Genomic DNA, 72,089 nt, shown 5'->3' with positions numbered 1-72,089 from the left:
TACACGGCGTTCATGACCGAGTCGGGCAATTACTACTACAACGTAATGCCCTTCGGCCTCAAAAACGCGGGCTCCACGTATCAACGAATGATGAACAAAGTGTTCCGAGGGGAGATCGGCGACACCCTCGAGGTGTACATGGACGATATGATCGTCAAGTCTCGAGGGGACACCGACCACACCTTGTTGTGGCGGTATAGCGGCAAGCAACAAAAGATTTGGAAATATTTATTCGGGAATTATCGTGTCCACAGAGATTGGTGATACCGAACTGCCGTTCGACGGATTCTTAGCTCTTGAGTTCGGGTTAAATGGGAAGTAAACAGGAAAAATATAACATATGAACATAAAATAAATTCATTCTTGATAGAGAATAGCTTATCTGGTTTGAATATAAACTACTCCTCACAAACTTAAATTTATCACTCCTCCGTACTCAATCTACAATACTCGTCAGAATCACCACATATCCCTCACATCAATGTCCATTTCTGCAACATCGACGGAAATTCAACTATATTGCTCTTTCGACGATGTCTCAACCGATCAAACAACACAGAGACATTAAACTCAAATATTATGTGGATGTTAACCCCAATCCTATGTCTAGAATCAAAAGCTAACAGATATCCCCCTAATCAAGATTTGTGATGTCTATTTCTACAACAACACAAATCCAAAGCATTTAAGCAAAAAGATCAAGGAAACACCGATTAAGATTTGTAAAGCAAATATATTATACAACTAGTACAAAGAGTAACAAACATCCATGTGTTTAGAGTAAACTTACAAACAAACCCAACAAAAGTGGTTACAAAGAGAAGAGGAGGAGAAGAAAACCAAATCTTTCGCGGTGTCAATCACGATCAATCGAGCTCCCGACCAAGAATCTTCCGATTACAAGCCACAAATGTTGTTTTCTAAGCTCTCCCTACTCAAAAATGGTTATGATGACTTTGGGAACAAATACCCCAAAGCATAACCCTAAAAAATGTGATTTTTCCCTATTTAATGACTTTCCAAACCGCCCAGACCGCGCTTAGCGCGGTCAAGCCCGCTTAGCGCGCTCAACAGAACAACAAATCTTGTTTTGGTCATATCTTGAGAACCGTAACTCCGATTTGCGCCCGGTTCGAAGCGTTGGAAAGCTTATTCCATGCTCTATCTAACAATGAAGAAATTGCAACCAAATTGATGATTTATTATTCTTTGGTTTTGAGCTTTATTCGCCGAATGGATTGATTCCGCCGCTCAAAATCGCGCGTTTGAAGCCGTGTCTTCGCCACGTTATTGCTCATGCTCCAAATACGCCTCAATACCTACAAAATGAATAGAAAACTATCAAAAAGTATAAAAGTATATGAAAATACATCTATTCACAAAGTATACGTTTTTATACACAAAACGGAGTATTATTCGAACGGTATTAACAAAAAGTATCGATAAGTGCCACTATTTACAAACACAAAATAACTACATTTTGGCACTTAACAACTCTCCCCAACTTGAATTTGTTTGTCCTCAAACAAGGCCAAACACTCAAAGAATCAAAAGTGAAAATCCAAAGAATCAAGAATCAACACAGTTTAGAAAACGAAACAATTGCACAGTTCAAACCAAAAACTTACAAATCAAAGTAAATACTTACCACAATCCTACAACGACACATGAAAATGAAACCAATCCTAAGTACAATAATCATACAAAACATTCTAAACAAAAACAAGCTCAATAATGAATCACGCCTAGCAAAAATTCATCGGTAGATGAAAAACACCGTAAGGTGAGGACTTTGACACACACCCGACAAACTTGCAAACAATAGACAAAATTATGCGTTCATCCAAAAATAGTATCGAAAACGCAACGACACGAATCACAAGGGCTTTAAAGGTTGTAATGTGGCTCGGTTAACAAACAAGTGATAAGTCCTAAAGCTAATTGAAACAAAAACTTGCCTAAACCTAATGGAGTAATTACTTCCACAAAGTTTCAAACAATACAATTTCAATCCAACTTTCTTCTTCATCACAAGTTTCACACCAAACACAAAACTTATTAACACACTCTTATTCCAAACTCTTTTTGTTCTTTTCTTTTTCAAACTTTTTTTTTCTTTCTTTTCCTTTTCTTTCTTTCTCACATTTTTTCTCTTAACCTCACATCAATCACAACATAAGCAAGCAAACATCCTTTCCCCAACTTGAATACAACTATCATCATAATAAGAATACTCCCTACTTTCTAAGGCAAGGTAAAAATTCAAACTATAAATCATAGTTGAGGGTTCAAGAAACAAAGAATCAACATCCAAACATAATTGAAAACCAAACGCTCATAGACAAGCATTAAGCAAAAACAATATGGATATTGACAAAAAAGGCTCAAAGGGGGTTACTAATGCTCACACACTCACAAGGTGAATTGATATTTAGCTATGGTAGTTGTGCTCAAAATCAAACAAGTGCCTTGATCACTTTCGCGCATTCACAAATTCAATACAAACGAAAGATTAAACATAATAATATCCAGTTAAAACAAGAAATGTCGGTCACTCGCATATATACACAATGGAAAGCCACCTCACATTTATGGTAAAAAGGGAAAACTACTGTGATTCAAGTCATGAGCAAGTTATGCAAAAAGAATGAATAATATGAAAATTGTACAAATGAAAAGTCTCATAAACATGCTATGCTATAGAAAGCGATAAACGAGTACCTTGCTATGTACAAATTCGAACAATCATTACCGCACAATTGGCATGTTGAATCAATCAAAATTGGAGAACTACCAAATGCGACTTCAAGTAATCGGGCCAAAATTTGAGTCAAAACACAAACGAAAGTATTAAAAATATAAGTATAAAATTGTAAACTATAAAGCCTTGGTGTAAGTGGGAAAAAGGCGAGCCAAATGAATCATTAAAAAGAATTCATTGACCAAAAGCTACAGACCGCGCTAAGCGCGGTCTAGCACGCTAAGCGCGCTACACCAGAAAGACAAAAACCAGTGCAACAAAACAGAAATTCCAGTGTGCCTCCACTTAACACATTTACATCTCATTTACAGAAAAACAGAAAAATAAAACCGTTGGGGTGCCTCCCAACAAGCGCTCGTTTTACGTCGTTAGCTCGACGCCTTTTATTGTTTCGCGAATGGTAAGAAACTTCCTCGCGGTACGCCAATGCTTTCGCCTCAAACGCAACCTAAAGGAAACGTCCTGCCCAAACACTTAACAAAAGAATCAAAAGCAAAAGTATATACAAGTATGTGTAAAAACATAATATACATAAAACACAATATTTTCAAAATCCTTATTTGGCTAAAAAAAATTGAAAAGTGAAGATTTATAATTTACGAACTATCCGAGTTCAATTTGTTTAGCCAACTTCACCTTGCTAAATAGCAAAAGTAAAGAGAAACAAAATCAAACACACAAACATGTATAAGTATGAAAATATAAACTTGTATCAATATAAGAAAATATACAAGTATGAGAATATGCACAAAATATACGATATTCACAAAACTCAAAAACAAAGAAACTATCGCAATGCGAATTCAATAAAAACACCAATCCCCGGCAACGGCGCCATTTTGTTGAAGCGGTATAGCGGCAAGCAACAAAAGATTTGGAAATATTTATTCGGGAATTATCGTGTCCACAGAGATTGGTGATATCGAACTGCCGTTCGACGGATTCTTAGCTCTTGAGTTTGGGTTAAATGGGAAGTAAACAGGAAAAATATAACATATGAACATAAAATAAATTCATTCTTGATAGAGAATAGCTTATCTGGTTTGAATATAAACTACTCCTCACAAACTTAAATTTATCACTCCGCCGTACTCAATCTACAATACTCGTCAGAATCACCACATATCCCTCACATCAATGTCCATTTCTGCAACATCGACGGAAATTCAACTATATTGCTCTTTCGACGATGTCTCAACCGATCAAACAACACAGAGACATTAAACTCAAATATTATGTGGATGTTAACCCCAATCCTATGTCTAGAATCAAAAGCTAACAGATATCCCCCTAATCAAGATTTGTGATGTCTATTTCTACAACAACACAAATCCAAAGCATTTAAGCAAAAAGATCAAGGAAACACCGATTAAGATTTGTAAAGCAAATATATTATACAACTAGTACAAAGAGTAACACACATCCATGTGTTTAGAGTAAACTTACAAACAAACCCAACAAAAGTGGTTACAAAGAGAAGAGGAGGAGAAGAAAACCAAATCTTTCGCGGTGTCAATCACGATCAATCGAGCTCCCGACCAAGAATCTTCAGATTACAAGCCACAAATGTTGTTTTCTAAGCTCTCCCTACTCAAAAATGGTTATGATGACTTTGGGAACAAATACCCCAAAGCATAACCCTAAAAAATGTGATTTTTCCCTATTTAATGACTTTCCAAACCGCCCAGACCGCGCTTAGCGCGGTCAAGCCCGCTTAGCGCGCTCAACAGAACAACAAATCTTGTTTTGGTCATATCTTGAGAACCGTAACTCCGATTTGCGCCCGGTTCGAAGCGTTGGAAAGCTTATTCCATGCTCTATCTAACAATGAACAAATTGCAACCAAATTGATGATTTATTATTCTTTGGTTTTGAGCTTTATTCGCCGAATGAATTGATTCCGCCGCTCAAAATCGCGCGTTTGAAGCCGTGTCTTCGCCACGTTATTGCTCATGCTCCAAATACGCCTCAATACCTACTAAATGAATAGAAAACTATCAAAAAGTATAAAAGTATATGAAAATACATCTATTCACAAAGTATACATTTTTATACACAAAACGGGGTATTATTCGAACGGTATTAACAAAAAGTATCGATAAGTGCCACTATTTACAAACACAAAATAACTACATTTTGGCACTTAACACACCTCCCATCTCGAGCGCGTATTCGAGCGGGCCAGATCCTGCAAGATGCGCTTCAATCCGGAGAAATGTACCTTCGGCGTCCGAGCAGGAAAATTCCTCGGTTTCTATCTGACCGAACGGGGAATAGAAGCCAACCCGGATAAATGCCGAGCGTTCTCCGAGCTCCCCATTCCTAACAATAAAAAATTCATCCAAGTATTAAACGGGATGCTCACTGCGCTATCGCGTTTCGTCGCGAAATCCGCCCAGCACGCCCTCCCTTTCTTTAAACTGCTACGCAAAGAAGCAGCCTTTGAGTGGTCCGAGGAGTGCGAGCAAGCACTGGCACACCTCAAGCAAGTACTTTCCTCGCCACCCGTCCTTTCTCGACCCGACGACAACGAGCCTCTGTACCTTTACCTGGCCGTCTCAAACGAGGCAATCAGCGCGGCTTTGATCCGAGAAACCGTAGACGGGCAAAAACCTGTGTATTTTACCAGCAAAGCCCTACAGGGACCCGAGGTACGATACCAACAGATCGAGAAAGTCGCCATGGCCCTAGTAATAGCGGCCAGGAGGCTACGATACTACTTCCTCGCTCACACAATCTTCGTTCGGACGGATCAACCCTCAAACAACTCCTCAGCCGACCAGACATGGCCGGCAGAATGTTAAGATGGTCCCTCGAGCTTTCGGAATTCGACGTACAGTATGAGAGCAGGAAGGCGTTAAAAGCTCAGGCGCTAGCGGACTTCGTAGCCGAGATGACCTCTATCGCCGACTCACCCAACACAACTAAAGACAAGTGGACCATCTACGTAGATGGCGCCTCAAGCAGCTCGGGCAGCGGGGCAGGCATTATCTTGGAAAACGGCGAAGGTCTTATCATAGAAGTATCTTTAGTCCTCTCCTTCAACACGTCGAACAACCAGGCCGAGTATGAAGCCCTCCTCGCGGGACTGAGACTCGCCGAGGACATAGGGGCACGAGAGGTCAAGATCTACACTGATTCCCAACTCGTTGCATCTCATATCAGCGGCGAATACCAGGCCAAAAACGACGTACTCGCCGAATATCTCGCGCTCGTCAGAGATAAGATGAAAAAATTCGCCAAAGCAGAAGTCGAGCATATCCCACGAGAACACAACTCGCGCGCCGACATACTGTCCAAACTTGCGAGCACGAGAAAGAAAGGGGGAAACAAATCGGTTATCCAAGAAATTCTGCCCAGGCCAAGTGTAGGTGAAAACGCGCGAGCTCTACAGATATTCGCCATCGGGGACGACCAATGCTGGATGACCCTAGTGTACAACTTCCTCATAAAAGACGAGCTCCCCGCCGACGCGAAAGAAGCCTCAACAATTAAGAGACGAGCGTGCTCATACACTATCCTCGAAAACAAGCTGTACCGACGAGGTTTCTCCATCCCCCTCCTTAAATGCATCGATGCCTCGCAAGCACTAGAGGTACTCCAGGAGCTCCATGATGGAATCAACGGCCAGCACCTCGGTGGACGGTCACTAGCTAGGAAAGCCCTCAGAGCCGGCTATTACTGGCCGACCATGCAGCAGGACGCCAAAGAGTATGTCAAGACATGCGACAAATGCCAGCGTCACGCCGACATGCACCTGGCACCACCAAACTGTCATACCCCAAAATTTACCCTATTATTTTAATATAGCGACTTTATTTTAAAATTAATTTTATAAAGGGTATATTCAAAAATAGGGGTGTCTTTGGGCTTAACATTTTGATTGTTAAGCCGATTTCTAAAAAGAGGAGTCATCTTTCTCTAGTTTTTAATTCAAAATAGAGGGGCATATATCAACCATGGGCTTAACATACAAATTGTTAAGCCCATTCTCTTGAATCACTTAATTCAAAGGTGAGGTGTATTTTCCCTTTGAAAATCATGTTGGATTCAATTACACCTTAGGCCCATTAGAAATAGCACTATGATTTATTAGATGCATACATCTAACATTTGTTATATTTCATTCTTATGCTTTTTTTCAAAAAAATCACATTAAGATTACTATATTATTTTTTATAGTTATTTTATACTATCATTAGTTTTTTTTATTTTTTATTATCGATTATGTATTTTATTTTAGAGCATACTATTATTTTGTTTTTTCATTTAAAACTGACATTAGGATCATGAGCTAAATTAATATCATGTTATTAACAAATTATATATTGTCATTATCATTTATTTTATTTTTTAATACAACATTTTTTTTAAGAAAGTTAATAGTTATTAACTTTTTTTGATTACAATCATTTTTCGCCATTCTATGCTCACAATCAACCTTGGCCTTTGACCTTCTCAAAGTTAAAACTAACTAACTTCCTAAATTTAATCAATTTGAAAAATAAAAACTATTTATTAATGATTAAAAAAAAAAACTAAAAAGACTAGTATCAAGAGGGGCGCTTATTGCCCATTTTTTAGGCTAGAATTTTTGTTTTTTTAGGGCAATATTGAAAATGTAAATTATGACTTTTTTCCAACTATTTGTGACACTATATTATTATTATTATTCTGTTAAGACTAGCATTATATATATATATATATATATATATATATATATATATATATATATATATATATATATATATATATATATATATATATATATATATATATATATATATATATATATATATTAATAACTTAATAATTTTTTTTAAAGGTTTTATATATTCATTTTTAATTAATTAAACATTTAGGAATAATTGACTAAGTCAACTAGCCCTGTTCATCTTCTTCTCCAAACGGAACCGCCCTTTCAACCAAATACAAACCCTAATCCAACTTCAAATCAAATCCAAAAAAAAAAAAAAAAACAAGAAAAGGAATCAAACACACATTTAATCGAATTAAAGTAAGATGATTTTGCAGTCAATTTTCGATTTACAATCAATGTCGAAATTAAAATTTACAGCAAAATCAAATCCGAATTTGTGACAATTAAAACCTAATAACAATAGAATCTGGCTAATTAAAAGGCGTTTGAATCAAATTAAATTGTTTCCTAAAACTAATCTAATCCTAAACACTATAAAACTGAGTCCAAAATCAACAATGAGGGAAAAAAAAAAGACGAAAAATGGGAGAGAAGGGGACGGATAAGAAGCTCGCCGCACTGCCGATTTGAGACCTGAAACAAACAAGAAGCAGAATCAAATCGAGATCGGAGAGGAAATATCGTAAAGAATTTCTGGAAGAGGTAATTTGAATAAATCACTTAGCTTTGATATTTGTTGTTTCATTTTCTGAGATTTGCAAAAGGTTAGGGTTCTTGGTGAGTCGCTTAGGATTTGAAACATTTGGAGAAACATTGCTGTTTTTTTCTTTGGTTTGTTATTTTTTATGAACATTGTTGTTGTGTGATTGAGAGAAGACGAGAGACAGAGAGATTGCAGAAAAAAAGAATATACGTGATTGAAATGAAATAGGAGAGATAAGAGATCCTTTTTTCTGGGCCGTCCGATCAATGACATGTGGCCACTTGAGGGCCACATGTCTAACACATGAACATTGATTCAGTGTGTACCTCCTCCCGTGATCCCTCATTTAAAATAGCATGCAGATCCTTTGATCGTTACATTTTGAATCTAAGTCCCAGATCATCATTCTGTGGACCATTAGATTCAGATCGACGGTTAAGATCTTGCAACCCACACTAACTTCCGTAGACGCACCCTTACCTTGTCCAAACAGATCTTGAATCATATTGGGCCTGGCCTGTAACTATTAACACCCCTTTAATTTACTTACAAGCATAAAATACACCCCTGATTTTAATTAATAAATTTTAATCTATATTCTTACTCAATAAATAATTTAAATGATATAATAATTAATAACTAAAAGTTTTATTTAATATTAATATTCTCTAATACTTAGTCTTGTTTAACATTTTTATTTTCAATCTATAGCGATTAGTTTTTTTTTTTAGATAATCAATAAGTTTGCAATATATTCAACTTAGATTAGCAATTAATTTAAGATAAAATTTATCTAATCCAATATTAAAAAAAGGTATTTATCGTTAATATATTAAGTAATTAATTCTCGCTGTTACTTATACTAGTACATCATCATTAGCTTTTCTTTTTTTTGATAATAATAATAACAATACGTTGGTTATAACATATTTTTATAAGAATTGTCTATTTTAGTTATTAGATTATTTTCCTTTAAAAAATATTAAATACTAATTGGCTTACCCTTGTTTATATCGATTTACGTTTTTTTAATATACCCAAAACACAAAAATATCTATTTATAATTTATTAATCATTCAATACACAAAAATACAAAATATAGAGATTGTACACAAAATTGTTTTTTATAAAACTACGGACTACGATAACTACGAACTGCGCGAACTCACTAAAATACACTTCAACATACAAAAATAATGGTGTACAATCTCATAAAAAAAAAACACCAACAAAATCTTTCGAACTACGTTGACTCTGATCCTCCATTAAGGAGGTACGTAGGCATCTGGGCAACCAGAACGAGTCCCCTTCCCCAAAAACTAATTAAGGTTTGAGATTTTATTCTCTACCCTATTGCGCGCTTTTAACCACAACCTTTCTATAAACCTTACCATAAAACCCTTATCACCAACCTTAGAGACATTTAAAAAACCTTAAGGAAGGGTCAAGGGTGCCTAACACCTTCCCTCGACTCTAATTTCTCAACTTACCTAGAAGCTCTTAATTAGGTTTTTCTCCCATGTTTACCCTTATCCTTAGGATAAAATAAAAACATAGGTGGCGACTCTGTAGTTTAAGTTTAAAAACTTAAAATAAAAAGCCGGTCGTAACACAAACGAGCTCAAATCTCTCTCCTCACCTTGGCCTTTCTCTACGTGGGGAATGGACCTCCTCGGACCTTTCCCGGTCGGCTCCTACCAAAACAAATACCTGGTGGTCGCTGTAGATTACTTCACAAAATGGATAGAAGTTGAAGCGCTCGCTAAAATCACATCCCAAAACGTACTCCGATTTTACAAGAGGAACATACTCGCTCGATTCGGGGTACCACAGGCGATAATAACCGACAACGGCACCCAGTTCACGGACAGAAAATTCCAGGAATTCGTGGCCAAACTCGGGACAAAGCAACACTTCACTTCGGTCGAGCACCCCCAAACCAACGGACAGGCTGAAGCCGCCAACCGGGTCATTCTCCGTGGATTGAAGAGAAGGCTGGGCGAAGCGAAAAAAGCTTGGGTCGAAGAGCTACACAGCGTCCTCTGGGCATACAGGACGACCCCACATTCAACCACGGGCGAAACACCATTCAGGCTAACCTATGGCACCGAAGCCGTGATCCCCGTGGAGATCCGAGAACCGTCTCGTCGGACTGAGTCACCTCTCGAGGAAGAACTCAACGACGAAGCCATGAGAGAAGAGCTCGACATGGTCGAGGAGATCCGAACAGGATCCTCCCTGCGAGAAGCGAAATTGAAACAACAAATAGCGTTAAGACATGACACCAAAGTTATCAAGCGCTCCTTCGAAGTCGGAGACTTAGTGCTCCGTAGGAACATGAAAGATTCACGCGAAGGCAAACTAGCCCCAAACTGGGAAGGTCCGTACCGAGTGTACGATAAAACTGAAAACGGTGCGTATTACCTCGAGAACCTTCTCGGCGAAAAACTAGCTCGACCTTGGAATGCTGAAAAACTCAGACGCTACTACAGTTAGAAACAACCTAACACTACCCGGCCGCTCGTGACGAACACGAGGAAAGCTGGGCGAGGACTCGCGCCATGGTACAAGCGCGTATGCTCCACGACAGCTTCAGTCGGATAACCCTACCAGGAGGCAAAGCCGACTACGCGGCGGGCCTTACACGCAGACCCTCTGCGGAAGTACCTGCACGGCAGAACCCTAGCTCGCGATGGGATCGTTCACGCCGCGAGCACCTGGCCCCGACCGCGGCCTCGAGCTCGCTTATAGCGCACACCTGCTCTGCGCACCCGGACCGTTCCCCACACGCCCGGGCCATAAACCTCGGTCGAGCACAAACATAATTCGAGCATAAACATAAAGCATACATATTAACGGCAAAATCAGATAAGCACAAATAAACATTGGAGCATAAAACGGAATATTAAAAACCAACCAAATTGGCCGGAGATATCCAAATATTACAAAAATTATCCGGGCATCGCCCAACTAGCTACCTTGGTGCGCAGGCCACAAAATATTGGCACACAGGCCATAAAACATCGGCACGCAGGCCACAATAATAAAAGACTGGTCAAACATCGCCATCTTCGTCCTCGGCACCGTTGTCCTCGCCTTGGGGCTCCTGCTCGTCCTCCCAGTCCTCGAACTCCGGATTTGATTCAATCCGCCCGTCCACGACCTTGTGATATGGACCAATGCCCTTCGTCACCAGGCGCGGGTTGAGGACTTTCAGTTGATCCACTGCAGCTTTAAAACCGACCCCCAAGGTAGCAACACAGTCGATCTCCAGCTCCCGAACCTTGCCCAAAAGCTGAGAACGCGTCACTAAGGCCTTCTCATCATCATCCTCCTCGGTCGAAGGGAGATGAGCCCTCTCCAACTCAGCAACTCTCTCACGGAGCCTTTTCCCCTCGGCCTCCAAGTCCGCAACCTTATTACGCTCTTTAACGAGATCCTCCACTATGCCGCTCTGGACCTCATACTTGTCCTTGTACTGCTCTAACTCGTGCTCTAGCTCGTCGTATTTGATCTGGAGAGCATCGTAGTCCTTCTGAGGACAGACTTTCTGAGCATTAAGAGCCAAGGCCAAGGCAGCCACCCTCATCATCCCTTCGAGGTCCTCGGACAAATCCTTGTCTCGAGCCACCCGGTCCCGCCTGACGATGTGCCTCACCTCCTCGCGCTCGAGGAGCACATTCTTCCTTGAAAAGATTCCCCTATGCAGAGTACAAGAGGGCAGCACTATGTCCTCCTCGGAGGGGTTGTCAATGATAAGAGGACGAAGCTCCGCGGTCCCGTCATTCTTTTGCTTCTTTCCGGCTGGAGAACCACGCGAGGACGTCCCAACCGACGAAGGAGAGCCACTGTCGGGGGCACTCGCGGCAGCCGCCTTGACCTCCTCAACCCGCGATCGTTTCACGGACACTTTGATGGCCCCCTTGTTCTTGGCCCGCATCTTCGTAACTTTGTCATGCAAGTCGGCCATTTCTCCTGCAAAATAAAGAGTTAGAACCAAAAAGATATTGTTTAAACAAATAATAGCTAGCTCACCTAACAAAATCATAGCATCCCCGTAACTGCCGCACTCGAGGACAACTTTGGTGTTGATGTGCCGAGGCTCCAGCATGGGACTTCCATCTTCCTCGAATAGGGGATCCCCGTTGGGATACGTACATATTGCCGGCCTAAACCCGTCCACGTAGGAAGCGAGCCGTTGATACCCCCCAGTATCACGTTCATTGAGGTCCTCGTCACGGAAGATGAAATAATCTGTCCCCCGCTCGAAGTGGTCGGGCTGCCACTCCAACGGGAACCGGGAAGACGGACCCACCTTCCTCACCCCATCCTCGATATACTCGCGCTCCTCGAACAGGTGGCTCTCGGCATCGGGGGTAAGTGGCTTAACCAGAAAGTATCGACTCTTGAAATGCTTGATAGAGTCCTGGTAAATGGCGAACAGCTTCTTCGGCTGCTTAAACGACACCCAACTCCACTTGCCATCCCGATCACGCAACCTCTGCAAGTGAAACACTCTGAAGAAAAGAGGCAGGGTCGCTTCCACCTCCAAGTACCCACATACGATTTCAAAGGCTCTTAAGAACGCTAAAGCATTGGGGTGAAGCTGAGACGGGCACAGGCGCAGCCAACTGAAGACACTCTGCGGCAAAAGAGTGAAGGGAAGACGGAGACCAGCCTCCTTGAAGACAAACTCGTACATTGCGAAACGAGGACCAGAGAATCTCGAGCAGATCCTCTGATGAGATTTAGGCACAAAGGCGCCCCAAGAAGGCTCCTCGTCCTGCCCAAGATCCTCGATCACGTTAAAAGCTTCCCTATGACGCGTCGTGAAGCGCGAGGCGATCATCCTCGGAGCAACGGCCACCCAGTCTTCAAGTGCACGAGGGGAGGTCTCGATGACGGGAATGTCCTCTTGCGAGCCAACAGCTTCCTCCCCATCTGAAATGTCGAAGACGACATCATCCTTGTTCTCGTCGGCCATTTACCTGAAAAGCAGAGGAAACCGTGAATTCGACTGGTCAAATCCACCCTTCCACCGCAAGTCAAGTGAAAGGGCGAGGAAAAGGGACGAGGAAAACTTTCCCAATCGTCAAATGGCCGACGAGCTAAAGTGCCCTCAGAGCATATACGTCGCACGCAACGGAGGTCGGCAAACTCATGCCCTCACCGAGACGTGCAGCCTCCACTGCTCGTGGCCTTCATACTACTCCCTAGTAATCCTAAAAACGGGACGTCTCATTCAAACATTCTAGCTCCGTTCACTCAAAACTCACTCGGCAAACGCATGGGAGAAACGATCATCTTCTAGGTTTCCTCGCCTAATTCATAAACCTTGCTCGTCACACTCATCAATCGCGCCCTCCGCACTCAAAGCTAATACATAAAACTTAAATAAAAATATGAAGGAGACGAGGAACTTACTTAAAGAAAGCGAGGAAGATATGAACGAGACGAGGAGGAGAGCAGTGAGCGGATCTTGAAGGCTTGGAAAATGTTAAGTGCCAAATGAGTGACCTCCTCACTCCTTATATAGGGAAAGAAGGCCAAAGGGTGTCATGATGGCCTAGGCAGCCTAGGAGACGCCATCATTGCCTACACCCCAAAGACGGCTCCCTCCACGAAAAGCTGCCACGCGTCCCAAAGATCTTGAGAACTCCAAAAGACGCCGTCTACTTTCATCCCTAGAAACGGCGCAGTAATGATTACAGCCTGTACAGCTGACACCTGTTAATCACGCTGACGAGTGACAACCAATAAGGTTAAAAACCGAGGACAACGGCCGACAAAGCCCTCGAGGAACCCAGGACTTGGAATCATTGCCCGTGCTCGGCTAAACCTCCTCGTTAAAGTCATCACCCTTATAAGGCTAATGACTTGGGGGGCTCCTGTTCTGGTCTGGGCCGAGCAGGCCCAACCCTTGTCACCAGCCGAGCAGGCCCAATTCCCTTGGGCCCAATTACTGGACAACAGATAAGGGCTGCCCTTCACGAAGACTCTGGCCGAGCAGGCCCAAACCTTTGGGCCCACTTACTGGATAACCGTCAAGGAGTTATCCACGCACGAAGACCACGCGTCACGCAGCGAGGGATTCGGTCAACCACCTCCGAACCCTACGCTATGATCATCCGGAACGTGAGTCTCCTGCTGACTCAGCCCTAGCATGGGACGTTCTGGCAATTCCCTAGCACGTGGGCCTCCAGTTGGATTTGGCCCAATTAGGGAACCTTGGCCCAGCGCTGGGGGTTATAAATACCCTCTTTCACTAGAGGGTCAGGTATTCTATTCTTAACTCTAAACCTCATTCTCTGATAGCTACTGACTTAAGCATCGGAGAACCTTGCAGGTACCCCCCCCATCTTGCTCTTCAAGCCAGATATTGCGCCTTGACGATTCTTCTGATCAGGTACGATCAGGAACTAAAGAATCGAGAATTGGACTGAGAACCGGACCGGTAGAACTGACACATTGGACCGATCGAACATAGGCTTGGATCGGTCATGGATAAAAATTTAATTTGTTTCCCGAATGAAAAACCAGACCATTTATCCGATGAGTATCCGAGACTGTTAATATAATTTTTTTTTCACTTTTTCCCACTCCTTCATTTCTGCTTCCCGTGTCTCTTGCCCTACTTCCTCCGACGACCTCCTCTTCTCCTCTCTCGGCCTGATGATGTCGTTAAACTTAAACCTAATCACTTTAGTGTACGTGTTCTTCTTCTTTGTTTGTGATTGTTGTTGAGTGCTTATTGAGTATATATGTTTCATAGGCTTCCATAAACTTGTAATGTATTCAAAAAAAAATTATTTGTTATTTTTGTTATAGTGTGTTTCTTCTTTACCATGTATGCATGTTTGAGTTGAATCATTTGATGAATCGTTTATTACCAATACAATTTTTTTGACCTAAACTGTTTTCTTACTTTATGAGTTGTGACCTAAATAATAAAATTTATTTGTGAGGCTTTGTAAATGCATGTTACAATTTTGACGTTTCACATTTGATTAGTAATAATAAAATATTAGGGTTTGTTGTTGCTGGGTTTTGGTCATAAATAAAGGATCGGCTAGGGTTTTGATTTTGAATAATTGTCTGTCATCGGTTAAAAAATTCTGAGGGCTTGTGTAGCTGAATTTTGTTCTTAGTTCATATTATATTATTGTTTGATTGACTGTGTTTTGTTTCATGTCTTTTCAAGATTCCTCATTGACTCCTCCAAGAAGTCCAACAATGGATCTACTTGATATTGATATGTTGCTTTGTGACATTGGGGAAGAGGAGACAACGGATGGATGTAACTTAGAGATTGGTGAGATGATTGATTTGGAGCTTCCACTTCCAACTGATACCACTACTCAAACTACCCCCACTGATAATACTATCACTCAAAATACCCCCACTCAAAATACTACAAACACTGATGGATCAACCCCTCAAGTTCACCAAGATCAGAGTTCTCAGAGTCAGAGAAATGCTTTTGGTAAAGCTCCTCGTCCCAAAAAGTCTGTTGTTCATACTGAAATTATTCTTGTTGAAGGTCCTTGTGGCATTAAGAAGTGGAAGTGCAGATGGTGTGGTAAGCTCTACACATAAGATACAAAGTGGAAAAGTACATCTAATGGTAAGAAACATTTAGAATCTTGTATTCAGAGAAAGAAGAGATTGGAAGGTAATAATTACAAAGAGGTTGCATAGTCTAGGTCAAACATAGGTGATAGTACTCCTAGTTTGGCAACCTGGACATATAATCATGTTAGGGTTAGAGAAATTGCAGCACATATGATTCTAGGTCATGAATTTCCTTTTTCTGTTATGGAAAGTGTTATATTTAATGAGTTTCTTAAGGAGATTTATCCATGGTACAAAAAGATTACTAGGCAACAGATTAAGTTTGATTGTGAGACTTTTTATGAGGCTGAAAGAGTTAAGATGAAAAGGTCTATGGATTTGAGTAACAGGGTCAGTCTTACCACTGACTTGTGGTGGTTTGATGAATAGAGGATAGGTTATATGACTGTGACTGGTCATTTTATTGATTCAAAATGGCAGCTTCATAAAAGAGTTTTATCTTTTAAGAATGTGCCACCACCACATTCTGGGGAGGTTTTGTGTAGGGAGTTTATTAAAGTGATGGATAATTGGGGAATACGGGATAAGGTAGCTTCAATTTCTGTAGATAATGCTAGTACCAATGATAATTGTATTACTAGGTTGAAGAGGGATTATTCTGGTAGGAGAATTTTACTCTTGGATGGTAAATTGTTTCATGTAAGGTGTTGTGCACACATCTTAAATTTGTTGGTGCAGGATGGTCTTGATATGATTAAGGTGACTGTTGAGAAGATAAGGAATGGTGTCAAATACTTGCTAAAGGTGGAACTTAACTTGGTTGATGTTGTCCACTGCATACCACTACAGAGATGTTTGGCCCAGATATGCTGAGGAAAATGGTGCATTTCTTAGTTTTTTTCCTGAGACAAATGATTAGGAAGATGTTCATGATATTTGCAAGTTTTTGGAGGTTTTTGCTGATGTGACATCAGTTATAAGTGGCACCTTTTACCCTACTGCTAATCTGTTTTTGGCTGAGCTTTACAGGGTGAAGGTTCTACTTGATAAACCTTCATGTATCTCAACTAATCCTCAGCTGCAGGCGCTTGCTAATGAAATGAAGTTGAAATATGACAAGTATTGGTCATAATCTAATACATTGATATCTATTGGTGCAGTCCTTGATCCATTGTATGATTTCTGTTTGATATGATTCATTAATATCGGAGGCTTATTATAATTTCTATTTGGTCTGCTTCATTAATATCTGAGGCATATGATGATATATGTTAGGTATGCTTCATTTTAACTGAGGCATGTGAGTTGTGACTTAATAGTGAATATTGGTTCAATTAAGTTGCCTTGTTAGTTGTGATTTAATAGTACCTATGATGAATTCTATTTGATGCCTATTTTGTTACCTGCTTTGTAAGTTGACATCAATTATCTGAGGCCTATGATGATTTCTGTTATGCTTCATTTTAACTAAAGCTTGTGAGTTGTGACTTGATAGTGCATATTGATTCAATTAAGTTGCCTTGTTAGTTGTGATTTAATAGTGCCTATGAAGAATTATATTTGATGCCTACTCTGTTACCTGCTTTGTCAGTTGACATCAATTATCTGAGGCCTATTTTGTTACCTGTTTGTGCATTTTCTTGTTTCTGGTGCCTATTTTGTTACCTCCTTGTATATTGTTTTGGCTATGATGAAAATTAATTCTGAGGTCATTATATGTTACCTTATACTCTACTTTATGCAATAGATATAAGCTGATCTTCGTCAAATAGGTATACCCCTTCTTGTATCCCAATCCTACTCAAGCAACTACCTATGAACGAGAGTTGTCTAACAACTTAAGTTCCCTCTTCCAATTGTATCAAGATACCTATGGGACAAATGATGAGGTTACCCTGTTGTATCTGAAAGTCCAGAAGTAGGATCTACTTCTGGATTGGGAAGGAGGACTTTTGAGAGGTTTTTAGAAATTGTTGTGGGTAATAATAATTCAAAATCTAATCTTGAATTATATCTTGAGGACCCTCCTTTGAAAGTTCCCCGTAAAGCTAATTTGATATTTTAACATGGTGGATGGGGAATGAAGCCAAGTATCATGTTCTTAGTAAATTAGCAAAGGATATCCTAACTGTTCCAGTTACAACTGTTACTTCAGAAGCAACTTTTAGTGCTGGAAAAAGGGTTATTGATCCGAAACAATCATCCATGAAAACTAAGACAGTTGAAATGGTGCTTTGTGGAGGTGATTGGGTGAAGAAGAAATATGGAATTAAGAAGGGCTGCATTGTTTCAATAGTAAGTAAATTTTTCATGTCTTCTTTCATTTGTAGCTAATACATGTTGATTATTATTCTATCTAACTAAATAATACTTTTCCTATTTGTATTGTAGCTTGAGGAACCACAAGATGAACCTTTGACATATCATTTTGGTGAAGATCCGGGTGTCGCTTCTTCTACAACTACAACTTGAAGATCTGATAATACAATGCCAATGATGAGATTGTTCTGAGGCATAATTAATACAGTGTAATGATCTTTTGTATGTTTTTGAAAACTTAAGTTTGTTAACAAGTTTTTTGATACAATTTTGTTGTTATGGTCTTATGGACATGGTGGTGTAATATTTAACAAGATTATGCATAATTTTCAATTTTCCATTTTTCGATATTCAAAAACAATTTTCAATTTTCAATTTTTCTCCTCTATTTTTTGGGTGGTCCGGTTACCCGATCGAAATTATCGGACCGGTCTCGGTTCTCACCTCACAAGTAAATTAAATTCGGTCCGATCTCGGTTTACCCGAATGTACCAGATCGGTTTCAGTATAATAAATAGCCCCATTACTGTTATGGTCCGGTCCCGGTTTACCCGATTAGGGTTTTGGTCCATTCCTCGGGATATCAAATATCCGGACCGGACCGAAAACAACCCTAGCTAGGAGAGTGAAAGCCCAAAACATAAAGAAAAAAAATCAATCACTCAATACTGCTAATATCACTTAGTAAGACATTAAGCATAAAATTAGGACATTCAATAAACTCTAGACTTCCTCCTCCGTGAAGCATCAAACTATACTTTGCCAAAGTATCAGCTCTCTTATTAGCTTCCTTATGATTTTCACAATTTTGACCTCCAAGAAATCTGTCATATTTGTCTTGACTTTGCAAATTAAGTTCATATCCTTCAACTGATTTTTCTTTCCTCGGATTGCGTTAGTAGCTTCTTGATTATCAACTTGAATTTCTACCCGATTATAACCTTTGGATAGAGCTAGCCTCAAACTTTCGAGAACATCCCAAAGTTCAGCAATTAGAACATTACACTTACAAACAATTTTGGAAAATCCGCCCGACCGAACACCCTCACAATTCCTAGCCAAACCTCCATAACCAACTTCGTTGTTCTTTGTAACTGGTCCATCAGTATTGATGCATATCTAATCCTTCTCAAGTTTTTTCTTATTAGTAGCAATTATGTTTGTGCCTTTGTTGATCATCTTTTTATGTATAAGCATGCTTTGATTGTAATATCTAACTACTTCATTTATGTCCTCAACCAAATTGTACAGAGCAACAAATCAGGAATGCAATTCCTTTGATTTCTCTAGTACTAGAGCTGGTGACAAGTAGTGGCCCATAGAGATTGCCAATTATCATTTCCTCATAGGTTCATTTCCAATTTAAGCTTTAGTCAGTCTGATAAGTTAACTTTGAAGAATAGATTTCTGTCAATAGTTGCCAGCATTTGTAACCAGATAGGTTTCGCATGTCTACAATCCCTCATAATATGAAGGATGGTCTCTTTCTCGCCAATGTAGTCCTCATAGTATGATTCCCTTAGTTTGAGAAGTTTAAGATATATATTGGTTTCGATTCCCTTATGTTGAAGCATGCAGATAAAGTTACAAATTCTCTCGGGAGCACTCGAATTTCAAATATGATGCCAAGGTTCCATATTGTCTGCATAGTTTGTACTTGCAAGAAGAACAAAAATATTAGAGATTGTAAAATATCTCGAGTTAGTTCCTCCCTAAGTGAAAATACCAAGATCTTTTCTCTCCACATTAGAGGGGTCGATGGCTCGAATTCACTCCACTAAATCCTGAGGAAAATGCTTCTTAAAAGCATTCAGTTCCAGTTTCCACTACTAGTCATGATAGCTGACATAGAGGCACGTTCCTTATTATCAATTGAGCTAGGCAAATGATCAATGAGTCTAATTCATGTCTCAATCTAACAATCAGAGAAAACTTTAATTATTTGACCATTTTCCACTTCCCACTTATACATCTTATCAAGCATAGACCATAAGTTCACAATTTGTTTCCACAGACTTGAGTCATAAAATTTGGCATGAACTTCAGTATCATTTGTACTCTTTCTGTCATATTTTCCACACATAAATTTACACAACAAAGACTTTTCTCCAGTTTTGATCTTCCAACCTAATTTAGCAATACAAGCCACATTCATATCTTTGAGATTTCTAAAACTCAATCCCCCAATCTTTTTTGCTTTAGTAATATCCTTCCAACTATTGATATGCATTCTTTTCTCATCATCATTATGACCCCAGATGAAATTTCTTTGAATATTCTGAATTTCCTTTAAGCAAGTGGTGGGCACTCTATTACTCATCACGATGTAAGTGGGAAGAGCCTCCAAAACTTTTTTTTTGCAAGAATGACTTTACCTACAAAGGACAACTACTTGTCTTTCCAACTAGTTAGTTTAGTCCTCACCTTTTCTATTAGGTATTGATAATGTTTAGTTTTAAGATGCTAACCTGTCAAGGGAACTCCTAAGTACATGCCAAAATTCCTTGTTTCTTTTAAACCAGAAGTTTCTCTAGATGAAACATCAACTAGAGGATATCACATAAAAGATAATAACAGTCCTATCTTTTGTGAAAATACTTTCACAATTTATTTGTAAAAAAAATCCTATTTTGCATTCAAGGGTCAAACACATTGGAATTAAACATCATTTTATTTCAGACCATATTAAGAAAGAAATATTGTATATTAAGCTTGTTGATACTAATCATCAATGAATTGACATATTCAACAAACTCCTAGTTAAAAATAGACACGTGTATTTTTGTTGAGTAGCCTAGTGGCTGAGAATTCACTTTTAAAGATGAATATGTGAGATGTTGGGGGTTCGAACCCTTTTGAGGGAATTTAAAAAGACTTGACTAAAATTCATTGTTTTGATGAAAAATATGGAGAATTGTTTAAAAAAATATAAATTTATGAAGTACTATTTTATTCAAGTTAAATTTAAGGAATTTCAAATTACACCAAAAAGTAAAGAATTTGAAATTGCTCCTTCACTCTATATAATAATGTGAATATTAAATTGTTCATTATTAATTTTTCAATTTGCAAGATGATCCTCATCTTTTATAAAATTTTAAATTCACCTCTAAAACTTTAAAAAATTTAAAATAAGTTCCTAATAATTTTCAAATTTTAAAATTGATCCCTTCAAATTTTCAAAAATTACAAATTGGTCCTTATTTTTCATATTTTCAAAAATTACAAATTGGTCTCTATTTTTCATATATTAAATTTGGTTCAAAAGTTTTAATATTTAAGAAAATGACACCAAAAATATAACAATGAATCATTTTCATTCTTCATCCAAATAAAAGAATTTAAAAATGAATAGATTTTAATTGAATCATTTGAATTGCTTAGAATTTTAAATTTCTTAAAAATTCTCAATTACCTCATCCAAACACACTATAAACTTTCGATCATTCATTCTCAAACTATCTAAAAATCAATAACCTTCCTATCTATTCTTGATCTCATTACTTTACCTTGAAGTTTCTCCAACACCAACTCCGCCGCCTAGCTGAATTTCTCCATTGAAAAGGGTGAAGACACCTCTTCATCTATCTCATCCTCTACTGGCTCAAACTCCACCTACTGGAGTTCATACTTCTCGATAGATTTAACTTTTGGAAATGATACTCATTATAGAGAAAATCTGCATACCTTCGGATCGAAGATGAATGTTCCTTACTTTGAGTTTTACCATATGGGAGGAAATCAAGATGATATTCTCTATGAGTTTATGAGTTTGTTTATACACATGATCACAAGTACCATATGAAAACTCACAATTTACTCTCATATTGATCACAAGAATAAACAAAGATTGATAATAATTAAGGCTACAATATAAAATAAAAACTTAATAAATTATAAAACAGACATATAAATGAACTCCATAGAGTAAATATAGCTATCTTGCGATACAAGCTTCACACAGACACCAACACAGGCCATTTAACTTATAGTGAATTTTTGTTTACCACAGTGCAGAAACAAGTACCAGTTTGAAAATACTACATCACATCAGAAAAGATTTAGAGAAAACATCAAAATAAAAAATAAAAACCTCAAAACCTCTAGAAAACTCCGAAGAATAAATGATTGTTAATAACTCTATCTACTTAAATTCGCATCATTCAAATCTCCGAGCGTGAAAAATGAGAAACGAAATAAAATGCAGATTTTTTTTCTTGTATATTTGTCAGAAGGTACGAGCGATGAAAAATTCTCCTTCCCGCCATCAATGTCTTCATGAATGATTGGAAGTATCTCTCTTGTCTCCGTCAATGTCTTCCGAAAATTTGTCATTGTCTTCTGAAGTTCTCCTGGATCTCACTATCCTATGCACACTTCTGAAAACCCATCAACATAGCACATAAATTAGTTTTGATACAAAAACAAGGGATAGTGATAAACACATTCATAGAAAAATATGATCAATGTTTTGCACAAGCAGTATAATTCAGAATGATCACAAAAAGAAGTTCCCTATCAGATTAAATTTCATATCATGTGGATCTTTATTAGACAGAAAGGGAAAGCATCGTACTGGTTTAGATGCTCTATTACGCTCTTGATATTACTCGACCATAATATTGGGTCACGATTCTTAGGATAAGAATCTTGTTGTTGCTTTTTCTCTGTTAGCCACTGCACTGCTTTATTAATCTCATTGATGACCTGAAACAATAAACAAGTCAATTAAAAGCTTATCGTAAGAGCATAATCACGATAAAAATAATAAATGGTGTCCTATTTGTTATCTTACTTACCAGTTCTTTCTCTTGGGGTGGAAGGGAACCTGCAAAGTGGTGAATATCGGAAACGAGAGCTGAAAAATCTTTTATAGCTTGCGCTCTTTCTTCATCATCTTTGTATCGATTCTCAATTGGATCCACCAGCTATAGAAATAATAGATTAGAAACAAGAAGTACGACAAGGGAAACATTGAAAATAGAAAGGCTAAAAAAATAAATACCCTTTTCAGGTCTTCTAGTTTTGAAGTATAAGCGTTTTCAGTTTCATCGTCACCATCCTCGTAAAGCCAATCCTCAGTCTCTTGCAAACTCCTAGATATGTCGTCCCTCTCTTGATCACTTGCAAAGCTCCGATATGCATTGAAAAGCTATTACAAAAACAAAACATAATCTTCAAATGTATCTCATATAACAGAAACCAGCCATGATTGCATCTCGTTTAGATTTTGAACATGTACCTTACTCCTCGTCTCATAGACATAGGATTCCAAAGTGTTCTTCTTTTCTTTGGTTAGCTCCACAGCTCTATCCTGTTGGGCTAACTGGAGTTCTTTTTCATGGGCTTCAGAAATCTCCGCCATTGTCATTCCACCGTAGATATTCTCATTCACTGGAATAGGAAGCTTTCTTTTAGCTTTATCTTTTCTTGAATAATCAGCCTGTAAAATGGTATGACGGTGAAACGTTATTTGCTAAAACAAAACAAAAATGAGTCATATCTTCAGTGCATGGAATAACATGACAGTACTTACAGAGCTTTGTGGAGAATCAGACTTATTGGTACTATCTTCAGCACCATTGGCAACAAAATTGGAACTATCTGAGGTCTCAGACACATGATCAACATCCATTGCATCATAATTTGAATGATTATCATCCGCGTGATCCACGATCAACTGAAGCGGCATAAATTTTTGTGCATAAGTAGATCTTTTACAACTCAATTCTTAATACAAAATGGAAAAATGAAACTTTTTACTTACTGTAGCTGATTCAATACTGAAAATGCCGTGCAGATTTAGTTGAACGCGAACTTTAACTGTTGTGTTGCTACTATGAGATTCAGGCAAAGGACCAATCTGAATAGTCAACAAATGTGTAAGTATAATTAAAACAAGTTGTATGCATGCAGATAATGTGCACATCTCATATAGTACTTTATTTAAGCAAAGAATGTGCACATCTACAGAAAACTGATTCTGACTCTTATTCTTATGCTTATTTAGTTATACAGCATTAGCTTTCTTTGATGCCAGGACAAGCAATAGTCACAGGCCTCAAAGTAAGGAAGTCTGTAAGTACCTAACTTAATAGGGTGAGAATGAGATGTCTTGTAATGGCCCCGAATCCATTCAAATAAGGCAATCCTAACAGGTCCTATGAAGCCTAGAAACTCCAAATAAAGAAAGTATCGGTGCCATATTGGTATTGGCCACCATACTACTGGGCTACTCTGCGATATGTGTGTCCCAAAAAAAGTGTTTGTTTTTATATTTCTTAGAAAACTTAGTTTTAGGATACTCCTAGGGTGCTTTGTGAAATATGTTTCGAGCTCTACGGATATTTTAAGAATATTGTTTTGACATAGGCCCAAAATATTATTTTTGTTCTGATCACAGGTATCTTATATAAATTGTGATCATCCTAGTTATATATTGACATGGAATGATCAATGACTATTTCTTTACAAACATTCTACATCTATGCAAGTTGTTTGTTCTATAAAATCATTGTTTAAGGATACTCCATATGTACTTCTTGAACATCTTTGGAGGAGAACATGGACAATTACTTGTGAGGAGGGGGAGTGAAGAGAAACATATAACAGATAAAATATGCGCGTATATTTTTAAAACTTTTTCACATTAGACAAATGTTTTAAAGTGAGCGTACCATGAAGGAACTAATTTTGGGAAATGTTCCAGGTGGTAGTTCATATTGATTTGGATAGAAAGCTTCCAACTGGAAAAAACTAGTTCGCTGGAGTCGTAGAACTGCAGTACTTGGAATATATTGGCCTTTTGGGAAAATTACACCATTTGATCCTACAGAAATTGGACCTTCATCTGATGCAAGTCCATATGAAAATGGACTAATATCCTGGACCTAAACAATCATGAGAAATTGCATTAATTTTGATGAGAATGGTATAACAAAAAGAGGCAACATTACAAAAATAGTGTTGTCGATGGCAGAAAGCGAAAAAATCCACTATATAGGCAAGCCGTTGTGGCCTCAGGCGCCACCAGAATCCCTTCACATATTGCCTATGGCAGTTGTCAAAAAATCCTCCACTAAACAACTGATTCTAATCTGCAATATATAACAAATATAGAATAAGAATAGACTTAAAAAACACACAAACCTCGTAGTCTCTCACACGGTATGTGGGACTGAGCATAGCACACTGTAGAGCACAACCACGAGCTACACACTCACTTGCATTCAGCTTACGGCTAGGTTCTCTTTTGAATAGAGAAGTTAATAATGTACTTACTGCTGGAATCCTAGAACCTGAACCAACTAGTTCTACAGAAACAATCTTCTCTGCATTCAAGCCTGCTTCAAGTAATGCTTGGCTGCAAGGTTTAGAAATTCTCTCCAACAATCCCGATGCGAGACTCTCAAATTCTTCTCTTGTGATAAAGCCCTTAACATCTTTCTCATCCATCAAACACTCGATATTTAGCGGTGCCTCTGGATTTGCACTCAAAACTTTCTTCAATTTCTCACATGCTGCACGCAGCCTAAGGCATGCCTTGGCATTAGAATACACGTCAATGCTGTACTGTTCCTTGAATTTTTCCGCAAAATGAGTAAATAGAACCTCGTCAAAGTCCCTCCCACCTAAACTCCTGTCAAAAGTATGTGAAAGTACCTTCATTTGCCGAGACTGAAACCCTGCAATGCAGACCTGAGTATCGCATTGACCAATGTCAATAAATGCAACATATGTAAATCCTTCACTTTGAAAATTTGTTTTGTAAATTCCATAACTAAGGGCAGTTGCAGTACAATCATGGATCAATCTCAAAGGCTTCAACCCAGCAATTCTTGCCGCATCAAGATAAGCCCGTCTCTGCAAGTCAGTGAAGTACGATGGGATACCAATAACACAATCCGAGACGGGTGCTTCCAAATCTTTTTCTGTCATAGTCTTCAAGTGAGCAAAGAGCATAGACATTATTTGAACCGGTGTAAACGTCTGATCCCTCTGCAAGTATTTCAAATGAATCAAAACACCACCATCTGGTCCTTCCGAAGTTTCCAGAGGAAGCATCTTCAAGTCCCTTTCCATATCCGGGTCACTAAACCTCCTCCCTATAAATCTCTTTATCTGAGATATCGTCGATTTAGGGTGCATCATAGCAGAAGCCGCCCCAGCCGACCCCAAAAACCGTTGCTTTTCACCAAAGCATATAACAGCCGGGGTTTCCCGTTTCGATTCATCGTTCAACAAAACATCAATCCCTCGGTGCTTCGCCACAGCAATGACACAGTTCTCATTACCAATGTCAAACCCCACCACACTCATTTCAACTCACAGATTAACAATCCAATCCAATTCACACAACCTACTTCACCAACACCCTAAAAACCCCAAAACCTCACTTAACACAAAACCAGTCCAAAAACCTAAGCTTCACCAAAATCACTACAAAAGAAAACAAAAAAGGATCAAAAGGAGAAACATTATTTATCATTAAAATTTGCAACTAGAAAGAAAAAAAAAAACAAAATAAGCTAAACTCCATCAATTCTTGCTAAAAATTCCTCAACCTATACAACAAGTTAAAGCGATAATTTTTATATAAAAACAGATAATTTAACACAAACCCACGAAGAAAAATCCTATTTTTCCTTGTAATTTGGGTCCAATTGTTAGAAAAAGTCGCAAAAAAAGTAATGAAGAAAGAGTGAAGCAATTGGAATTGAAGAAAAAGTGATAATTGAATATACCTTGTGAAGAATCTGGTATTTTGGTTGGTGAAGGTGAAGATAGTGAGCGACTGAGAGAGGAAATATTGGGTTTGATTCAATGGCATACGGCAAAGACTATATGGGGTTTTGAAAAGTTTGCAACGATGCTGAATGTGATATATAATAGATTTTTGGGCTTGTATTTGTAATTTGAAAATATATATTTTCAAGTATATTACTAAATTAAATCTTTTTTTTCTTAATTAATATTTATGTTTATATGATAAAACTTCTTATACTATATCTAATTGAATCATGTTAAATAAATATTGATTGAATTTTTAAAATTAAATTTAAATATTGAAATTTAAAATGATTTGATTGAATATATATAAAAGATATTATTTTGCATTTATATATGATATAATTATTTTGCATGATTTATAAAACTTAATGGTTGTTCATTATTTTGGGTAGTTTTTTGTTTTAGAAGTTAAATTTATAAATAAATAAAGGGTCTTGCTAACCAGTGGGCAGTGCCCCCGGGCACTGGATAAGGAGTAATAAATAACTATTAATCAAGTTTTATTCTTTTATAATAAATGAAAATTACATATATTTAATTATTAAATTGACTTAAATTAACTTATTCTCTCTCTTTCATTTAATACATAATTTATTAATCAAGTTTTATTCTTTTATAATAAATGAAAATTACATATATTTAATTATTAAATTGACTTAAATTAACTTATTCTCTCTCTTTCATTTAATACATAATTTATATGCTTGAAACAAAATAAAATTCGGGATTTGAATTTCATAACTTCATTTCAATATTATTATAATTTTAATATAAGAACATGATTTATTATAAACAAAATGAACTAAAAAAAATTAAAATTCTTTAAAAATTAACTATAAAATATTGAATTTTTTTAATAAAAAAAATTATATTCAATTTAAATATTTAAATGTTTTGATAAAGTTAAGAAAAAAACATTAAAAAGTAGTTGTCATTTTTGAAAATGAAATAGGCAAAAACAATAATAAATAATAAATAAAAATGGAAAGTAATTAAAAATGTGTAACGTAGTTTTAAAATTTTCATTTTTTTTGTCTTAAATAACACTATTAATAAACTCTCTTTTTAAGAATATTAATGAATCTATCACGCAATTAATGATCCTTAACCAATGTCCCTGGGTTGCTACTTTGTTGATAAAGCATTTCCAAGCAAAAGCCTTAACCTTCAAAGGAGCCTCAAGCTTCCAAATATCAACAAAAGCCGAATCATAATTATTTGCCGGTCCTATCGGAACATAAAAACTGCACAAGTAATGATAACAAGATGCTACGGTGTAGATACCATCCGAAAGAAGCTTCCACTTAACCGAGTCCGCACGAGAAAAGGAAATTTGGACCTCATCAAGCAAAAGACGCAGCCTGTCCCATTCTCCAAAGGTGGCAGCAGCATTTCCCTCACCAGACTGCTGCCCGGAATTGCCTCTTTCCCTAAAAACACTGAATGTGGCCGCATCATTACCTTCCACTCCCAGCTGCACAGAATTGAAAAAAGCCGCAACACCTACGACATTTTCGCCAACCTCAGCGTTGGCAACATTAATATTGGAATAAACAGAAAAAACAGGATCAAGGGAAGCACCCCTTCGGTCTACCATCACAGCAGCATTAAAAGAAGCGCCTGCCCGCAAAATGCCATTGGCCGGTATCCCTAAATCTCCCCAATTCCATCCTCCGTCAACCCACCCACCCATGGCACCGATAGAAACTTCTTGAAGCAAAGACATCTTAAAAAGATTCGGAAAAAGATCCTTCAAAATGCCTTCGTTCAACCAATGAGAATACCAAAATGAGATTTTGTGCCCGTCTCCAACCTGAAAAAGAAAATTGTTAGTATAAAAATTCTCCGGTAGTTCCTTCCCCAACGATATGATATCCGCCCACCACACCGACCTAGACTTATCCTTCTTAGAAAACAAATAATTTCCACCCAATCTAATGTTCACGTCCTCATACCTCGCTTTTAACATTTGATACCATAATTCATTATTTGCACTAAAAATCCTCCAACTCCACTTCAAAAGAAGAGCCTTATTAAAAATTTCCAATCTTCTAAAACCGAGCCCGCCTTTCTCCACCGGAAGACACATGTCGTCCCGCTTTACCCAATGCATTTTCCGTTTTTCTTCCGTCCCTCCCCACAAAAAATTACTTTGCAACTTGTTAATCTCCAATATAACTTTCTTCGGAGCTTTGTAAAAAGATAGAGTGAATATCGCCAAACTACTAAGAACCGATTTTAAGAGAGTTATCCTCCCTCCAAAACTAAGCCACCGCCCTTTCCAAGAATTCAATCTCCGCCTAATATTATCCAAAAGAGGCTTCCACGTAGAGATTCTCCTAGGATTTTTTCCAACAAAGATGCCTAGAAATTTGAACTCCTTCTCCTCCTCCCTACAATTAAGAAAATTGGTAGCTATTCCCATAAAATGAGGGTTGATGTTTATTCCTATTAATTTGCTCTTGTGAAAATTAATACAAAGACCCGAAAACCACTTCGAAGCTCCGTAGAACCGCCTTTAACGCCCAAATGTGATTCCAACTCCCATTCCCTATTAAAAGAGTGTCATCGGCGAACTGGAGAATATCAACAAAACATTTACCATTCACATTAAAACCAACAAAATCACCATTGTCTACCGCTCTTCCAACTAACGCCTTCAAACCTTCCGCCACAATAACAAAGAGAAAAGGTGAAATTGGATCTCCTTGGCGAAGACCCCTTTCCACTAAAAATTCATCCGTAGGGCTACCATTGACTATCACCGACATTTTGCTATTAAAAACCAAGGCTTCCATCCACCTCATCCATCTCCTCCCATAACCCATCCTCTTTAGCAAATACTTAAGAAAATTCCAGTTAACCTTGTCATATGCCTTTTCAAAATCAACTTTAAAGAGAAGACACTCTTTTCCCTCCTTACTAGCAAAATCCACTAACTCATTGGCTATTAAGACTCCATCCATCATATGTCTTCCCGGAACAAAAGCACTTTGAGAATTAGATATAACAAACGGAAGGACTTTCTTAAGTCTACAAGCCAAGAGTGTCATCGGCGAACTGGAGAATATCAACAAAACATTTACCATTCACATTAAAACCAACAAAATCACCATTGTCAAAAGCACTTTGAAATTAATTTTATTGCTTCCATATTATGTCATGATACTGTTTTTTTTCTTCATATTATACATTGTAATATCTCATTTGTCAACTTTTAAATTTGTATTACAGATTATAAATATTCACATAATCTCAAATATAAACTAATAATATCTACCAATCTTTATGGATTGATCTCTAAGAGAACAATTTTGTTAGAGAACAATGCATGATGTCTTAGAGAATAATTTTGTACCCTACTTATTTTTATCTAATGTGTAGTTTTTTTCTTTCAGGTTCTCACTCTTATAGTATGGTGTGTGACGTCATCAATTTCTAGAATCAACACACTCTGACTATAGGAAGATACAAAGCTTGTTTTTCAAATATAAGTCAAGACTTGGAATGCTTTCTTTGACAGTGCTTCTGATAGAATGCAAGTCATCGCTTCTGATTGTGACTCTGATAAGGGAGCTTCCAAAGACTCTCAAGATCTAACTTTTGGCATAAGTTATGAAGACCAAGTTTTAAAGACAAGGTTCTGGAGAACAAGTTCTAAATATTATAAAGACAAGGTTCTGAAGACTTGTTTCAACATTTGATCCTTTTAAACATGCTTCATCACTCTACATTTTGAAGCCTCTGAAGACTAGAAGATAAGATCAAAGTTTTACGTGAGCCAAAACTGTACATGATACAAATCAAATATTTCTTCCACTATGCATGTTTTATGGCGCAAGGACAGTAGTATTGTACAATGTTATCTACCACTCTTTGTTGATCGTTATGAAGAAAAAACTAAGAATTAGGCAATTCCATCTTCACCCTCCAACGAATCTTTTGATGCTTATATAATGAAGACTTGGAAGTTTGCAAGAAGAAATGATTGATGAACTATGGAAAAGAATTTTGAATACGGTGAAACTTTGTTCATTTGTAAAGCTGTAAAAAGCAAGGAACTCTTGTTCATTAACTTACTCAACATTGTTGTGTCATCTTTATATTTCATTTGTGTAATTTGTTTTCAATTAGCATCTTGTAAGCACACACACTTTGTATTTCATCTGTAAGTTGATTATGTTCCTTGAGAGACTAAAGTATAGTAAGAATTTTTCAAGAAGACATTGACGGGTAGTCTTTGTGGTTTGTAATTAGTTTAAATATAGTATATTAAGTCCTTGTTGATAAGGCAAATTCACCTTGGCAGGTGGACTGGAGTAGCTTCGTTAATAGTGAATTAGGATAAAAATATCTTGTTTTTTTATTTGTATCCTTTGCTCTTCTTTGTTTGTCTTGGTTAAGAAAAAGTTTTAAATCTTGAAACTAAATTCAAATCCCGCCTTTCTTGTGTTTCCCTTTACCTTCAATTGGCATCAAAGCTCCGGTTCTGGTATTGATTGTATTAGTACCATGGTTTTAGGATTGGTAACAATTTTGCTAAAACATGGTTCATGACAGATAGTGAACAAGATGTCATAACAATTAACATGTTGATCAAGCTGATACAGCAGAGTGTGAAGGTTGCATTAATGAGATATGTTATGATAGTATTGTGACATGCTGAACCAGATCATTAGTATAAGTTGTTTTAAATCTTGACAAATTTGACTCGATTTTGTGATATTTATGTTGGATATATCTCAATTATTTTTGCAGGTTAAGAAGATTTAATCTGGAATAAGTGATTTGATCTCCAAGTGTACATAAGTTTATAAAATTGGATATTGAGACAATTTAGGAAACTTAAGATTTTGTTCAAAGATTTAAGGAGATTCTCTGCATAAGTGGTGGAGCTCTTATCTTGTGGATCAAGTAATATTTAGGCGAATATTTTGAAGCCCATGGACTGCTGAGTAGTATTTAAAGGGATACATAAACTTAATGTAATCAAGTATTTCACAAATGTAAGATTATGGGAGGCTTAGAGTCTTAAGTTTTGAGAGTCTCTTGTGTCTTAAGTCACCCATGTATCTTTTGATACCATGAGGTATACTGATTGTTACTTGCGTGTTTGTAAAGTTATTGTTCTCACTTTTGAAGCTTGTAAGCATATAGTTGAGTATTGTTTTTGGTTTAAGCTTTTAAGCAATATCAAGTATTGTTCTTGATTAAGGTTTTTGACTAAGTATTGTTTATTGTAAGTGCAATCTTATGTTTGGTTTGTTTTGAAATAGTATCTGGGATTGAGACTCACAAATTATCAATCCAATCCAATTCACACAACCTACTTCACCAACACCCTAAAAACCCCAAAACCTCACTTAACACAAAACCAGTCCAAAAACCTAAGCTTCACCAAAATCACTACAAAAGAAAACAAAAAAGGATCAAAAGGAGAAACATTATTTATCATTAAAATTTGCAACTAGAAAAAAAAAAAAACTAAACTCCATCAATTCTTGCTAAAAATTCCTCAACCTATACAACAAGTTAAAGCGATAATTTTTATATAAAAACAGATAATTTAACACAAACCCACGAAGAAAAATCCTATTTTTCCTCGGAATTTGGGTCCAATTGTTAGAAAAAGTCGCAAAAAAAAGTAATGAAGAAAGAGTGAAGCAATTGGAATTGAAGAAAAAGTGATGATTGAATATACCTTGTGAAGAATCTGGTATTTTGGTTGGTGAAGGTGAAGATAGTGAGCGACTGAGAGAGGAAATATTGGGTTTGATTCAATGGCATACGGCAAAGACTATATGGGGTTTTGAAAAGTTTGCAACGATGCTGAATGTGATATATAATAGATTTTTGGGCTTCTATTTGTAATTTGTAAATATATATTTTCAAATATATTACTAAATTAAATCTTTTTTTTTTCTTAATTAATATTTATGTGTTTATATGATAAAACTTCTTATACTATATCTAATGGAATGATGTTAAATAAATATTGATTGAATTTTTTAAAGTTAAATTTAAATATTGAAATTTTTAAATGATTTGATTGAATATATATAAAGGATATTATTTTGCATTTATATATGATATAATTATTTTGCATGATTTATAAAACTTAATGGTTGTTTGTTATTTTGGATAGTTTTTTGTTTTAGAAGTTAAATTTAAAAATTAAAGATATTTGGGTAAAATTTGGGTGGTTATTTATAGTTTAATTTTAAAATGGATTTAATTTAAGAATTTAATTGGTATGCAGCAGCGACAGTGTAGAGAAATTTTACATCGTAATTGAATCGTGACCGTTAAATATTTATCGAAGTTTAACTTTTATTTTAATTATTTATAAAATAATATTTATGAATGATTGTGATGCTGTATAAATAATTTTACATTGACAATGCATAGTAATTAATCTCTTTATTTAAATCTCAAAACCACAAAAATATCTTGTATAATTTTTTATTTATTTTAAAGCTAACATATGGATTATTAATAACCACGGTAACTATCAATGATTACGATATAAATACGGTCAATCTATACCTATATTTTATATTTTATAAATTTTAGTAAGTCTAGTTATAACTATTCTAAAACTAATCAAAATTAAATTGTAAATTATTTTTGTTGCCTTCTATATTATGTCACAGTACTATTTTTTTTAATTAAAAAATATCCGAGCTATTGCACGGGTTTTGGCTGGATTTATATTACACGCTACAGTATCTTATTTGTCAACTTTAAAATTTATTTTACAGATTTTTCACATAGTCTCAAAACTAAACTAATAATATGTAACAACCTTTATGGATTAATCCAAGTAGTATTTTCAAATGGGCTAGAGGTTAGTCCTTTTAGCTATATTTACTCTTCAAAATAAAAACTAAATTTTCTAAAGCTTCATAGTGCATTTCAGATTATAAGCAAACATGTCTTAAGAACACATATTTCACTGCAGAGTCAATATAGTCCTTGACTGGCTGTCCAGAATCAATTATGTAACCATCTTTGAATTTCATGGATTTGGCTCTCTGAGCTCTTAATTTTCCACTGATAACGACTTGCTCAAATGAAATAACAATAACAACAAATAGTTATTACAGAAAGCAGCTAGCATAACAAATAAGAGCTCAAATTTGTTTTTTTATCACAAACCTCACAATCCCTTGGCACCACTATCCATGACAAATTTCAAAACACCACAGCAACTCTTGAAAAAATAGAAGATACAGTTTATTGTGTTGGCACAAACACGCAAAATAAGTATTCGAGAAAATAAAAAGACAAATTTTTAAATTGCCCTTTGTCGCTACCGCGAAAAATGAACCAGAGTTGTCACTAATATATTTATCCCATCGAGGTAAAGGAATATCAGAAAACCTAACTCGAATAAGAACAAGGTCTTACGACCAGAGAACAGGGTACGGGAGTCGGTTACGCAAGGGGAAGGTGCTAGCACCCCTCACGTCTGTGGTTTCCCACAGGATCCACCTATGTTTATTTCTATTTAAAGGGTGCATATCTATGTCTAAAACCTAAATGTGAATGCGTGCAAAATAAACACGGGGAAAGAAGGAATTATTTACAATTGTGCTCGCTTAAGACCCGCGATCCAATGCCTACGTATCCTTTTCAGGAATCAGAGCGTCGTAGTTCGACTTAAAAATTTCCATTTGTTTTGTGTTTTTTAGGTGAAGGTTAGGAAGATGGAAGAGAGTGAGCGACTGGGCTCATATTTGTAAATATATATTTTCAAGTATATTTCCAAATCAAAATCTTTTTTTCTTAATTAATATTTATGTGTTTATATGATAAAAAAATTTTATACATCTAATGGAATCATGTTAAATAAATATTGAATGAATTTTTTAAAATTAAATTTAAATATTGAAATTTTAAAATGATTTGATTGAATATATATAAAAGATATTATTTTGCATTTATATATAATATAATTATTTTGCATGATTTATAAAATTTCATGTTGTTTGTTATTTTGAATAGTTTTTTGTTTTAGCCGTTAAATTTAAAAATAAAAGATGTTTGAGTAAAATTTGGGTGGTTATTTATAGTTTAATTTTAAAATGGATTTAATTTAAGAATTTAATTAGTAGTGGCCGTTAAATATTTATTAAAGTTTAATTTTTATTTTAATTATTTATAAAGTAATATTTGTGAATGGTTGTGATGCACTAACTGTGTAAATAATTTTACATTGACAGTGCATAGTAATTAATGTCTTTATCTCAAAACCACAAAAATATCTTGTATAATTTTTTAATTTTATTTTAAAGCTAACATATCGATTATTAATAACCACGGTAACTATCAATGATTAATGATTACGATATAAATACGTCAATCTATATCCATATTTTATATTTTATAAATTTTAATAAGTCTAGTTATAACTATTCTAAAACTAATCAAAATTAAATTCTAAAATTATTTTGGCTTAATTGCAATTTTGGTCTCCCTATTATTTTTTTTTTTGGGTTTTGGTCCTGATCGGTCACCATTTCTATGTAAGTTTCAGTCTTTCATCTGGAGAAAATTCATCAATTCGGTAACACAGTTGGTTGTTTTTATTACTTTTAAGTTAAGTTTATCTTAATTATTAATTCATAGTATTTTATTGCATTTTGGTAGTGATTTTGTCAAAAGACCCTTTTTATGCTTGCGTTTGGTATTGTTAGCGTTTCAGATTGATGCCGGTGAGCAAGGAAATAATAGTCAGACTGTGGAGACGCTGGAAGGCTAAAAGATGGGAGTTGTGAAGAATCAGAAGGTTAACACGGGAGCATGTGTAAGCCTACACGGCCCGTGTTGAAGGCTTTAGGAGGAAGTGAAAAAGAACCAAGTCAGTGAATCAACATGGCCGCCCGTGTTGATGTGTCTGGAGCAGGAAATTTCAACCACATGAGTCAGGAGATCTACACGGGTACCCGTGTGAATCTACACGACCCGTGTAGATGGTTACGCATAAAACTTCCATTTTGTGATCTTTTGCCAGTTGTCCGGTCATTAAGGGCATTTTGGACTTTTTGCTGAGAATAATACTGAAACTACTTAAACAAAGTTGTGAGAGGAGTAGGGTACTTTTTGACGCATACGATAGAATTCCAGAGAAAGGAGAGAAGATAGCTTCATCAAGGGTTTCAGAAATGAAGAGATTCAACGGTGGACACCATTGAAGATCCAAGTTCCTAATTATCTTTGTAATGTCTAAACTCTTTGATTTGTCATTCTTGAATATTAGTATGAGAGGCTAAACCCCCCAATGCTAGGGGGTGTCCCTGATTTGATTTGTAATGACTTTGGATTTCGTATTTCGTTAATCAAATGTTCGTATTATTCAATTCGATTGTATAATATTTTTAATGTTGTCTTTATCGGATCAATAAGGATTGTTTCATGGTTAACAATTTGTAGGACTATGATTGTTAAGGTTTGTATACAATTGAACCTTATAATTATCACCTAGGATTAAGGATACCGTGTGGTCATTTAAAAATTCTTGATTAATCAAAGATTTGGTTTTATCTTAATTCATGTGAAATAATGAGAGAACAACTTTTTCACGTAATCTCTTAAAAGAAAAATATTTCTTAATGTTTTCAAATAGAAGATTTGCCTTATTTTTATTTGATGTTTTTTAATTTGCTGTGAGATTTTGAAAACAAATAATTTTCTAAAACTTTTTGAGGGGTGAATAAATTTCATCAAATGATATCCTTAAACGACTTGTAATTTAGGTAGTATATTTTAAGAACAAAGTGCCCTAGTTAAAACTGCTACTTTATGAAATCGAAAAAACACAAGTCAAAATTTTGAAACAGATGCATTATAATAAAATCACATCATAACCATATTCATCACAATTATAATAATAGTTTGTCCAAGCAAATAACTTAAATCCATAATTTTACATTATAAATATATATTCATCTGAATTACAATAATTGTTTGTCCAAGTAAATAGATTAAACACACATTTCGTCTTCATAGCCATGTACATGAAATCAAGACCACAGTTCCTCACCTCGGTGGAAGGCACTTTAACGGGGACAAACCCATCTTCGTAACCAAATACATAGAATCAAGAGTGCAATTCCTCCTTTATCACCACCTCGTCAACGAGTTTCCAATTCTAATATAACCTAATTCTTTGGAAATAAATTCCTATAAAAGAATTTATATCTTAAGCATGCATGTTCTACAAAAATTAAATGCAATAGTATAGAGAGATGACACCGGAATTTATAGTGCTTCAAATCCGTCATCCTCACGTGAGTCTACATTCACTCTTCAATGGTTTCCCATTGGAAACATGTAAGTTCCTTTATATTTTGAAAAATATTGCAAGAATTCACACAATGACCAATCCATAATAACGATGAAGAAAAAAACTAAAATCTACTATCAAGATCTTGACTTGTATACAACGTAATACCAAACTCTTATGTGTAATCTTTATTCGATTCACACGTCTGAATCTTCCAATATCACCAATATTCTCCAAGCCTTCGTGTGTATCAATCAACCCCTTGATCCTACGGATTCATTGAGTGATGAATTGTCTTAAGATCTGAGAAGATTTCCACCTTGTTCTGTAGCCTTCCACAGTGTCACTACCAAGACATTATAGAGAGAAGAACCTCCTTCTTTTCACTGAAATTTTTCAGCACCAATGACAAAAGCCTCAATCTTGCAGGAACCTACAAATCTTTACCCAATCTTCAAGAACGATTAGTTTTAAGATAACGTCTCTCTCAATCAATTACAAACCTCTTATTATCAAGATCTGAAATTAAAACTAAGGTTGAAAAAATTTTGAATGCAAGGGTTTTGAAATTTTCAAAAGTAAGAGGATGCTGATTTGACGAAAAATCACCCAAAACGCTTATGAGATTTTCTAAAGTTGTAATTTTTTTTAATCAATGGTGACAAAATGATTTAATGTGCTTGAGATTAAGCACAAGAATGAGTGGAAAAAGGTAATTAGATTCAAATAAAAAAATCTCATGTTTGAGTCAAATGAGCAAGTGAAGTGGAATAAGAAGAGGATATGTTTTTGATCCAATTTCCCGTTGATTCGAATAAAAAACAAAGTCTGATTCGAATCAAAGATCCCCAAGATTCTAATCATGTGCAAATCCTGATTCGAACCAAATGCAATACAGACAAATTGAAAATGCTGAAAATGTCTTATCATGTGTAAAATTTGATTAGAATCAAATCAAGAAGCAATGACCACAAGGAAATTGATTCCAATCATGTGTAAATATTGATTCAAATCAAAGAGTTAGAAAATTCCTGGTTTGCCTCTATCCAATTAGTTTTGAATTAAAACATGTAGTTGATTTTCATGATTCGAATCAAACACATAAAATCTCAAATTTTCAAGGTTTGAAAAGAACTTTGAGATTTTTCTTTGCACCTAACTCAAATAAAAAAAAACACAGTTCTTATTCCACTGAATCGTGAAATTGACTAAAAGAATTATGATCAAGTTCAAATCTAACTGTTAATTTATACATCCTAAAAATGAATAACGAATCGATTCGAACTTGATTAAAAGGTATGCAATTATGAAGGAAACTCAATAAAAAATAAACGAAAGACATAAAATAATCGATAAAATAATCATGTTTCTCCCCCCGAGTGTGTTAGGGACATGCAACAATCTCCCATAGGGATATAAAGCTACAAAATGTTGCTCGAGAAGAAAATGAAGAACCTAAACTTAGACAAGAAGTGCATCTAGTGTTCGAAAACTTCAAGAGAAAAGGGTTGTACATCTTTTACTCTATCTTTTATCATTCTGATCTGTAATTGTAAACCTATATTGTTTTTTTTAAACTTTGATATTGACATAAAGGTTGCAAGTTGACTTTGGGATAAAATCTTTGATTTAAGTGAAATTCTCAAGTGTGAATCGTTAAGGGTTGGAGTAGGCTATCTTATTTAAAGCTAAACCAATATAACTACTAGTGGGTTCTTTTCTATCTCTTATCTTTTTACATTGGCGCAATTTTATTTTGGCCATAATTATCTTTTTCAACTCTTTTCTTAAAATCAATATTAAAATCAACCCTTTTCTTTTAAGTTTATTGAAAAACTCTTTTATCACAATAATCATCCTCTTGTTTGAAGCAACTTGGGAGACAAGTGGCTTAAGAGTCTAACTTATGTTTAAGAATAATCAACCCATGATATAGAATGACTTTAAATAAACAATTAAATATAACCCCATATTTCATTTGGTAAAGGTATACTTACTGGGAAGAAAAAGTGAAAAAAAATTGAAGGGCTATATTGTGATATTTTGACAGTTGTTCAAAATGGTCCATTTGTTTCCAAACATCTAGTTAATGATGTGTTGGTAAAAAAACCTAGAGATCCATGGATCAAAAAGGATAATGAAAATGAGCAATACAATATAAAATCTAAAAATAAAATCACTTTTCCTTAGGCATTGATGAATTTGGCCGTGTATCACATTGCAACACCACAAAAGAGATGTGTGACACCACTCAAGCTACTCGTAAAGATACGACTAATGTAAAAAAAAGCTACAATGGACATGTTAAACAAAGAGTATTATAATGTTACTTCATTGTGCTCTTAAGAAGTGATATTCCGTGAAATAGATGAGGGATACTCTTCAAGAATTGACGCTGGTTCTTTAGATAAACCACTAAAAATCTCGATAGAGTTATAGAAATCAGCTTGTAAAAGTTATGTTTGTTTATTGTGATTAGTAGATGAAATCTCTACTCAGTTTGTGAGTTCATCCCATGGAATATCTCTCTTTTGGTTTGGGTAATAAACTAGTGTAAAATATATCGATTCTCTTTTTTCAAGGGTTCATCATCATAATCCATAAAAGTTCAATATTATAGTTCAACGTTGAGCTTGTTGTTTCATCATCTCTACTCGTTTAAGTTCAATATATATATATATATATATATATATATATATATATATATATATATATATATATATATATATATATATATATATATATATATATAAGGAGGGATCAAATTACACCCGAAGAGTTACACCACGAGTTACACTCGTTCAATAACCACATCTCGAATTAATATTTTTTAAATTCAACCGTTCGATTGAAACATAATATCATATAGATCATACCTATAAAGTTTGAGCTTAATCTATAATGATTTACTATATCATCAAGATATCCAAAGATTAACGTAAAAATGAACTTTCATATAACGTTAATTTTGATGTAATTCAATGACATAGTAAATCATTATAGATTAAGCTCAAACTTTATAGGTATGATCTATATGATATTATGTTTCAATCCAACGGTTAAATTTAAAAAATATTAATTCGAGATGTAGTTATTGAACGAGTGTAACTCGTGGTGTAACTCTTCGGGTGTAATTTGATCCCTCCTCTATATATATATATATATATATATATATATATATATATATATATATATATATATATATATATATAGAGAGAGAGAGAGAGAGAGAGAGAGAGAGAGAGAGAGAGGGAGAGAGAGAGAGAGGAATCGGACAATTAGTAAAATAATGGGTCAAAATCGTTAAAATGGAATGATTAATCAAGGTGTTATATGTTAATTTAGGAACAACAAAAATTATACTTATAACACTGTGTATAAGTTTCGTCCTTTGAAGTAATAAAATCCTAATTACATGAAATCTATCATCATAAAAAAATAAGAAATTGTTGAGGGAAAATTCTTTTTGATTTAATTAAGATTATGATCTTATATGTAATTTGACATATGTTCTTGAGTCAAAATAAATAAAATAGGTATGTATAAAATTTATCATCAATGAGATGAGAGAAATAATGATTCTTAAATTTATTATTAAACCCATTATAGCGAGAGAAACAACCCATGTTTAAAAGAAACCCAAAGTATCAAGTGTGGAAAAACATGAGAAACTAAATAACATTTATGTAAATTTGTTTTAAAGTTAGGAATCAAACTATTTGCATAAAGACACAATTGACAATTTCGTAAATATGTTTCAATGTCGAGGATCAACAATTCACAAAATGGAAAGGTTGTAATTCTGTGTTGATATTAAGGGTAAAGCTACTCGCCAAAATACAAAGAAGCATAATATTTAATTTTATCCAAAGGATGAAGATTATACTATTTTTCTTAAAAGATCACATAGTGACATTTTTGTAATTCTGAATCATGCTAAGAATCATCGAATTTATCTAACAGTAATATAGTAAATATGCTCTATATCAAGGGGATCAAGCCTTTCACTAAAAGACAAAAACATAACAGTATTGTAAACATGTCATTGAGCAGAGGATAAACATTTTCACAAATAGGCACATAATGGTAGCTTCGTAAACATGACTTCACAACATAAACAACAATGTCTCTCATTCTTTTAGACGATGAAAACTTCCATAAATAATCTCATTCAAGAAAAACACAAAGAGAAAAAACATTATTTCATCTCACATCTAAATCACTCTTAATATTGAATTATTTTAAAATTTTAAATTTGATTCTCACGACAAACATCACAAAACTCTTGTATATCCTCAAGTCAGTTTGAACTTGTGTGATAATGTAAGTCTGCATAAGTTTTTTTAATCATCATTGTAAGCCTGATTAAGTTAGGAAAATACACGGTGTTGTAAAAAAATATCAATTAAGCAATTGTAAATCAAATGAAAAATCTCACAAACCATAAGGTATGTAGTAGCTAATTTTAATGATAAAGATAAATTCTTGAGCGATTCTTCTTAAACTCCTCTCTTTTAATAATATACTAATTTTATACACGTTCAAACACTCAACAATATTTTCATTATATCGACCCATTTTCACATATTATTTGATAAGTTTGTTATGACGCTATAAAACACAAATTTAAAAAGAGTTACTATTCAACCCCTTTTAGTGACATTTATATCTACTTCATCCCCTTCAAGTGTTGTAGGTGATTTGATTCTTAAAATGAACTCTATGAAGATCTTTTAGCATTGTTTGACTATGGTGGACGTACCTGCAAACACTGACGTTTAAGTTGGTGAAAACCATAAACAAAGAGTTTTAGGTTAAAATAATGTGTACATAAGATTGAATTTGTCCATTAGCTATGACCTTATTTTAAGTACAATTGTCTTAGAGGAAAGATGTCAATAAATCACACGAACTTTGTACCTAACAATCTATTATGGTTGGGTGACTGTAATCTGATATGCCTGAAAGACATTAATCTTCTATAAAACATCTATTTACTAGTTTTAGATGACTTAAATTTTTGTGTTAAACATCTCTCCAAATTAGAACAAATTCTCATCGAAAAAGAAACTTCAATTCAATTTGTAGAATCTCCCTCAAAGATTAATCTAATAATAGGTAAAAAAAAAATTAAAAATATGAATGCCACGTATTATTTTCCCTTCACTTTAAACTAGTGGTACCCACCTGATATTCCACGTGTCAACATCTCATAGCATTTCACAAACAAACTCTTCAACAACTTGATATATATATACACTTCTACTAAGAGTGGCGCACTCGTATGTAACACTGTGCACTCTCTTACACTGTACCTTCACTCCCACTCTCTCCGTCTAAATAGCTTCCTCTTCCTCATTCTCGTTTTTTTTCTTCTCATTGCGTCTCAACAAAATCGAATCTGGAAAATCTCATTCTCAACACAAACCCTAATTCTGGTAATTCAATTTTAGCTTGCAACACTTTAATCTTTTCCCCTCTCTAAGAATCGCTTATCCAATTTAGGTTTTTTTTGTAGCGTTTTATATTAAAACTATATCAGGGATTTTATTAATCGATTTTGAAATAAATGAAGAAAATTAAATGGTGGAGGAGAAAAAATTGGATTTTTAATTTTTTTACGAGAAATTTTAAACCCTAGGTTTGTTATTTTTTAGGGGGCGGAGAGGTTTCTGTTAACTTTATATTAGGGTTTTTTTTTTCTTTAGGATTTGACATGTTCTTGATGTTTAAATGGAATTAGTCTTGTTTTTCTTTTTACTGATATGTGTTTTTTTTCCTTCTTGATATTGTTGTAGGTATCTGTTTTGGTGCCATAGTTACAGCACTGAAAGTGGTATGATTTATAGTAATTATTTTCATTGATAAGTTAAAATTTGAAATTCGTTGATTCTGTAGTGAATGGTTATTGTGTGAGATTTCTTTTTAGTTTGCGTCTCGGTTGATGTTTTATTTTTTTATGGCGTTATGTAATTTACCAAGTTTCAGCTACCTGTATTTGGAATATAGTTTAAACGAATTCCAAAGAATCGGAATTGATTTCTGTGTTGATGCGTTTTGGCGCTTTGATACTGAGGCGTAGTACGAATGATTAGGTGTGATCTCTTTGAAATATAATTCACTAGTCTTGCATGATATAGTTACGTGCTATGCCTATAACAGCCTTAAGATCAATGTCATAGTAAAAATCAGGAAGACTTCATACAACAACAACTAAGCCTTATCCCATTAGGTGAGGTCGGTTACATAGATCAACTTTCACCATAATGTTTTATCAAAGACTTGAAACCGCTATTTATAGTATAAATCATGTTGTTTTGTCTTTTTTGTGTTGTGACATATGTTATCCTTAGTAGTCATGTTATTTTGGGAAGCCGCCGTATTGTCTAGACTCTAGAAACACGGTGACAATGGAGTTAGCTAGTACTGTGGTATTAGTGTTATTAGGGCTGTTCATGGTTTGGTTTGGAGAAAAAACTGAACCGAGTCCAGTTCACAAAAACTGAATCAAACAGTCAGCTGTCCGTTCTGAACCAAACCAAACCAAACGGTCCCAACAGTTCTGTGAACCGGTTCTACATTTTCTAACTGAACCAAACCAAAATAGAATGGAAACCATTATTCAAAAAATGTAAATTATTTTCTATATTTCCATATATCAAGTTAAATAGTTTCATGCACTTAAACATTTGGTAGACAAATTTAGAAGGAGGTCATTTATGTTCAGAAACAACTATTTCTCAACCTGATAGACCTGCTAGATTGGAAACATACGTGAAAATTGAAAATAGAAAGACAAGATCAAAGGCAAGTGTCAAAGCACAAAGCAATAATATCCCCAAAAAAATATGAAAAAAATAAAAAATCAAATGTATACACCTGCCATATTTGCAGAAAATTAAATTGGGAGGTTGCTGAGAATTTTGGCGGTGGCTAATCTGTTTACGACGGAGATTCTAGTTGTGACATAGTTTCTACTCACGTCATCACTGCTATACGATGCAAATGTTACTCGCTACAGTGTTACTACATGATACAAATTTGCAACGATACTGCCATGCTGTTGATCTTTTTGAGCAATGGGTGGTGATGCTATGCTCGTCGGCAGAATTTTAGACAAAAATTGGCTGACAGCTTCAATTATTATCTCTAATTTGGGTTTTGGGTTAATTGATTAATGGTTTTTGGGTTTGGGTTTTCTTGTCTTAGAATCTGTTTGATATAATTTGGTTTTAATGATCTGATTTATGCTATTAGACTTTGTTTTGGATCAGTTGTGTTATAGTTCACAACTAGTTTCTAATGGATGGTTCGGTTCCCAAACCGTTTTGATAAACAAGGTTTGGCTCTCAATTTTACCTAATGGTTCAGTTTAAAATCAGTTCAGTTCTCAGTTCTCCGGTTCAGTTTGGTTCTTGGATTTTTTTAATACCCCTGAGTGTTATGCCAACATAAAGCTGTCAAATCTAATTGAAATGGATTAGTTTAGATGCAATATTGTTGTCATAATATTGTTTTGTTATAGTCTCAGTATTTTAGACTAGTAGATTATTCATTGTCAGTGGTGCAGACTTCATAGTTTTTCTTTTAATTATTGAGAAAATTATCTATGATCTTATGATGCTGATATTTAACTTACTCCAAGTAGCTTTTTTTGATAAATTTAAACTTCTTTTTCTTTTTTAAGTTAGCTTAAGGAGATATTTCCACTTATTGTAGGCACTAATTTAACAGATAAGCCAAGATGGAACAACAAAACCAAAATAATACGCCAGATGGTTCAGGAGATGTGCCTCAGAAGCGCAAACGTGGTCGCCCACGGAAATACCCAAGGCCAGATTCAGCTGAGAGTTCCTACATGCAACTTAGTCAAACCAGAAAGCAGACTCCTATTCGTGCTGAACATGCCCCAGTACCTCCTGGATTTCAAACAGTTAATGGAAATGAACACCTTCAAAGGGGCCTAGAAAGTGAACCGAACGATGCAGCGGTGGGCCAGGTTGTTTCCGGTGTAATCGAGGCAATATTTGATGCTGGATATTTGCTCAGTGTTAGAGTTGGTAATTCTGATACTACTTTGAGGGGACTAGTCTTTAAGACTGGACGTTTCGTTCCCGTTTCCCCTGAGAACGATGTGGCTCCAGGTGTTCCAATGATCCAAAGAAACGAGGTTCCCTTCCCTTCAAGACCTACTCAGTTTCATACTCCTCTCTCAAAAGAAAAGAATGGGCAACCTGGGAGTGCTTCTAGAATTGAAACCCTTCCAATTAATGGTTCACAATCTCTCCCTCAGGTTCCCAGAGGAGCAGTTGGTTCTGGCAACTTAGTTGCTTCTTCCAGAACGAACGTTCCTTATGCGACTGGTCAAACCGCTGATCAACTGGCCAGAGGTAATGTAGTGCCGATTTTGTTCCAACCTAGCTTTTTAAACGGGATCTCAGCTTCTACTTCACCAGTACAAATCACCCCAGCTTCTCTAGCGGGTGGAGTGAATATTGTGGGCAAGGAAATTCCTGTAGATGGAAATCAAGCACTTAACTCTCCTGCTCAAACTAGCCAGAATTTGTTTTCAAGTAGCGTGCAAAGCGAAGGTGTTCCCTCAAATTATCAATCTTCTTCTGATGCGTTTAACAAAAATGCGGACAAATCATCGGTAGCGGCTAGCATGCCTTTTGAGCAACTGGTTACTGAAGGTGTTAAAAGGATCGAAACTCAAACAGAGGCCATGGATACAAAGACTGCAAACAGCATGTCAGGCGATAATATAGCGGCAAAGGATCCCAGCATTATGCAGGTAGACAAAGTGAACGATGCCGGTCAATCTGTCATGGTCGAGCCTAATTCTGCTTCTGTTTCTGCTTCCAAAGCTTCCCACTGCACTGAAACTGGCAAAATGACTGAGCTTTTGCAGCAGGTAAAAAACAAAGCTTTGACTTATTTTAATTGAAGGGTAATATAGAAATAACTTGGTTAAATAGGATGAAATTAGTAGAGATTTCAATATATACTGATATCCTGTAATGGGATAAGGTTTTGCAGAATAACAAAACAGAAAACCAGGAAGCCAAAGCAGCAGAGGGGGGATCTGGAGACAAGTTGGATGATTTAAGGAGTTTTGGAACTGAATTTCAAGATGGTGGAACTGTTCATTCTACAAATCCCTTCTGAGTATTCATTGCTTAATTTATATATAATTTTTTGATAATTATTATTAGTGGCTATTATTCCAGCTGGATTATCTATCATAGAGTAGTTTAAGTTATTGGCAAAGTGAAATATTAGGGTTTTCAAGTTAGTTTCTAGGTTCTTTAATAAATTTAATTTGCAAGCCAAGTTTTATTTGGTTTGTGGATTTCAACTTAATTTTGGATGTTAATTACTTTTTCTTACAAAGCTTAAGTTTCCAAAACTTAATTTAGTATTTTAAAGTCATTTTATGAGGCCTGTGATTCTAATTTACAATGTTCTCCTATATTGTGATACTACATCTGTTTATTTTTTTTTGGACATGACACTGTATAATATATAACCTACTCATCATTTAAACACATGTTAATTTAGAAAATAGTTTAACTATAATTTTATTTTAGTTGCATAATTTAAATAATCAACTACTTTTTTTAATGAGTTATTTGTTATTATCTTCCTTTTTGTAACCCTAATTGTAGTAAACAGTAGACACATTTATCTTTGACAACAATCAATTAAAAAAACTCAATCTCAAGTTCTCAACCCCAATCTCATCTTCTCCAAAATATTTTTACCTTTTCAGCCTTTTTTCTCGTCTATTTCTACTTCTCCATGTGAAACATAGCTGTCAACTCCTTCTCAACTCCAATTTACCTTAAGCCCTAGGTTGACCAAAGTTGATTCAACAAATTCCAGCCAGTCTAGGTTCGCAACTTACACAAACTCAATAGTATCTTTGCATGATATAAAAGGATAGTCAGTGAGGTAAAATGCCATTTAATAGACATGAGATAGAGTAACATCAACACATATGAGAAATCCTTTCAAGAATCATGAGTCAATGGAGAGGAAGATCTGTAAAATTACGTGTAGCCCAATAAGAGTTGGAAAACAAAGATGAAATAAATCATCTTCAAAATTAGGAATAACATGCAAGTAACATTAACTCAAAATCAAATTTGTTTTTTTTTTCAACCTGGCCATGCCAGTTTTAGGATTATCTATCTTAAAGTCTTCCACGGGACGGATCTAAGTTATGTGAAATGGGGGCTGTTGACCTCACTACTTCAATTATTTATTAATAGTTATAGAACATTTGAGATTTTGACCCCACTGTATGTAGTGTTTTGTCTCCACAAAGCTTCATTAATTGAAATAAGTTCAGACTATAATATATTGTGTGATTTTTGTAAGCATCAAATGAAATAAGAAAGTTAATTTCAACCACATGCACAATAGAATAGGAAAATTAAGCATTTTACTCCTTATGAGTTTTTGGATTCTAAATTGAAGGCTTTTTTTAATTCTATTTCAAAATTAATATATGAAGATGTACAATGTATATTGATCTATTTATTCAAATGAGTATTAATTAGCATGATTTTGCTTGTGATTTTAACATTAGCATATTTTTTCTTGTAGTTTTGAAATAAAGCTAATATTTTTGTCGTAAATAATCTAATATGAAAATTGTATATGATAATTTTTTGTGATATTTGTTCACATAAATATAAAAATACCATCATTTTATAACTTTGAGTTTTTATATAAAAATTATTGTGCCCCCAATAGTCAAAATCTCTGGATCCGTCCCTGCACCAATAAAGATTTTGGCAAGATTTTGGCCCTTTATCAATGTTGGGAATATTACCGAAAGTAGTTATGCAGTTTTGACAACGAAAGTAAAATGCATCAGAATTATTAGTCAGCAACATCAAGTATCTGTTAAGCATATGATTTTTCTATTGTATTTGTCAGCGACATCAAGTATCTGTCAAGCATATGATCTGTCAAGCAACATCCAGGGTTTGAGGTTTGTAAGCCTCCCTGAGTCTTATAGTCCTAAGGATGAGGTTTGTAAGCCCCCCATAATTTCTATCCAGATTAATTAAATTAAAATTTTAAAGCACAATATATATATATATATATATATATATATATATATATATATATATATATATATATATATATATATATATATATATATATATATATATATATATATATATAACTCATCCAAATTTAAACATGAAATTTAACTATCAGATTGAGAGCTTAAAAACTTATTTCCCTTAAGTCTATTAGACTCAGGGGAAGCTTATAAACCTCATACTCTGGAGTCAACTTGTTAATTAACTCATCAGAATTTAAGCAGAAAATTTAACTTTCATATTCAAAACTTAAATACTTATTTCCCTTACTCCCCCTTTTATCATCAACAAAAAAAATAAAAAAGAAGGAGATACAAAAGAGACTAGATAAAAAAATTTCATTAAACCAAAGAAGATACGAGTTAGATGCAAAAGAAATTTTCAAAGACAGTTAAAAAAGGTTTTAATTTCTAAATCCCAAGGTTTCTTCAGAAGCTCCAGGATGGCCTTAATATCAGAACCCATGTCATTCTGTCTTTCAATCACAGTCTTCAACTGAGCATCCATCCCTTGTTAAACGATTTGCAACAAAGCGGGTTTAAGTTTAAAACTGCCAGCTGTTATAGCAGGATTGGCAATACTATTATGAGTTTCTTCATTGGAGGGCAAGGCAAAATCCTTGATTGGCTTACGGTCTTGGTCTTCTGCCATTTCTCTCTTAATTCGTCGGAGCAAGTTTCGTGCTCATATGTATCTTTCTGGTTCAACTATTGGATCTACTAAAGCTCCGGTACTGCAAGATCTTCGCATCTACCAGAAGAAAAAGTTGCCTTAGTCTAGACGGTGTAACAACAGCGTTCGAAATTTGACGTAATTGGTCCTCGGCAACGACGCCAAAAATTTGATCGGTGGTTTTCACAAGTATACGGATCATATAAGAGTAATATAAAGAGTGTCGAATCCACAGAAACCTAATCGTCAATTTATCGTTTTCTATTGTTATAGTATTTATCTCAGGCTAATAAGGTAGGATGAGGATTGTGTAAAATAGAGTAAATAAGACTTGAATTAATAGGAGATAATGAAATGATGGAATATGGATCTCATCAATTCGTTGATACTCCTAGTGTTCATAAATAAAATCTCTATGGGACAATATTTTCTATTTTGAAAAGAACTAATTGAGCAGGAACTGTCGCTTCCGTGTATTAAGATATGGATTTTACCCTCTAATTATACCATCCATTGTCACGGTAGATGACGCGTATTGCGTTAAAGAAATAAATCCTTTTTAAGTAATTAAATTCTTAACTAAATTGAAAAGTAGTTTTGATTGGAAAGTTTAACTAAAAAGGGTTCCAAGCTTTCGCTCGGGTGACAAGATCTTAAACCTATAAATGCGCGCTTTCATAAATAGTTTTAAAATCACTTTCTAGAAATGTTAGACTTCCTAATCACCATAATTAAGGTTTAGAAACATTTGCAATTAAAACCAAAACAGTCCCTTAAAGTTTCTCAGAGAACGACCATGTAGAGTACCATCTAATCGATGATCTTTACATTCCCACACTTATAAATTTAGCTAGACATGGTTGGAACGTAAATAAAAGTAATTGATGCGATCATGCGATAAAAGACACGATAAAATACTTTAAACTTGCAATTAAAGAAATGTAGAAAAAGAACATGCGATAAAAGTAAAGAGACAATTAAATAAATGAAATGCTATTAAATAAACCTACTTCGTAAAGACTTGAATCTGATACAAGGAAATAAATTGCTGAACTTGAATGCAGAAAGTAAATTGAAGACATGTTTGAACTTCAAAGTAAATTGCTCCAAACTCGATTACAGTCTCGATCACTAGATACGATAACTCTTTGATGTGAAGAGTTAATCACTTACAAAACTTGACAATATATGGCTTTAGTCTGGATCTAAGCTTGGATGCCAAAATTAGAGACATTAGTGGGTATTTATAAGGTTCTTAAAACCCTAAAAATCACAAAATCCATTTCAGAAGGTGTGGAGAAAAATTAGGAGAGGAGTAGGTGACTTTTTGACTAAGAGAGCCCATTTTCCAACCGTCTGGTCGCCCTAATGTGTGGCGACCGCCACAAGGCCATGGTGATTGCCATGCTCCCTAAGTGGTGAAGATTAGGTCTTTTGACCGTTGGAACGTGGGTTGGTCGTGGCTACCTCCATAGTGAACACCATGGTGGTCGCCATGAGTACAATGTGCTTTATTTTCTCCTAATTTTGTCCATTTTGCTTCGTTTCTCCGCGAACGACTTCCAATTGGTCAATTTCCTGAAATTCAAACAAAATACCAGTATAACAGTGGAAATACGAAATAAATAAACAATAAACCTGCATAAATCAAGTCAAATTTATGGTGTAATTAAGTGTCATCACATGCCCTCCCCTAGAGAACAAACGGAACTCCATCAAATGAGATACCAATGATGGAAAGGGAATTTCTTTTCTCCAAAAGCTGGAGAATCCCTCGAAGAGGTCCACCATATGTCCAAGGTCATAGCTTGGAAAAGAGGCAGACAAAGAACGCCCTTTGTCGGGGAATTCCTATTGAGTGACAAATGAAAAAAGACACAAATTGTAGATAAAATAGAGAAAATTATAAACACAACTAATTTCCTAAAAAGTAGGGAGAAGGTAGCGACACCCCAACAATAAATATAATATAAACACAAAATCGGGTACAAATACCACAACCTAAGATAAAGACAATTAAATTAATATAGATATCAGGTACATACACATATGTCGACAATAATTGAATATTTCCATCTACTACGCTTTTACATGCATTAATCTCCATCGTTTTAAAGAGAATTTTGAGATTCAATCCATGAATCTGCATAATGACATTTTCAAAACTCCAAGTACCACAAAACCATGTCTGCTTCATATTCAATACAAAATTTAGCAACACCAACATTCTAAACATCGTATAACTGATCTTCGCCAGAGTGTCTTTTCATCCAAAGTGAGGGACATCCATCACCTTCCCATCTACCTTAAGGAAACCACCTAAGACAGAAATTTCCTCGAGCCACACATTCTCTTTGACAAGGAAACTAGTCATTTTCTCGACTTCCTCTAGTTGAGTCTCCTCCATTTTCATTGTTCTGAATACATCGTGGCCATTATTTTTTCCTTGTTCCTTTTTTAATCAAGGAAATAAATATGGCTCTTCGCGTACCAAATGATCTCCATTTCACTCTCATATATCTCATACTTTTCGTTGGCTACTGATGACTTATTGTCATAACGAGTGTTCCGTATCATTCTTATTTTATTTGATAGAGATTATCATATATTTTTAGTATAATAAGGCTATTAAATAGATTTAGTGCAAATTATATATCAATTGTGATTTTCTTAATAATCCAACCATTTTATCTTAATTTTTTTTTTGTTATTTGAAATAGAATCTCTTGCATTATTATTTAAATAAAGGCTAAGAGTTAAACCGAATCATCATACTTAGAAAAAAAAAGAAATAATACAGTAAAGAGAAGGACATCATTAAAGACGAAGAGATAAGACACCTTTTAATTCTAAAGTTTGAATTTCTACCGGTGGCCTTTTATGTGTAGCTCCTTTATTATTTTATGTTTTTTTTAATTATGAATAGTTAAATCCCTCAATTGTTGATGATAAGTAGCTAATTTTGGGAATAACTTTTTATCTTTAAATGTCATTTTCCTTTTAAATAATTACAATTATGTTGTTTATCTAATATCGTGCTCAATATATTTTATTGTCTGACCAACTTTAAAATGATTTGTGATTTACTTTGTGCAACGAGGGTGAAATAGGTGAAGAGTTGGACTAGATATTCTATTCAACCTCCACTTAGAGATAGGAGTGAGAATACAAAACTCATATATTTATGTTATTAAAAATACTTAACCTTATATTATAATTTTCCAAGAGACTAAGGAATTTGTCTAAGTAGATAAAGGTAAATAATCTTCGGAGTAAATAGAAGGTGAAGCAAACAAAAGAGAGTTAGACACCCAAAAAGAAATTGATTAAAACGACGAGATGAAGGATCCACCGGTACCTCCATCAGAGAGACTAGTTAGAGACTATAGTGTGCATACAATTGAAGGTAATAAATTGATCATTGTCAACCAACGTGTAACTGTTGATTTGGATAATTGTCAAGGTAAAAAGTCATATTGAAGAAAGTAATCAGTTGAGATTATTTCATTTTAGCCTATAGATAATGCAGAGAAATGGTACGAGAAGCTAAAACCACAAAAAGCCATATTGAAGAAAGTAATCAGTTGTGATTATTTCATTTTAGCCTACAGATAATGCAGAAAAATGGTATGAGAAGCTGAAACCACACACCTCTCTTTGTTTGAAGGGGGTATGACATAGCCACCCTTCACTATGCCAAATAAGCTATTTAATAGCGTTTTTTCTGTTTTTTTTATAACGCTTAAAAGCGTTATTAACCGCGCCGCTATTGTAGACATTTTCTGTTTAATAGCACTTTAAAAGCGCTGTTAAAGTACTGGGTTTTAATAGTGTTTTTTCTAAAGCGCTACTGAAGTGGGCACTTTGCGTATGTTTTAATTTGATTTTGACAGCACTTTCAAACTAAGCGCTGTTAAAAGGCACATGTTTGATAGCGCTTTCAAACAAAGTGCTAATACATGACTCATGTTTGATAGCACTTTCAACGAAAGCGCTAATATATGGCCCCTGTTTGATAGCACTTTCAAAGAAAGCGCTAATATATGGAACATTTGTAATAGCGCTTTCTCGTAAAAGTGCTAACATATGATATTTCATTAATAACACTAGCTCTATAAAATTTTATTGTAGTACACTTTTTATGTACATAAAATCATTCTTTTGGTGTACAAATATCAAAAAGCTACATTTAATTCAATACCAAATAACGCTTTAAGTTACTCATTCCATACATATTATAATCCATCAATACCAAATCATACAATAGAAAAAAGCAAGATGAGTAAATTGGCAAGTATGACACATGTCATACTCACATCAATTCTCATCTTTTAAATACTTTCTTAAAATGGAAATATTTTATTTAAATAATAATTAATTTATTTTATTTATTTATAATTTAATTTCATTATGTTTTTATTTTATTTATTATTTATTATTTATTATTTGAAGGATATAGAAAGATTCTTGATACACGTGATAAAAAGGTGTGCTTTTGCCATTGGGACTACAAACCCTCGTTTCCTTTTTTTTTCTTTTCACCTTCATACCTCGGTTTCTCAACAATTCAATTTTCCAACCCCAATGCAACGTTTTAGTATCCTTCAACTTTTTATTATTGTTTGAAATCATTTTCCTCAAACTCAACAACACAACAATCCAAAACTATTTTTCTTCATCTTCTTTGTTCACTATTTTTCTTCATCTTCTTGGTTCACTTTGATTCTCACTTCGATTCTCAATCTCTTTCCATCGATCCCAATCCAAAACCTAATGCTAATCCTACTCCATCCCCACCGTCTGATCTTCTCAAATGGCAGAAGATGCGGCACCCGCAGAAGAAACGAAAATGGCAGAAAAAGCAGTGTATGTTTCTGAACTCCACAGTATGTATGTTTATGTTACCACAGAATATGGATGTTTTTGTTACCTCTACTAAACACCTTTCCCTTCACTTATCAATCTCCATTTTCCAATTTTCGCAGATTCTTGACTACTGACCAGAGGTTTAGGGTTTCACTCTATCATTCAATTTGTAAATCTTCTCATCAATGGTGTTTGTTTCCCAAGTAATACCATGATTTAGATGTGTAGTTGTTTTTGATTGGTGAGAAATTCAAAGGAATATCCATGAATAACTAGGTTAAAATCGTCTCAGATTTAAAACTGGTTTGGATTTTGTTTTGATGATTGTTAGGTGAAGGATAAGATGATGAACTTAATTTATTTCTTCATCATGGTGAACTATCAAAATTACCATTGATTTAATATTAAATAAATTCAATGGTTATGATTGACTATATAGGTAATCTACTATTCAAGTAATAGGTAGAGAAACAAATATTTATATTTATATCTTAACATATACTTTTAAATAAACCACAATATTTATAATTTATTACAAATTAGATCCCAATGTTTTACAAATTACAAATTAAACCTCAATATTTATTACAAATTATATTACAAATTTATTAATTAAAAAGTTAATTTAAATCCTAATTAATTTATCACAATTTATAATTATAATTTTTTAATTAAAAACTTAAGTTAGATCTTAATATTTATCATGAAATATAATTATAATTTTATTAAGAGCTGCAATGATTGTTTTGATCTTAATCTATAAGAAATCTTTGTCTTCTTCATTTGCCTGAGAAGTGACAAAAATACAGTATTACAAAATGAATATGTTAGTAATATATATAAGGTACTGTTCATATTTTTATTTTTTTCATCTGCAATTTTTTTAATATATGTACAACATGTTAAATTAACACAAAATGAATATATCATCTTCATCTCGGCATTTATCAAATAATAAATATTGTATTTTATCGAGTGAAAATATATAATATTATAATAATAAAGGTTAATATTTTTAGAAAGAAAAAGAAAATGAGTTAGTTTTCTCAAAGAGATTAAAAATAAAAAATTTCAAAGTAAAAAACATGGATTAGTGGTCAAATAATGAGAAATATAGAAATTTATCAAACAATCCTTAATTATTAAGTGATCTTTTTGGAGTTAATAGATGAGTATTTACGAAAGAAATAAATTATAATAATATAATTTATTCTTTTTTATTAATTAAATATTTTATAATTTATAAATAAAATATTTATTTGTGTCAATAAATAATATTATTTTTTGAGATATTTATGAAAAAATTGAAAAGTAATTAAAGTAATATTGATCTTTTATATAAATTAAGAAAAAAACTTGTTTAACTTGTAATAATAAGTCATTTTTAATTCACCATGAATCCATGATAGACCAATAACCTTCCCCTGATTGTTATTCACAGTTTGTCATCCTTCTTTTTGTGTTAGGTATTGTCCATGGCTTACGTAGGAGTAAACTATGTTAACGAGATCACTCCTTCAAAGTTGTTTATGATTTCTATAGAGTAAAATCCATCGTTTTTGTTTAATCGGTAGATTTTTACATTAGAGTCAATCATCAATGTTTTCTACTGGATTGAATTTGATTTATTGCTGCAGGGTGAAACAATTGAAGGGAAAAATCGATGGTGATGGCAGCTAGCACTTAAGATTCATCGCTCAGTCTTTCTAAGAAGGCTACAAAGAGAGTTTTGGGAAGAGATGTTATCGGTTATGAGCAATTATTCAATTTTTTCAAGCTTGATTATGTTGTTGGTCTGTTGGACCACACTGCTAGGGAGAAAAAAGAACAGAAAAATATTATCTAATTTTGATATTTTTTTTTGTTGAAATTGCAGAAAGTTTTGTTTTGATATCAGAGTAATTTTCAACCCATTATTTTTGTTTAGTTGTATTTGCACAAGTTTTTTGGATGGCTCTAATTTTCAACCCGTTATTTTTAAATATATTTTTATTTTGAGACTACTAAGTATAATAAATATATTGGAATAAATAATTTTTTATTTTAGAATTAATTTTACATATCATTTTAAATTTGAAATCCTAATATTTATTACATTATCCTATGGACATTAATTAATGTGATTATTTAAAATATATGGAAATAAATATATATTATTTACTATAGGTTTTAAATTTATAATTTTTTTAATTTGTATATTCAGATCTAATTATTATATTAACATATCCAAAAAGAGATATGATTGATTTGATTTGATTTGACGGTAAATTTTAAATTAGATACATTGTAAATGTGTAAATGCATTCATAATAATTAAAAAATTAATTAATATAGATTTTTGTTTATTTATTATAGTTATTATAAATAAATATATAAAAAGCAAAGTACTTAGAAAAATTATTTCGACATGTTTTGAGAACCTAAACTAATATCTCTAAAATAAAACCTAAATAATGGAATTAATTTAGTTAAAATTTGTGTTTATTAAAATATATGGAACATTTAAATAAAAAGAGTATTACCCAACAAAAATAAAATCTCAATCATGATTAATTTAGTTTACAATATCATTATTATTAATTTCACAACATAAATTGGTTATAAATGACACAATTATAAAAATTAGGCGACCAAAGATTAATAAAATAAAATCAATAGAAATTTTTTAATTTTTTAAAACTTATAAAATTATTAAAACAATACAAATTCTTTTAAAAAAAATGATAAATGGTAGTTATGAAAAAATAATGATAAATAGTAATCCTTCAAAAAAATAATGATATGGGGTAAAAATTTATTGATACACTCTTTTTTATAAATGTGAATAAATTATAATTATTTTTTGACTTAGAAAAAAATTATATGTTATATTACTTAGATAAAAAATATTTGTGTGTATTACAATATTATCTTTAACCATGATAATTGATAGTCCCAAATGCTAAATAGATACTACTACTTAGGCATGCATACCATATCAGCTTAAAAATAAACTTTTTGTATTAACAAAGATATTATTTAACATCATATTTCTTAGACATTTATCATATAATTATAATAAAAACATCAAAATAATAAAAAATATTAAATTTATTGATTTATTTAAATAGGTATAATTAATTACGGGGTCTATTAATTATTTATTTGTAGTTAAATAGGTGATATTATAAATAGAAACACGCAAGTAATATCATTATTGCATACATCAATTATCTAGGCTCATTAATATAATTAACGCATACGCTGATTAACTAGGTTGATTAAGCAACTATCGATTAATGTATTTTTTTTATAGAAAGAATAGTAAATAATAATAAACAATAATATTAATAACTTTACTTCTTAATAATATAATACTTATAGACAAAAAAATAACTAAAATAAAAATAGCAAATGGTTAGAATTCAAAAAAATAACAAATATGGCTTTTGATTTGGTCTTTGTTTTTAAGCTAAATAAATAAGATCTTAATTAAAAATTGAAGTCATGGAGCGCTCTCTTTTTTTTTTTTTTGTAGATTTATTTATTTTTTTTGATTTTATTTTAATCTAATTTTTATTTAGTTATAGATATAATTAATTAATAATTAGTCAAAATAATTCTTGTTTACTATAAACAATTTTGTTCTTTTTTTTTATTAATTTTTTTTATTATTTTGAAATAAAATAAAAATTAAATTTTTTTGTATTGTTTGTTTTTTTGATTAAATAAAATTTAGTTAAAATTAACTCCTTTCGTAGGATAGTTTTTTATTTTATTTATTATTAATTTAATTTAATTAATAAATTTTAATTACTGATTAACAAATAAACCATCCGTGAGCGTCCCTTTCCCTTTTGTCCCGTGCCTCGCACGGGTTTACATACTAGTAACATTTAAAACCAAATTATCTTGTTTACAAATATCATAACATATATAGAAGGTATTTAGTGTACTAAAAAAAGAGCGCAATTCAAAATATATAGAATAATCAAACATTTAATGTGGATCTAATAGGAAGCCCATAAAATAAAGAATAGTTGTCATAAACTAATAACAATAAACCAATATAACTAAAAACATGATTGGTAAATAAATAGTCATTATTAGATACACAAGAGTGATACTATATGTCAAGAATACGGTTAATTTCTTCGATTGATATTAAAAATTTAAAATAAAAACCACAATCATATACTACTAGCAAAAATTTCAGATTATGTTACACAATACACAATAAACAAAAAGAGCTTCATCATTCCAATTTCTAAGCACCTGGTAAAAAAACAAATGCCAAAAACACATTTTCAAACACAATTGTCAGACATTTGAAGAATATTGTGTATTCTAAAAGCATATGAAAGAGATGTAGCTTTATAAAATTATGCCATGAGTAATATATTTTATTTGAGCAGTACATGCAATGCAAGGTGAGACTAATTATCTTTATGGCTGCAATGAAATCATGACTACTAACATATGATAAAACTCCAAAATCAAACCCATTAACTCCAAAATAAAATCAAACCCCTCACATTTGATAAATCTGGTTAGTTACTGCTGTCACATGCAGTACTTTAACTTGGAATGTTCCTAGTTATGCCTACATGATATTGCACTGAAAAGCATCTTACTTTAATAGATTTGTTAAATTTTGGTTCCAAATATAGCTCATTGAAGTTGTTAAATACAAGCACCAAACTTTGCCTAGTTATTTTTTCTTGACAAGGTGTACTTTTTAGGTGTAAGAAAGTGATGGAAGCATCTATTTATCTATTAGTAATAAACTTCTTATCAACTAAGCTAAGTGATAGAAGCATATTCTTATCAAATGGAAATTACTCAACTCCTCAGTTAATCTTCAAAGACTAAAAGAGAGAGAAACTCACACAAAGAGACACAAACTAGTAACTCTAACATACTTGAGTAGATGCTGCATGAAGTAGAACAAGATTAACAATGAATGATGTGTATACAAATAAAACCAAGGTTTTTACTTCTTCTTGTCAAACATCTACTACAATTTTCTACTTTTTGAAATTCAGCATTTTTACTCTTTTTCTGTGTTTGGTTTTACTTAATGAAGCTCTCATGGTCAAAGAGAATGGTCAGAAAATTCTTCAATATCAAATGCAAAAATGAAGACACTACTACTCATCCAAGGGATGCTTTTGCTTATAGAGGTTTCAATCTTTTTTCACTTACTAAATTTTAAAGGCAAATGTTTCATTTCTTTTATTCTATCTCTTAGGGAATTAAACCTAGTTTGGTTCCTTAGTTTTTGTTTCAATTTTTGTATTCTCTCATTCTGTTTCTTTTACTACTCTTTGTTCCATTGAATTTATGCATTCTAACGTGTTTTCTTGTTTAGAAGGTCATGGATTAGAATTCAGAAGCAGAAGTAGCTTATCTGAGAGAGAGCCATGCACAATCAAGAAAAGCAAAGCAGGTACATACACACTTTACCAGTTGAAATTCCTTGTTTTCTTTTAAAAATGATTAAATTGATTAGTACACAATTTTTATAATTAGTAATTGTAATGTACAGAGACTCTATCAGTTAATCTTGTTTGTTACTTTGATTTTCCACAAAACCTTCGAGTTCTCTAGCAAGCTAATATCTAAGATCAAATGGACATCACTCAACTCCTCAAGCCTTAATTAATTATTTATAAGTGAAACTTCAAAAACTAAAAAACGCTACGACGACCACCATAACAGTTCTAAAATTTCAGAAGAGGTAAACTAATAAACTATCCTATATGAAACATTACGGATAGAATCTGGTAAACGCAAAGCAATAATCGGAGAAAAGAAATATTACCAAATACCAATGAAGAGAGGGACGACACTGGTGAGATAGCGAAGGGATGAGTTCGGCGGATAATGGGTTTTGTTTGTTCTTTCTTTCCGGTGCAGAATCTATTATCTGTTAGCGACAAAATCTACAGAGCTTTTACTGGATTTCGAAATACTTGCTGCAGAAAGTGTGCTAGGATCTGTTACCAAGTATGTGTACCTCAGGTTGCTGAAGGACCTGTTACCATGTACGAGCATTCACTTTATAATATTTCAATTGAGGAAAGTTAATTTGAAACTTAGAAGAAAAAGGTTTGAAACAAATATATATATGATACATATTTCATGTAAAAGATAGTTAAGAATCTACTACAACAAATAACTTTGATGACCAATCACTGATTTAAAAGATCAGTTATTAGATTGCATTAGTTCACTTAGAAGCGTATATCGAAATCGGAGAACGGCTTTCAGGTTTGTTCACACAGCCTGTGAAGTTACTAGATTTTGACAGAATAAGATGTTAACAAACAACATCTGATATTGTTAGGATGCTAATTTCAAGAACCCTAACATACTAAGAAAAACAACTACAAATCTAGAAAGACAATAAAAGCAAACTAAGGAAATAGAGAATAAAAGATATCATTTGATTTCATTGATTGATTTTCAAGTGTCAAAACATTACATATATATAATAATACTAATGGATAATAAACTAAAGACCCATACTAATTAAAGCCCAATTCAATATTTAAAGATCCTAAGAACATTCTAGAATTATTACAAAATAACAACTAATATAAAAATACTAAATAAACTATATTAACTCTCTATCAGATATTGAATAAAAAACCAAGACCTAAAAGCATACATGAGATTCAATATCTAAGGCACAGTTAAAGCCAACATACTTAGTTTTGGAACCTGAAGCCACCTGCATATGAAAACGGATAATTCCAATCCCCTAAAACTAACAACATTGAAAATCAAAAGTGAAAAAGCAATGAGACTATGAAAGCATGTTAAGTAATACATTTTGGTGTTAAATAAGAAGAATAAAAAGCAAAACCATAATAATAATTCAATGTTGCTGTCTGTATAGAGTTTATGATAGGTAAAAAAATAGTGGAAATTTGAAACTATAGTTTGAGGTGTTTGAATACAACAATTCTGCAACAGCAGCAGCGAGACTCTCAAGTAGCATATTGTTTGGTTTGTGTCCAACACAACATGCAAAATTGGTGGTTTACTAATGACAAAAAAGCAAGAGCTCAGAGTCACATTTTCTCATCCAGTATTTCAGGAGAGGTGATGTTACCGAACATCACTGCATTTTCATCACAGCTCTAACTGTTTTGCACCAGCCGGGAATCGAACCCGGGTCTGTACCGTGGCAGGGTACTATTCTACCACTAGACCACTGGTGCTTGTTGACATGCTACCAAAATCCATGTTGTTTCTTCTACATAATGAGAGAACAAAATCCATGTTGTTTCTCCACATATTCTACTTTGTAACAGCTCATACCTTACTATGCTGCTCATATTACACGCTCTCATGCATAAATAAACTAGTTCAAATATCCCATCCACCTAAAACATAATGCACAAGACAGTTGAGAGTTGAGCCATCAGAAGAAGCATTCATTTGGCAGCATATGAAAACCAATAATTCCAATGCCCCAAAGCCACAGCAACATTGAAAATGAAAACAAAAAAGCAATGACACGTTGAAACCATGTTAGGTATGAATCATTCCATAATGTCTAGAGTTTTGATAGGTAAAATAGTGGAAATTTGAAACTATAGTTTGAATATTAGTAAGTAGAATTGTTGCCATGCATGGTTCTGGATCAGTGGTAATTAATGATAAAAAAAAGAAGAGAGCTCAGAGATATATTTTCATCCAGTTTCAGGACAAGTGGTGTTCCCCTCAGAACATCACAATATTTGTCATCACAGCTCAACAAATTTGCACCAGCAAGGACTCGAACCCGGGTCTGTACCGTGGCAGAGCATGATTCTACCACTAGAACACTGGTGCTTGATGATTCAATACGAAAATCACTGCTTATAACTATCAAATTATACTCTTCCATAACTTTCGTGTGTTTTGTAAGGATGCCTTTTAACAAAGATTCAAGGCTAAGTACAAGTAATGTTCCTTATTTTTCATGTATTTTTACTAATAATATTTTTTCATCAAAGAATCCAATACTTTCTCCCAATTATTTTAATATTTATTTGAATTCTTTTATATTTATATATTAACAAAAAAAAAAGGTCTATTTATATTTTTATATTCACATCTAATATAATTTATTTGAATATGACATCATCCTCTCTTCTAAGAAGTCTATCTCTTCTATGAGGACGGGGTCATTAGTTTTTCTTAGAGAGGGGTTAGTTGTCCTTCAGGCCAGTTCCTCAATTTCTACTAAGATGACTGCTTCCACGTCATACGTGAGCCGACACGGCGTCTCCCCCTTCGTTGCTAGGGTTCGTTCGGTAGGTCAATAGAACGTGTGGTAGTTCATCTACCCAGTTGCCCTTGACTTCTTTTAGTCTCCTTTTCAATCTGTGTATACTTCCAATGTTTCTTTTATTTCTTCTCGAAAATTTTTGTTCATCATTCTCTAGTAGGATGCTACGACGTTTTTTAATCTGAAAGGCATGACATTGTAATGGTAATTGGCTTGCTCAATCATGAGCGCAGTTTCTACCCGGTCGGGTTTAAACATTATTATTTGGTTGAATCTGGAGTATGCATCGATGAAGGATAATAATTGGTAGCCAACTGAATTATCGACACGTTGGTCGATGTTTGGAAGCGGATATGAATCTTTCAAAGACACCCGATTATGGTTGGTGTAGTCGAAACACATCCTCCATTTACTTGAGGTTTTCTTAACTAAAACCATGTTGGATAACCATTCAGTATTCCCCATGTTGTAATCATCACACCTCGATTATGGGGAAAACATTAAATGCACCTTAAGCCTAGAAGTTATAGCGGCAGACCTACTAAACCCGTGGTGACGCCCAAAGACACCAAAAATCAAAAATAGATTGACGATGATATCCTTTGTCATAGTAGAAGACACAAAGCACAAAACAAAGATCTCATTGAATTCAAGGAACCACTCAACCAACCTACGTGAACCTCTAGGTTATGCGATATTGTCAACCAAATAAGATGTGTTAGTACTTAAGGAAAGCTTATACGAAGGTGGTGGCCCCACAAACGATCTAACCCTCAATGGGTGAAAATAAACCATGAATCGTATGCGTCAAAACTCAACATACTTTGATCTAACATGATCCAGGATACATACAAAAACTTGCAGCAAAGACCATAAAATCCATACAACAAGCACCCGTCGGACTCAATTCTCTGTCACATTCTCTCTTTCCTTCCAACCAAACTCGTTGCAACCACAAATGTCCTCTCAAAGATATGGAAACTGGTATAGATTTCTCTCTTCATTCTCAACTTACCAAGGATTGAAATCCTCTCAAACTATGTTTTTATATCTTCGTGATTGTCGCACGCTCGCGAAAAATGAACAAAGTCGCCACTAATATATTTATCCCATGAAGTTAAAGGAATATCAGAACACTTATCAAAGAATAAGAACAAAGTCTTGTGACCAGAGAACTAGGTACGGGAGTCGGTTACGCAAGGGGAAGGTACTAGCACCCCTTACGCCCATCGTACTCGATGGTATCCACATATGTTTGTTTCTATCTAAAGGGTGTGTACTATGTCTAAGCCTAATGCGAATGCATGCAAAAGAAATACGGGGAAAAGAAAGAATATTTACAATTGTGCTCGCTTAGGCCCCGCGACCCAATGCCTACGTATCCTTTTCAATTATCAGAGCGCCGTAGTTTGACTCACATGTTTTTGTTTGTTTTTGTGTTTTTTAGTTGGGCGGAGTTAACGTTCGCGCTCTTGCATAAGGGGACGACCTACGATGCGATCGAGCGGAAATAACAATGCCCTTAGATGCCGACGAGGAAAAAGAAAAAGAAAGGATTTGGTTTGTGTCTTTTAGGGTAATTCCATGATGAACAAAAACCTACTACAAGGCTTCGCATCACTTCCTTACTTTACTTGAATTTGAACCTTTATTAAGTATTTTGAATGTTTTTTGATTGTGTGTTTTTTAAAGGGGAATTTATTTGTGACTTAGATCATTCCAAAAGTTTTAAGTATTTAGAGAAATACACCAAGGCCTACACCTCAATCATTTCTCTAAGTAGCGGTTAAGAAGTACACCGAGGCCTACACCTCAATCATTTCTCTCCCACTAAGTAAGAAAGAAATACACTGGGGCCTACGTCCCAATCATTTCTTCAATTTTTTATGCAGCGAGGAGTTGAAAATCTTACCTTCAACATGTCTGATAAAGACTGTTGTATCAAATTACCTCCTGGCATTCTCAGTTGTAAAACACTTCGAGTTGCTAGGTTGGAAAATATAAAAATGTGGGATTTTGATCGTGTGGATTTTCCCGTGTCTTCCAAGCATTCCATGATCCCCTGGAAAACTTGAAAGCTTTACCTAATTTGTTCAAAGCAATGATTAGTTATAATAGCGATATTCCAATGACTTTGGTTTGTCAGGCGAGGATTTTGCATGTAGATCAGGTATGAATTTATATGAGAAATTACCGTTTCACTACTCCCTCCGTTTCACATTTGCTAGTTTTAGAAATTTTTTTAATTTTCAAAACACCAAGTGTTTTAGAAATTTAAGATATAATTGAACTTTGTTTTCTAACTATATCTTTATTGTATTTACACTTTCCGTAATGAATGTACAAATATACATTAATTACCGAATTCATGCAGGAATGGGGGATTACTTGGAAACCACTTCCAATGTTTCACAATTTGACTCACATGAACATGAAACTTACTTTTTATCATAGCTCACAAGAGAGGTGCAGGTCGTTGCTAGAAATACTCCCACATTTTCCCAATCTTCAACATTTTAACATTCGGTTGATATTTTTGCTTAGTTTGGGTGCAATATATATTTGTTCTAAATGCTTGAAGGTTCCACTCAATCCCATCATTGTTCCAACATGTCTTTCGTCATAGCTTAAAACATTTAGCATTAAAGGGTACACAGGTAGAGAATGTGAGTTCGAATTTGTAAAAAATATTATGTAACATTCAAAGGTACTAAAGGCTATGACAATCAAGAATACATGCTGTTATACCCCAAAATTTGCCCGCATCTTTTTCAAGAAGAAGGCAACAGACTTTTGTCTAAAATTTGGGAGTTTCATATAATCTTTGATTTTATTTCATAAATATCCCGATTTTATGAATACTCGGTTTTTAGAATATTTCTTATACGGTATTTTGGTTCGCTGTTGAATTTATTCTTACACAAACGCCAAGTACTGTTTATCACTTCACACACGCTGTTTATTTGAGATTTATTTGCAGATAAATAGTACTGACGTAATTGGTACAAAATTAAATTTTTGCAGGCGCAGAGTCCGGGGATTCAGACTGTACTGGTAACAATTAAATTATTATTAGTTTTTGTTTCCCACTAATTTTTGTACTATATTATTATTTTCAAAATCTCTTCCTTTATTTTCAAATCTCTTCCTTTCTTTTCAAATCTCTTTCTTTCAAATCAAATCCTAACTTTATTCCATACATCTTTCTTTTCAAACCCTACCATACACTTTCTTTCAAATCCTACTACCACTCAAATTTTCCTTTTTTGTACGGTATCACTTCAATCCCCAACGTCTCTATCCTTCTTTTCACTCTATAAATACCATATTATCAAATATGACTAAAAATCTATGAAATATTACCATAGTCACACACAGTTACCGCAGGGAATCTAATACTGTTGGAAATAGGAGTGTCAAATTGATTAAAGAAAATATAAAATTACTTTTGTATAACTATTTCAGGTGTTGTTTTTTCTCGGATACATGCATTATTGTTAAGTCCTCAATTTTATAATTGACGCAAACATCAGCTTTAAGACTCGAGCAATAAGCTAGCTTCTCACCACTACCTGCATATAGTAATATCAGTAATAAAATCTCAAACTCAATAAGTATCTTCCTTGCATAACTCGTCCAAGTTGACATATAATATATAATAAAAATTTGAAATTACACAATATATTTTTGAGAAAAAAAAACAAGAATAAATATTATTCTAGGGAGCTAGAAGCCATTTCTAAAGATATAAATTTTGCTCAAAAACAATAACTTATAGTTTTGAGATCCTAAATGATATTCATGCATAAATAAACTAGTTCAAATATCCCATCCACCTGAAACATAATGCACAAGACAGTTGAGAGTTGAGCCAACAGAAGCATGCATTTGGCAGCATATGAAAACCAATAATTCCAATGCCCCAAAACCACGACAACATTGAAAATGAAAACAAAAAAGCAATGAGACGTTGAAACCATGTTAGGTAGGAATCATTCCATAATGTCTAGAGTTTTGATAGGTAAAATAGTGGAAATTTGAAACTATAGTTTGAATATTAGTAAGTAGAATTGTTGCCATGCATGGTTCTGGATCAGTGGTAATTAATGATAAAAAAAAGAAGAGAGCTCAGAGATATATTTTCATCCAGTTTCAGGATAAGTGGTGTTCCCCTCAGAACATCACAATATTTGTCATCACAGCTCAAGAAATTTGCACCAGCGAGGACTCGAACCCGGGTCTGTACCGTGGCAGAGCATGATTCTACCACTAGAACACTGGTGCTTGATGATTCAATACGAAAATCACAGTTTATAATTATTAAATTATACTCTTCCATAACTTTCGTGTGTTTTGTAAGGATGCCTTTTAACAAAGATTAAAGGCTAAGTACAAGTAATGTGTTCCTTATTTTTCATGTATTTTTATTGATAATATTTTTTCATAAAAAAATTCAATACTTTCTCCCAATTATTTTAATATGGATATTTATTTGAATTCTTTTATATTTATATATTAACAAAAAAAAGGTCTATTTATATTTTTATATTTATATTTATATATTCTCGCACATCTAATATAATTTATTTGAATATGACATCGATACTTGCGAAAGTGGCAGACATCATCCTCTCTTCTAAGAAGTCTATCTCTTCTATGAGGACGGGGTCATTAGTTTTTCTTAGAGAGGGGGTTAGTTGTCCTTCAGGCCAACTCTTTAATTTCTACTAAGATGACTGCTTCCACGCCATACGTGAGCTGGCACGGCGTCTCCCCCTTCGTTGCTAGGGTTTGTTCGGTAGGTCAATAGAATGTGTGGTAGTTCATCTACCCAGTTGCCCTTAACTTCTTTTAGTCTCCTTTTCAATCCGTGTATAATTCCAATGTTTCTCTTATTTCTTCTTGAAAAATTTTGTTCATCATTCTCTAGTAGGATGCTATGGCATTTTTTAACCTGAATGGCATGACATTGTAATGGTAATTGGCTTGCTCGGTCATGAGGAAGTTTCTACCCGTTCGTGTTCAAACATTAGTATTTGGTTGAATCTGGAGTATGCATCCATGAAGGATAATAATTGGTAGCCAACTGAATTATCGACACGTTGGTCGATGTTTGGAAGCGGATACGAATCTTTCAAAGACACCCGATTATGGTCGGTGTAGTCGAAACACATCCTCCATTTACTTGAGGTCTTCTTAACTAAAACCATGTTGGATAACCATTCGGTATTCCCCATGTTGTAATCATCACACCTCGATTACGGGGAAAACATTAAATGCACCTTAAACCTAGAACTTCTAGCGGCAGACCTACTAAACTTGTGGTGACGCCAAAAGACACCAAAAATCAAAAATAGATTGACGATGATATCCTTTGTCAGATTAGAAGACACAAAGCACAAGACGATGGAAACCGGTATGGCTTTCTCTCTTCATTCTCAATTTACCAAGGATTGGAATCCTCTCAAACAAGATATGGAAGGATGTGTAGGTATGAGACTGTATGGTTGAAAGGAAGCTTATAAAGATTGATGGATACTACCTATACCAACAAGCTAGTCTGAGGCGTTACAAACATCACTATTTTTCATCACAGCTCTAACAGAGATAAACCAGCCGAGAATTGAACCCGAGTCTGTACCGTGGCAAAGTACTATTCTACCACTAGACCACTAGTGCTTGTTGATACTAACTCGAATATCATGCTAAATAACTAATAACAAAACACTTTCATAGGATCAATCACGTGTTTTTGTAAAAATGTCTGCCTTATAACAAATAAAAAGGCTTCTAAGTACAAGGAAATAGTCATTTTCTCAATGTGTTTTACTTATAATATTTTCTCTTCAAACAATTAAACTTTTTTAATATTTCCTGCCAATTATTTTTACTGTTGGTTGGCTGCCTAAGAAATTAAACAATTTTTTTATACTTAATTTTTATTATTTAAGCAAATAATTTGATATGTCTTTACACTTTTGTATGGATGTTTATTTTTATTTTTATATTGATATACTAAAAAAGAGAGAGAGAGGATTTTTAACCCATTAATTCAACTCAATTGCTAGCTACAAGAACATTCAATTGTAGGGACGTAAAATCTTTATAAATGTTTTCCTATCTCATAAGATGAAGATGAAGATAAAAACATTTTGGTTTTGTCTATTACCATAATGTTTGTTATAACACTAAAATGAACGAAGCATTTAAAATTCACTTTCTGCCGTAGATAAAGCAGGAATTGAAATGGTCCTTTTGAAAAGTAATTTTTTGGATAGGACTGCGGATAGGGTAGTTGGCATCTGCTCTGAGGAATCGTGTTAAGATAACTTGGTTGTTAGTTCGGTTTGACCCGAGGAGGTGAATGACGTTTCTAGGGAGGCAGTTGAGGTGATCGACTTAGGGTCCGTTTGGTTGGGGTAAATAGAGGGAAGGGGAGGGGAGGGGAGGGGAGGTAATATATGTAAATAAATATGTTTGATTCATTTTTTATAAGGGGAGGAGAGCAAAACCTCTCATAGACTCATTTTTTGCTCCCTCCCAAATTGGAGGGTGTTATACCCCAAAATTTGACCGCATCTTTTTTCAAAGAGAAGGCAACAGACTTCTGTCTAAAAATTTGGAGTTTTATATAATCTTGGATTTTATTTCATAAATATCCTGATTTTATGAATACCCAGTTTTTAAAATATTTTTTATACGGTATTTTGGTTCGCTGTTGAATTTATTCTTACACAAACGTCAAATACTGTTTATCACTTCACACGCTGTTTATTTGAGATTTATTTTTAGATAAATAATACTGACACAGTTGGTACAAAAATAAATTTTGTAGGCACAGAGACCGGGGATTCAGACTGTACTCGTAACAACTAAATTATTATTGGTTTTTTGTTTCCCACTAATTTTTTGTACTATATTATTTTCAAATCTCTTCCTTTCTTTTCAAATCTCTTTCTTTCAAATCAAATCCTAACTTTATTCCATACAATTTCTTTCAAATCCTACTACCACTCAAACTTTCCTTTTTTGTACGGTATCACTTCATTCCCCAACGTCTCCATCCTTCTTTTCACTCTATAAATACCCCTCATTTTTTCCATAAAATCTCACATCAAATTTCACTCATCTCCCAAATTTCTATCATACTATCTCATAATTATTTCCTCTTCTTCCCCGGCAAAAAATGGCAAAGTGGGTGGATACGTTTTTTCTTATGGTCCTCACTGTTTTTACGGTGATCATGTCTTTTTTATGTCTGCATAATCGTGAAAAATGCGGACCTGGGATGCTTGCACTCCCGTACATCTATATATTGTTGTTTATAGCATGGGTTTTTAATCGTCATACTTAAAGTTTGTCATATCTTTCGCTTTCAAATAGCGTACCGTTCATTATATTTGTCGTACTGTTCGTTATATTATGTAATATTTGTACTGTCAGTATTAAATATTGTATTGTCTATTGTACCGTCGTTTAATTAGTAAGATAATATTATGTGTGTTTATTGCTAGTTAAATTTTTATTTCTGTGCATTAAATCCTTTTCAATAATATTACCGCTAATTTCGTTCACGTACAGTATATTTTTTATTTTATTATGTTTGTGTTTTTCCAACAAATCATGTAAATAATTTTTCACCATTAACACAACAAAAACAAAAACAAAAAATTAACTTTAAAGTTTTCACTTTAACTGTTACGTTAATGCCCGGACAGCCAGTTAACAGTCAAACCCGCTGACAACACGATTCTCCGTGTTTGTACCATCAGTCAAATCAATATTTTGCATTTCAAAATTCCAAGATTTTTGTTCTAGAAGTCTTCTGATAATCACATGATCAGCAGAGACTCAACACTGCACAAAAATCAGGTACGCTTAACGGTCTCCTACACAAACAGTCCCTAACTAGGGTTTTTGTTTTTTTCATGAGAACAAGTTTTTTTGAGACCTCAAATGGATTTCATAGATCTCCATATGTCTCAAAGTACCACCAGACAAATTTTCAAACTCCGATTCGCTCGGACGCACAGTCAACAGCTCAAACAGTCAACTGACGACCAGTTTGACCGAAAAGTCAACAGACAGTCAAAAATGCAATTTTTTGTCAACATCCATATTTTGTCAAAATATTCATCATTTGATCAATGGTTGATCATAATTCATCAAGAAAAGTTCAGAAATCGAGAAAACTCTAAGTTTCAAAATTAGGGTTTTCTCCTAAAAAGTCAACTGAACTTTGACCGGCCATAACTCTCTCCTCGTTCATTAGAAAAATTCCAACCAAAGCTTATTTTGAAGGAAATTCAATTATCTTTCAAATGAGATTGTTCCCATGGTCATTGGATTCACCATTTGGAAAATATGAGCCAAGACATTACAGGTCATTTTCAAAGTCAACAAAAAGTGTTTTTTTTGTCAAAGCCCATAACATCAAGATAACTTCTCCAAATGTAAAAAAGCTTCCAAAGTAGCTTTTAGAGGACATCTTGAGGTTTCTAAAAAGTACAAGAACTCCTTCATATGATCAAAATTGAGGGAGTTATGCCTTGTTGAAGTTGGCTATTTTTTGGGAAAATGCATGAAACCAACAATGATCAAAATTGTTTTTTTCCAAAAGAGGCCAAGCATTTATGATCCAAACATGATTCTAATGATGTTAAAGGCCTCCCACGACCAACATTAGGCCCATGACCTTTTTATTTCTTTTTTAATTTAATTTTATTTCATTTAAAGTTAAATTAAAAAAGAAATGGTTCAAGATAATGATTCAATGCTTTGTCCTTAGCATGAGCCACCAAGTTTGATCCAAATTTTGCAGCATAGAGGTACAGAAGACCTATGGCAAGAGGGGTGAAGAAAATTGGAGCCATGGCCAAGAAATTCAAAGCTTTTATTATTAAAAAATTCAAAAGTTCAAAGACACTCAAAGCTTGTTAGCTTAAGTTTGCAGCACTCCTATTGCTTATAAAAGGCTTGGAATACTTCAGCAACAGAACACACACGAAAATTAGCCAAAGGATAGCCAAGAAATTCATAAAAATCTCAAAAAACATCACATACTTTCAACATTTTCGTTTTCTTTGTATAAGCTCATATCAATCCCAAATAATCACTTCAATCTTCTTCTGGGCTAGTATAGAACAGGTTCAGACCAATAGCCACGATTGTTTGTACTTAGAACATGCATAACAATATCTCCATATTCTATTAAATTTCCAATTTTAATATCTCATGTTCTAATGCTTTTCAATGTAATCTAATGGTTTCTATGAGTTCCTACCATGATTTAGAGATGATCCAACGTATCACATGTGAGCCATAAACCCTAAAATGTAGTGTGCCATTTTTGAATCTCAAGGATGTGAAGCTCTCGTTTTCATAGATGGAGGGGGTTTCAGTCAAAACTAACACCACCAATGAAGTCCCAGCATGCCATTTAGTGGATCTGGGTTGTTCTTGTTCATTTATTTTCACGTTTATGTAGGTTCCAAGAAGCATGGAGAAACGAAGAAAAATCCGCAGGTAAATCGGCTGCTAAATCTGCAGCAAAACCCGCAGGTAACATGAAGAAGAAGATGAATAGTAGCGTTGAAAGGTGGACTGCCTGCGTGGCCAGCCCCTGCTTCTCCATTGGCTCGTTTTGGCGCGTGTTGGCCCAGCCAGAGATTTGAATTCTCTTTGAATTCAGTGCAATCAATTCCACCATTATATCATGTGCTCTCTCTTTTAAAGCCATTGGATCAATCTGAAAGCACATCCAACGTACCAAAACACACAACCATACCATGGACACACCAGCCTACCACACAGGATCACAGTTTTAATTTATTTTTCTTTGCAAAATTATTTAAAATAGTTTTAAAAATCAGAAAAATATGCAAAAAATATTTTTAGATTGATAAAATATTGTATTAATTTTTGACACAAAAATATTTTATTTTTCTTAATAATTAAAATATTTTGTTTAATTAATCAATATATATATTCATATATTTCCCTTTCAATAACTTTTAACCTATCAAAAAATCAGAAAAAAATATTTTCTTTTTATTAAATTAGGTTTATATATTAT

General features: G+C 34.1%; 2 protein-coding genes and 2 non-coding genes across 7 annotated transcripts; 1 reads left to right on the top strand and 3 right to left on the bottom strand.

Moving 5' to 3' along the window:
* Window positions 1-21,919: 21,919 nt before the first annotated feature.
* Window positions 21,920-26,898, bottom strand: LOC131642104 (heat shock 70 kDa protein 16-like). The gene is made up of 10 exons (XM_058912390.1): window positions 26,760-26,898; window positions 25,165-26,454; window positions 24,693-24,905; window positions 23,783-23,878; window positions 23,552-23,695; window positions 23,258-23,458; window positions 23,021-23,167; window positions 22,815-22,943; window positions 22,592-22,722; window positions 21,920-22,394 (listed from the first exon to the last, which is right to left on the bottom strand). The coding sequence occupies exons 2-10, from the start codon at window positions 26,332-26,334 to the stop codon at window positions 22,292-22,294; spliced, it is 2,334 nt and encodes a 777-aa protein (XP_058768373.1). The 5' UTR covers window positions 26,335-26,454; window positions 26,760-26,898; the 3' UTR covers window positions 21,920-22,291.
* A 15,480-nt stretch (window positions 26,899-42,378) lies between these two features.
* Window positions 42,379-46,478, top strand: LOC131642105 (uncharacterized). Of its 4 annotated transcripts, none has more exons than XM_058912392.1 (4): window positions 42,379-42,531; window positions 42,892-42,929; window positions 44,828-46,007; window positions 46,124-46,478. In XM_058912392.1, exons 3-4 carry the CDS (start codon window positions 44,838-44,840, stop codon window positions 46,259-46,261), a joined length of 1,308 nt encoding a protein of 435 aa, XP_058768375.1. In that variant the 5' UTR covers window positions 42,379-42,531; window positions 42,892-42,929; window positions 44,828-44,837; the 3' UTR covers window positions 46,262-46,478. The 4 variants fall into 4 exon arrangements, with proteins under 4 accessions (XP_058768375.1, XP_058768378.1, XP_058768374.1 ...); XM_058912395.1 differs by having other exon boundaries at window positions 44,813-46,007; window positions 46,133-46,478; XM_058912391.1 differs by having other exon boundaries at window positions 44,813-46,007.
* Window positions 46,479-60,799: 14,321 nt separating this feature from the next.
* On the bottom strand, window positions 60,800-60,879 carry LOC131642110 (small nucleolar RNA snoR114). Its single transcript, XR_009295747.1, has one exon. It is a non-coding gene; the product is annotated as a small nucleolar RNA snoR114 (small nucleolar RNA).
* A 9-nt stretch (window positions 60,880-60,888) lies between these two features.
* Window positions 60,889-60,959, bottom strand: TRNAG-GCC (transfer RNA glycine (anticodon GCC)). Its single transcript has one exon. It is a non-coding gene; the product is annotated as a tRNA-Gly (tRNA).
* Between the last annotated feature and the right edge of the window lie 11,130 nt (window positions 60,960-72,089).

The sequence above is a fragment of the Vicia villosa genome, unplaced genomic scaffold (genome assembly GCF_029867415.1).
Source record: "Vicia villosa cultivar HV-30 ecotype Madison, WI unplaced genomic scaffold, Vvil1.0 ctg.004496F_1_1, whole genome shotgun sequence".
In the NCBI taxonomy this organism is placed as follows: domain Eukaryota; kingdom Viridiplantae; phylum Streptophyta; class Magnoliopsida; order Fabales; family Fabaceae; genus Vicia; species Vicia villosa.
The sequence above is the reverse complement of the archived record's forward strand: the minus strand, read 5'-3'. Positions and strand labels throughout refer to the sequence as shown.

What these genes read in the sequence shown, in the direction of transcription:
- LOC131642104 (XM_058912390.1), bottom strand. Translation starts at nt 26,334, where the DNA reads ATGAGTGTGGTGGGGTTTGACATTGGTAATGAGAACTGTGTCATTGCT. An exon ending in TCAGTATTGAATCAGCTACA is followed by an intron (nt 23,696 to 23,782) that starts GTAAGTAAAAAG and finishes ATGCCGCTTCAG; the next exon opens with TTGATCGTGGATCACGCGGA. An exon ending in CACCCCAAGAGAAAGAACTG is followed by an intron (nt 22,723 to 22,814) that starts GTAAGTAAGATA and finishes TTATTGTTTCAG; the next exon opens with GTCATCAATGAGATTAATAA.
- LOC131642105 (XM_058912394.1), top strand. Translation starts at nt 44,838, where the DNA reads ATGGAACAACAAAACCAAAATAATACGCCAGATGGTTCAGGAGATGTG. An exon ending in TGACTGAGCTTTTGCAGCAG is followed by an intron (nt 46,008 to 46,123) that starts GTAAAAAACAAA and finishes TAATGGGATAAG; the next exon opens with GTTTTGCAGAATAACAAAAC.